Genomic DNA, 64,786 nt, shown 5'->3' with positions numbered 1-64,786 from the left:
TAAACTCGTATAATTATTTAATATTTCATTTAACACTCGCATATTGTCTTATATTGAAATGTTTTTATCTACTCTTAACATATAATTTAAAACCGTCTTATAATGTTTAATATCAAAATACCTTTTATATTTTTCTAATGTTTCATTTAACCTCTTATAATTATCTGACATTTCATTTAATACTATCACATATTGTTTGATATGAAAATACATCTATCTGTTTTTAACATATCATTTAAAACTGGTTTATAATGTTTAATGTCAAAATATCCTCTATGTATTTCTAACATTAACACTCTCATATATTATCTTGTATAGGAATGCATCTATCTACTCTTAACATATCATTTAAACCTATCTTATAATGTTTAATAACAAAATACTCTCATATTTTTTTAATATTTCATTTAACTCCTACAAATACCTAATATTTTATTTAATACCCTTTATGTGTTGTTTTGTATTAACATGCATCCATCTATTCATAACATTTCATTTAAAACCTTCTTATAATATTTAATATCAAAATACCCTCAGTATTTTTTCTAACATTTCATTTACCCCTTATAATTATTTAATATTTCATTTAACACCTTTATATATTATTTTGTGTCAGAATATATCTATTTATTCCTTTCATTTTATTTAAATCCTTCATTCATTGTGTAATATCAAATTGCCTCTTATATCTTTTTAACATTTCATTTAATCACTAAATTATTATCAAATATTCAAATGCCCTTTTTACATGACATACGAATTAGATTTAACAAATAAAATTAAGTTTCATGCTGAGATTCATATAAATACTTTTTTTTCACGAATTAATTTTTTTCGATTTGAATTCAAAAATATGAATTTTTTGTTTCTGAACAAAACCTATAGTAATTAATATTGAGTAAAAATGAGAGTGATAATGAGTGTTTGAGTGATATGAAAAATGTATGTAATGAGAGTGAGAGTGAGAAAATTTATATAGATGTGGTAAATGGTAGTTTTGATAATTCAAAAAGTAGGACATTTTTTACTCAGAAATAGTAAAAGTGGACATTTTTGCTTAATAAAGGACAAAATGGATAATTAATTTAGTTTCCCTTTAAAATAATCTTTAGATTTCGTGGAGTGTGCATGTGCGGGCGTTTGAAGACCCCCTTTTTTTTGGGGTTTCCTTCTAGAAAATTTGAACGTTAGAATTAATCAATTAAATAAAAGGCGAAAACCCAAGGTATAATGAAATCCTAAGCCACACCCTCCAAACTTTCAAAAATCTAAATACCTATCCATGATATAATTTCTGTTAAAAATTTTATTAAGATTATGGTAAAATCATTATTTAATAAAAAATTTTAAAAAATTAAAATTTTATCACATTTTTCTCTTACAGTTGTAAAAACTCCCAATTTTCCCTTACTCAAAGTTTGAGAAATAATAATTTTCTCTTAAGGTTTTTTTCTCTTTTCTCCGATGAGGATCTGTTGTTTCTAACTGTTGGTCGTTCTTTCTCTTCTCTTATCTCTCTCTTTTACCAAAGATTGACGAAAATTATTTATAAATTCAGACATTTGTTTGGATATTGACATCCATACGAAAATCATCTATAAGATTTTCAAAAGACTTTTATTTGGATTTTTAGACAAAAATTATCTGAATTTCTAGATGATTTTTATCAATTTGTAGTTAGAGAGAGACTAAGAGGGAGAAATAAAGCAGAAAGAGGATGAGCAACACTTAGAGACAGTGGATCATCATAAAAAAAAAGAGAAAAAATCCTATAAAAAAGTTGTCATATTTCAAACTTAGAGGGAAACATAAGATTTTTAAATTAAAAGAAAAAATATTATAAAAATTTAATTTTTTATTAAATAATTATTTTATTATTACCCTTAATTAAAATTTTTTATAAAATAATCCTCTAAATAGATATTTAGAGTTTTGAAGTACAACGGTAAGAGTTTAGAGTTTCATCATCTGAAGTAGAGATGACAATTTGAACCCGATTTTAGGGGTCGGATCCTCCTCGACCCTAACGGAGAGGGATTCCCCGATAAAAACGGAGAAATGGGTGGAGATGGGGATGAAAAAAATCTCCGTAGTCGGAGACGGGTCGGGGACGGGAATATATATGTCCCCGCCCCGCCCCCCCTTCTCTCCCCGGCCCCACCCGGCCCGGCCCATCCCCACCCCACCCCACCCCACCCCACCCCATCCCATCCCTTAAATCTAATATATTAATATAATAATTTTTAAACTATTAAGTTTTAGAAATTTTTACATTATGATTTATTAAAACTAAAACTTTAATTTTATTAATTTTTGAATTATCAATTATCAATTTTTATTAATTTTGTGAAGAGATTAATTATTGCATATTGTTAGATTTTATGAAAACTTTGTATTTGAACTAAAATAATAATGAATATTTTGTAGCTCTTGTAGCAAGTGATATTTTGGGAGAATATGATTTATTTTATTTATTGAAATGCATAAATGAATTAAAATTTATATTTACGGGTATAGGGAGGAGATTTTTTTCCGTGCGGACGGGGTGGGGATGGGGAGGAGATTTTTTTCCACGGGGACGAAGCGGGGATGGGGAGGGGATTTTTCTCCGCGGAGACCGGGAGGGGATGGGGAAGAAATTTTTCTTTACGAGGAGGGGACAGAAATTATTTTTTATCCCCGTAACGGAAACGGGGCAGGGACAGGGATTGATATCCCCTCCCTGTCCTTTCCCAATGCCATCCCTAATCCGAAGGTGGGGATAAGTATTTTGGCCGTAATAAAGATAGAAAAAGAAAATCCGAGATTGGTTCATTTAAAAAAAGGTACGAGACGCCGAAACTTGTGCAATTGCCTTGACTTTTGGCATGACTGTCACCGGCTGCATCCAGTCACCTTGTTGATAACAAATTATGGGCCAGGTAATAATTTTAATTAGGCCGAGAGACATGGGTGGGAATATGTCTTTTGGCCATTTAAATATTCATAAAGTTGAAGCGTTTGAGTATTTCGTGTACGGGAGACATATAGACTTCTTTTAAGTTAACGCACAGTTACTCTTTTGAATTTATAATACAATGTCTGTAAATTTATTTATAAACAAATTAATGTGACATTTTAAATCGACACCAGTTATCAACTTTAATTATGTTAATAAAAGGCCAAAGGACTTTTTCCCACTCAAAATATCTTATTTTCTTAAGTTTTTATTTTTTAACTATAAAAATCTCAAACACCTACTTATAAAGAGTTAAATCTATTAATTTTAAGGATAAAATCATTATTTTATTTGTAATATTAAAAATAAATTAAAATTTAATTTCTTTTCTCCCTTAAAACTCTAAAATCTAAAAGTTTACCCTCTAAACTAAGTTTTAAAAAATGACATTTCTCCTCTTAGGGTTTAGTTTTCAATCTTTGGCATCAAATTCGATGCCATTACCAACGACGAAGATTCTCCGACGCATCATCATGCTTTGACGGTCTCTTTTTCTTTCTCTAAAACACCGACCGACGAAGATCTTATTTGGGAAGACAAAGATGAAGATCTTGTTTTCGTCTTTCTAACGAAGCTCTTCATCTTTTCAGTTTCATTTGATATCGATTGGGCAATCAACTAAGAGAAGAGAGATCGTTAAAGAGAGAGAAAACTTTGAGAGGGAGAGACTGCCGACAATAAAGTTATAATTTGAAAACTAAATCCTAAGAAGGGAAATGTCATTTTTTAAAAATTTGTCCTATGGGAGAAATGGTTAGTTTTTATGGTTTGGGGGAGGGGAAGAAATAAAATTTCAAAGTTACTTTATTCTTAATTCAAAATCACCTAATCATTTGATGATATACATTAAATATATATCTATTTGTGTATACAAAATGAGTAACATAGTTTTATTATCAATACAATTATACATACATATTTTTAGTACATAGTTTGAGTATGCAGATAATGTATTATCATATAATTGAATGATTTTAAATTGAAGATAAAATAACGCCTACTCATATGATAATAAATTATATATATAAATAAATTATATATTAAAAATATGTATATATAATATTATTATTTTTTTTGCTTAAATTTTGAGTGAAAAATTATTTTCCTCTTTTCTTTAGTGTAATAAGAGAGTGGAACACAGTTATTACACCACTAGGACTTAAAAATTAAGAAAAAACCGGCTTACTCATTAACCGGTCATCTTATGCGAATAAATAATGCAAACTTGCCTGCAACAGAGAGCCATAGGGTGTTTGAAATTCTATTGTCGTCTTGCGACTCAAAACTTCCAAATACACCAAGAAGAAGCCGCTCTCTCTCTCTCTCTCTCTCCATCTCTCTGTTTTCTCAGAAATTAGCGTCAAACATGTTCTAAACAGCTTCACTCAACTCCAAACTCATTTTACAATACGTATACTCATGGCTCTGTTGAGGTTTCTTCTCTGTATTTTCGTTCACATTGCTCTGTTTTCAACTCTCTGTTTTGCTGCCGACCCGTATGTCAACTACGTTTTCAAAGTCTCTTACATGACTGCCTCGCCTTTGGGTGTTCCTCAACAGGTTCATTGTCTAAACTGCCTTTGTAGAACAAAGTTTAGCTGGGTTTTTGTTCGGTTAATGCATAGACAGATAAAAGTAGCATCTTGGTTGTGTTTCCTTTTTCGTATTTTGTATCTGGATTGGTCTTGGATCTACTGGAAATAAATGTAGATTTTTTTTTTTCACGTGGGTGCTTATTGGTTATCAGTGTGGTTTTGAAAGATCTGAACTTTATGTTGAATATCGAGTTGTGCAATATAGTGTTATAGATTAAAAACACAACCTTTTCTCTTGCCTTTATGCTGTCTTTTTCATTTGAACCTGGAAATGTCAGTTAAAGGCCAGTGGAATAGCTCAAGTTTTGTATTCTCTGTTTGAACCCAGCTACAATAGTACTTTCTATACTCCATATGGATTATTTGAAAAAGTAGTTAAATACAGTCTTGAATTTTATTGTTGACTATTTCCTGTAGTTTTTTTTTTAAATTTTATTTGTTCATTAATTTTCCCCAGTACCAAAGTTTATCAGGTCTGAATTGGGATTGCGATGATTTCGGGTTGTATAGAAATTTGAATCAGTTGTTTTTTTTTTTTTTAATTACTTGTGCTTGCAGGTTATAGCAGTTAATGGTCAGTTTCCTGGCCCCGCTATCAATGCTACTACTAATAACAATGTTGTTATTGACGTGAGGAATGAATTAGATGAAGATCTTCTAATGACTTGGTAGGCCTGAACCAAACTTATTTTGAATATGTTACTAAATGCACTTCAAATTTGTCTCTATATCTTTCCCCCCTTTTCCTTTTTGGTCATTTAAAAAAAATGAGTTCAATGGTTGTGGCAGGCCTGGGATCCAAATGCGGCGTAATTCGTGGCAGGATGGTGTTCTTGGAACAAATTGTCCAATCCCACCAAAGTGGAACTGGACTTACCAGTTCCAAGTCAAGGACCAGATTGGAAGTTTTTTCTACTACCCATCACTTAATCTTCAGAGGGCATCGGGTGGCTTTGGAGGTGTTATTATTAACAATAGGGTAATCATTCCAATTCCTTTTGCACCACCAGATGGGGATATTGTTATTCTAATTGGTGACTGGTATACCCGAAACCATGCGGTTAGTACCTTTCTTTAGGCTGATGCCTCATGTATTTGATAACATTGGAGTGACTGTTGGTTTGTTTCTAATATTGGTCTCTTCTTGATGTTAGGCACTAAGGACAGATCTGGACTCAGGAAAAGACCTTGGGATGCCAGATGGAGTTCTCATTAACGGGAAGGGGCCTTACCAATATAATAACAGCCTTGTTCCTGATGGCATTGCATATGAAACTATTAATGTAGATCCAGGTAATATATTTTTTTGCATCTATAATTTGTTTAACCATTTTTCTTTCTTGCAGTTGTAATGACTTTGCTTTCTGCTGCAAGACACCTGTGTTCTTTCATTAGTTTGATAAAACACTGCCTCATCCCTCTGCTTATTAGTTCTTATATTTTATATTTTGTGGTTTACTTAGCATTCTTTAGTTTCTTTAGTCCTAAATTTTCCTTTACCTGTGGTGAATGCAAGTACTGAGTGACTAATGCCTTTAAGTGTTCTAAATTTAGTTGACAGAGGTATAATGTTGTTCAGGAAAAACTTATCGACTGCGTGTGCACAATGTTGGAACTTCAACTAGTTTGAACTTTAGAATTCAGAATCATAATCTGCTACTTGTCGAAACAGAAGGATATTACACAATGCAACAGAATTATTCCAGCTTTGAAATTCATGTGGGTCAGTCTTATTCATTCTTAGTCACAATGGATCAGAATGCAACTTCGGATTATTACATCGTGGCCAGTGCTAGATTTGTGAATGAGTCAGTTTGGCAAAAAGTTACTGGGGTTGCCATCTTGCACTACTCCAATTCGAAAGGTCCAGCAACTGGTCCTCTGCCCGAAGCACCTGGTGACATATATAACTCATGGTCAGCAATGAACCAGCCTAGATCTATCAGGTTTGTTTCTAAATTTGTTGACCTTTGTCCCCGTTTGCTTTTTCTATTTTTCTATATAAGTTGAATTTTTCTGTCAGTTCAAAATTGTTCTCTGTCTGCTGCTTTAGGTTTCCTGTGATGAATGTGTTGCTTAAGTTGACTAATTTGGTTGTTACTCTTGAAAAGGGACTATGTGAGTAGAATTGTTGTAATTTTTTTTTTTGTTGATTAGGCAAAATACAACTGCGAGTGGAGCTCGTCCAAATCCACAGGGATCTTTCCATTATGGTTCAATCAATGTGACTGATACATATATTATAAGGAGTTTGCCACCAGCAATGATTGATGGGCAACTTCGTGCTACAATGAATGGGATATCCTTTGTCAAACCCGATCTACCAATTAGGCTTGCTGACGAACACAATTTGAAGGGAACCTATAAACTAGATTTTCCGGCTAAACCGATGGATAGAACTCTCCGAATAGACAGATCTGTTCTTAATGCTACATACAAGGGATTTATAGAAGTTATATTGCAAAATAATGACACCAAGATGCAGAGCTTTCACGTGGATGGTTATGCATTTTTCTTGGTTGGGTACGAGTTTTTATATCCATCTTTCTAAATCTTTCAGAGTGATAAACTGTCATAGTAACTTGGTTGACTGCAGGATGGACTTTGGTGTATGGTCCGAAAGCAACAGAAATATTTATAACAAGTGGGATGCATTTTCTCGTTGCACAACGGAGGTTTGTAATTCTTGTTCATGTATGAGTGCTGCATTTTTAGTCTATGGGAAAAGGAAAATGCTCTTTTATCAAACTGAAAGCTGTAATTTTGTGGGGTGTTTGTAATTTTAAAGCAAATTCTAACCGAACAATGCCTTATGGATAATCCTGAAATATGATTTTAAATGCTATGTTTTTTCAATTACTCATGTTTCTTCTGTGTAGGTTTATCCTGGAGGATGGACAGCAATACTTATCTCTCTTGATAATGTTGGAGTATGGAATCTTAGAGTCGAAAACCTGGATCGCTGGTATCTAGGCCAAGAAACATATATGAGAATTATCAATCCGGAGGAAAATGGCGAAACAGAAATGTCTCCCCCTGACAATGTTTTATACTGTGGTGCCCTTCAGAGCTTGCAGCAGTATCTATCTGGAACCTTTTCATTAAATCTCTTTTCCTTTTTCCCTTCTAATGACTATTAAATCACATGGCTAATGCAATGTTTTGCATTTTTGCATCTTTTAGGCAGCAGAGTCGTTCAGCTGCAGCATCAATTCTGATAGGAGTATCAAAGATGGCCCTTACTTTTGCTTTGGCTTTCTCTGTTGGGATTCTTATTTCTTGATAAGCTCTCATGCTGATGGGTGAGTTCAGAATTTGTGACAGTAGCGGCTCGTCCTGGTTCAGTTTTAGGCAAGATTTAACTGTGAATTGTTGTTTAGAGTAGGTTTATGGATTCTTATACGATTCTTTTCTTGGTGTTAAAAAAGATTTATTTTACTTTTCGTCGTAAGGTTATTGTGGATTCATCATTCGTTGCATATAAATTCCGAATATCATTTGACATTTTATATCTTGTATTTATTTATAAATAACATCAAATTATATAATGATATATCATTATTAGTATCTAAATTGATAATCATTACAAGTTTGATAGAGCTAAGTTTCTTCAAAAACTATTCTTTTTCAACATCTCCCTTATAACATCAACAAATCATCCAAAAAAAAAAAAACCTTTTTCCACCGAAACGTTCAAATAACAAATATTACATCTTTTTTCTTGTGAACCTTTCAGTAAGTCTTATTCAACTATTCCGTTAAAAAAAATTGATATTTACGATTACAGACACTACCCTTCTCTTAGAGTTATGGAATAATAAAACTATGGGTAGAAGGTTAAGGTTTAGGAATTTTTCATTAGAGGCAATTTTGTCCAAAATTTTTTTATATAAAATGGGATTTTAATATTTTTAATATATTTTTCAGAAAAATATTAGTTTTCCATTCAATATTGAAGATAATGTTACATAATATAATTTCTCTTGATTTTTATATACGTCTTTGTGCACATTTATACCCTCTTAAACTAGAATATGTTGAGAATATTAGAACTGTTATCTTTTGGCAATTGGTAAAATAGCACCTTCAATTTATGTATAAGGTTTGTGAATACTTTTCAAGTCAAAATAACACTAGAAAAGAAGGATAAAAATGTTCATGTTTTGGCTTAATTATCTCGATTGGAGAAGGCAGAGTTCCTCAACCACTTGGGTACAATTTGAGATGTTTATAATGTCACATATTTGCAAGAATAGAGATATTAAATGGGTTAGCCCATTAAGGACTCGTAGGGGCATAACCCGAAAGCCTTGGGTTGTGTCCTAAACCTTGAGATTTTGTCAAGATTGACACAAAAACATATAAAGTGGATATCCTTGGCATGATCAGACATGTGGACCTAGTGAAATGTGTTAGAATTGACCTAACATGACATGATCTAGTCCATTATCACCTCTGTGTAGGTATATTAGAAATACAATCTACTTTTATTAAATTGTTTGAAAAAGTGAAATTTAATTTTCAACAAAAACAATCGGGTCTCTCCAATGGTAAAAAAGTTATCAACTATATATAATAACACAAGCATATCAATCTGATAATGATCACTAGTCAAACTAAGCTTAATTTAGGCTATTGCACTGGCAGAAGAGAGAGCCGATAGTCAAATTACTTTCAATCGACAATTAGTGGGACACCTTAATTTTGTTGGTTAAATAACTCTACAAGTCTCATCTGTTTTTGAAGTATCACAAAAACATACCGAGGATAATATTGTTTGCCTCTGATGATGATATTTCTCTGACTAAAACATTATGAGGTAAAGCTTTAAGGGGACCAAGTTACTTCTATATGTTGTCTAGAGACATCATCAGTGGTCAGAAATTATTGTCTCCTCTTTGGCAGCATTCTTCCCTTCGCTCTCAGCCATTCTTATCTTCAACAATAATAATCTCATGGAAGGTTTACCGTGCATTTGGTTCTCTATATGGACTCTAAAGTAGCTAAAACATTAATTGTCCTTTCTGTTATTCTCTCATGATCTTATAAATATTTAAAAGCCAAAAACTGGTTAGCATATATGGAATAATATAGAGATAACTTAAATCATGGATAATTCCATATATGTTTACTATAACATTAATAACTTATAAATATAATATAAATGATACTGTACGTTACAAAAGGATTATTCTAATGTGTATTTAGCTGGGTTTTGAATATGAACATAATGTAATAGGGTATCACAGAATGGTGGACTGAAAGATGATGGATAAGTTTTGTGGGTGGGAAGGAAATAATAGCAGTCACATGGATTTGTAGAGAATGTGAATATATCATGTTACCTTCTAACACAAACAACATTTTCATAAAACCCTAATCATTCAGTCACTCGCACACTGGCATGCGCTTCTTCATGCATGCTGCTGGTGTCTTTGACTTCACAAAGCAGCAGTCTCTCTCCCTCTTGAAGCCCTAATCAAAAGAACGAATCCACTTGTCAAATTTTGTCAGAGCCTTTCTCAGGATTCTTCTTTCTATGTTCTTCAACTGTCTCTTCAGAATTATGTTGTTGAAAAAATCCCATTTGCTTTAAAGTTGTAACCCGGCTTGACTTCATCACTAGTAAATGATCTCTGTCCATATAAATATAACATTAGGTTTCTCTTGCTGGCTACTAGAGGGTTACTTTTGTTCTAGCTTAAAATGCGCATGATTCTGAATCTTCTGGTCTTCCCAGTTCACTAGCTAAGTACACTTTTCCTGCATCTGACTCTCCCAAACAATGAATCTACCACTCTCTCTTTATAGCAGGTAATAATATTTACTTACATACGGTCACATTTTAGGTTGTCGATTTTAACTGTTTGCACTTCATGAGTTATCTCTCTTCGATTCCTTGCATGTTTGCAGTTAGAAACTGTTGTTTCTCTTTGGCAAGTGCTAATGTACATCTTAAATAGCCAACTAAAAAAGGTTATCAGGAATCTCAAAGTTACATTTATTATATAAAAAAGGATGCCCGCAACCTTTATTTTTAAAGTTAGGGAATTAGGATTTGCAATTTGATATGCAAATTCTCTTGGTGGTGATAATTTGAACCAGCACGGGTAGGTTTCTTCCTTTTCAATTGTGGAACTTCATTAGGTCTAGTTCATTTTCAGAAAATGAGTCTCTCTTCCTTTTTATACCTATATATAATCCCCCTTTTCGCTTTCTTGGTATAGGGGTATACCTGATATACTTTTTACTTTATTGTTTTTCTTCGCATTTGATATATATATCAATAGATTAGTTGTGTCATGCCAAGCTCTCAGTTTCTGTGGGAGCTTGAAAAAGTATAAGACAACAAATATGAACTAACTTTCTTTAAATAGAATACTAAATTCATCAGAAAATTACTTGCATCTTTGCATTATGCATACGTAATTAAGAATACCCCTTTAATGAATGGTACCTAAATAAGCACAAAGTCCTTTTTTCAACAATATATTATATATAATTATATATATATCATTATACATAAACTTATATATGTAAATATATATGCTAACTCTTGTAAAGAAGATAAATCGTTTAACTAAACTAACAATATTCAAAGAAAAAATCAAAATCTAACTAAAATACCTCTGGTTTTTATTAAGAAGGAAGTTAGGGTTTTGCAACTGTATTTATCTATGAACATTCAAACTAACTAATTACTTACAGCTGTCAACTAAAATAACCGTCATTGATTTCTAACTAACTCATCCTTTGGTTGCCATTTGATCATCAAGGATGCGAAGCCAGCGTGATTTGCTTGAACTGAACCTCAAGGAGAAAAACGGTGTGTATCGAGTGAAGAAGATACTTAGATTTTGCGAGAAAATATCTTCAATAATAAAATGGTGTATTTTGTTAGCGTTCACTCCTTATCTCAACAACTGTCATTGATAAGAGTTTATAAAATTTAATCAAAATATTGTGAAATCCTATTAATTCATATCTTTGAGACTCAAATCATACGTGATAAGCTTATGTATGTATTAAAACAAAGTTTACATTAATTTAAAATATAGTTTTTCTTGGGATATGTTAGGAGAGATCAGATTATCTCTATGAGTAAACTTGGTCATTAAGACTTGATCGAAGGGAAAAATTAACTTCGAAACTACTAAACAAATCAAGGTTAATGATGTCCAATAAGCACCAGAATCTATCTTGTTGTGCTAATTGATTAGTGCTGTGCCCGAATCACCATCACACTGATCGAATCAATTGAGTGTCGCCTACGGTTTAAAAAAGGAAAGAGTAGTGCACAGTTCATGTGCCTTTGCGAAACTTACCAGCAAAGCATTCAGTAGATTATCATCGATTTACTTCTTGCAATTCGTTCTGCAAAAGCTTGTGCCATTTCAATATTTTCGATGGATAATTATATATATAAAGATAATGATTGTATACTTCCACAAAAATATATACCTCTGAATAATTTAAGTATTGGAACACAAGCTAAAGAAAGAGGAAAAAAGAAAGATATTGAGGTAAAATTTAAGAAAGACGATTGTAAATATACTATTTCATTAACAAATTGAACATACAAACATATATGAATTCGACCTTCAAGTCCATTTCATGAACATTAATGAACAGCACATATGGCTGCTAGAACAATATAGGGTACTTAAAAGACCGTTATAAGCAACAAATAATGCTGCAAACTTCACATCTTACAGCAGCGTAGCACTCAGTTTTAGTTTGGTGATATTAACTTATATATTAGGATAAGAGCTAGAAGCTCAAGAGTTAAACAAAAGTTATATTATATAGTTTTATTATGTACAGAGATTTAGATTATAATATCTTCCCCTTTTACCACTGCATTGAATATCCTACTGCATCATAATTATGAATAATAAGTTATTGCTTCCATAGATCAATCTGACAACTATTGCCTCCGTTGGAGTAGTTATTTTCTTGAGGAACATCATCTTGGCTGAGCTGAGAAGCGACAAACTTGTCGAGAACTCGCCAATCTGTGACTTGATCCGCTGCCGGCTCGGTGTTTTCTCTGCCATACATTGGATGCAAGCTTTGCTCATGGGGTTGCTGGATATGTTCTTCCTGTGTAAGCGATGAGGACTGAAAAGTGTATGCAGCCATTGGATTGCAGTTGACATTTCCAGGTGTTTGCAGTAATTTTGGGCTCTCTAAAAGTGGGAGCTGGAGAAAGTGTTCATGGGGAAATTGGTACTGCAAATCTAGCTCTTTCTTGCAGGCATACGAGAGATGGTAAGCCATATTAGGCTGAGAGTTTTGCTTGGGTGAATCGAAGTCTTCCATGAATGAGGCTTGATCTTCATACCAGCAGGGAGATCCATTCTCACTCATTTTACGCACAGTAGTTATTCTCTTCTTGAATACCCTACACACTACCCAACCTTCTTCCTGTTTTCAATCAAATGCAAACGTTATCTGTACAAATTATAAAACATTTAAAGAATAAAGTTATTAATGGATGTAAATACTTGCCTGTGGAGCTCCATTTTCATCTGTTTCAAGGCGATACTCATGCATGATCCAATCTGACTTTTGCCCATTTGGAGCTCGGCCTTTGTAAAACACTAGAGTCTTCCTCATTCCAATTAAGTCGTGCTTAGAATAAATTGCCTTGTCTCTACCAGTTGCTTTCCAAAATCCAGCTGCAGTAGCTCTATTTGTTCTAGTTCCAGTTGGGTACTTCTTATCTTTATGGCTAAAAAAGTACCAGTCATTTTGCTCTTCTGTTCCTATCCTGCATAGATCTTTTCACATATTGAAAACACAGTGTAATTAAAGGGTTCGAGATTGACATTATAAACTAGTTAAAGAAATTTTTTTTCCTTATACCTTGAAGATCCCATGGCTCAATTTTATAGAGGTCCACATCTTTAATTACATCTAGGTCAATCCTTCTGGCAGTGACTTTTTTCCTAAGGTAATAATCAACAAGTTCTTCATCAGTCGGATGGAACCGAAAGCCAGGGGGGACGAGAGTATTCATATTCTTCTGCCCGATACCTGAAATTCATCAAGTTATTTACAAATTTCTATTAGCACATGTTAGTTTCAATACCCATGTTTAATATATCTCCAATATGATATAATATGCAATAAAACTATACAAATCTAGTTTTAAGTATCTAATTAAATTATCAGATTATATGTCATTATATGATCGAGTGATTTGAATTAAGATTAAAAAAACACTCAATCATATTATGAAACATCATTTAAATACAAAATTAGGTGCTCAAAATTGGGTGTACGTACTATTGCTCTACAGTATGATGCATGCAAGTCAAGATCCCTAAGATAATAGTAATAAAATGATAAATCCAAGGACAACATAACATGCAATATGAAATTATCTTTCTTCTACCAATTATTCAAATGGGGAAAATTGTGAGCTACCTCATCAGTTTCCTCATGGTAATATGGTCTCTTAATATCAGATAATGCATACTTCTAATAAAATTAATATTAACAATAATTGAATACAATATAAATATACAAATTCACTTTATCTAACTGGGTTATAAATTGGTTCATGTGAATGCATGTATGATGAATTTAGTTCTGGGGATGAAAACCATGAATTTGCTTGATAATTAGAGTGATATGATAACAGACTGAATAGTTTTTCAACTTTCCAAATTAAAACAAATTATTTGAAGGTTGATGATATATAACATATAAAATGTATACTCATTTTGAGTATATAAATATGTACACACTTATGTGTATTATTACGTGATTAGGTATTGTTTTACTTTTGATTTAAAATTACTTAATCATCTGATGATACATATAACTATACACCGGTTTATGTACTCAAAATGAATTCATGAAATTTAAGAATATTCACCTAAAAGAAGATTGATAGCAGCATTAACTACATTGTCGAAAACATATGATTCTTAAATGCAAAGTGGAACTGGACTTCATCAACAAAAAAATGAAGGACTAGCTACATTTATCATTGCCATAGACACAGGAAAAATTAATGAAATTATGGATGAGTGTCTCACAGCTTCTGCACTGATAAAAAAACGCTGTCAAGACAAAATCATGCATTATCTCTTGAAAATAAAGCACATTATAAACTGACAGATGGCAATCAGCATTCTTATGCTGGCAGCTATATGACAATAATCCTTACAAGAAACTATAATTAATTATATAACATTGTGACAAAAAAGAAAACAAGAATGATATTTGTCCCCTCAAAGTTCTTCAAAAAGTTCTTGAAGTACCAAATAAGAGGAAATATCTTTGTGTCAAATTGATAATATAAAAGTAAAATATAATCATCTGAGATTCAACTAGTTGAATTTCTTTTCCCAAAAAAAAAAAAAAAAAAAAACTATCCATACCCAGAAGGCTAAGATAGCTTTTCAACGGCACCTCATCTCATGATCGATATATGCTTAATTCTATTATTCCTCTTAAATTAGAAAGATGATCACCAGGAGAAAAAGGAAGAGAAAAACGCATAAAACCCTAATTTCATATGCGGCGGAGATTACTCATGATATAGTAATATGCAGATTCTGAGTTTATAGAAGAACATCAAGCAAAGTTTTCAGTCTAATAAGTAACAGATGTTGTGAACCTGACAACCATCTCATCGGTGCTACAGCATCAATGACCAAACTATGGCTGATTGTTGCCAGAAGATCATCTGATATACTTTTGCGCATGGATTAAGTCAGGGAAAATCATCGTAGAGTTTGGATGGCGAAGGATGGCAAATAAAAAGGCTAGAAAATGTGGTAAAAGTATGAAAATAGAAACATATCGATCATATTGCAAATTTAATTAGAAATATATTCTTGAAAAAACTATCCTTAAATAATGTGAGTTACAAAATATTAATTTACATCAAGGTTCAAAAACACAAAGATCAAACATATGAAACGTAGCAAACATAAAATTGTATAATATTAACTAAAAAGAAAATGAAGATCAAGAAGAGAGGAAGAGAAAGCTCACAAATGAAGTCAAGAAACAAAGATCCCTAGCTTTTGTAATCCACTGACCTGGGTTGATTGAATCTTCCTCCAAGAATCAACTTTCTTTTTGATAAGTATTTGGTTTCTAAGTGAGACAAGAAACAAGACAACAAAGAAGTAACTCGAAAATGGAAAGATTGCCAGGAAGGGAAGAAGAGATGATAGATAGGGTTAAATAAGAAAACCAAAACAGAAGAGAGAGAAAACCCTAATGATTAAATTTTTTTAATTAAGCTTAGTAGCTTAGCTTGATACAATATTTCTATCAATATCATAAACTCTCATTGTCTCTCACAGTCGGTTTGAGCTAAATTGGTGCATAAGCTTAGGCGGGAAAAAAGGTGGCGCAGAACAAGCTGACACACAGAGAATTAGGGCTGTTTCTACAGCCAAATCTACCCGCAACTGATAGAGACACAAAGAATAAAAAAGTTGAAGAAGAACAAGAATGAATAAGAGAGAGATGAGAATGGTTGATTTGTCTCAACGTTTTGTACAACATATAAAGAGAAAGAGGGAGATGAAGGGGAAAGCAAAAAGGAGAAATGTGAGGAATTAACTAACGCCACAGACCAATCACCAATGTTTAAGTCTCCAGAAGACCCCAAAAAGGGGGAATAAATTAACATATTGGTGATTTAGATGCTTACGTAATGGCACCAGTCACCAGCCAAAGAAGTTCATTAAACAAGAGATAGAGAGTGAGCATTGGGGCTTGAGGAGTAAATTGAGTATTGAACTGAGGGAGTTTTATGTATAAAAGAATATAAATTTAAATTTTTTCAACAATATTTTAAAACTAAACTACTGACTTATTTGATGTAAATGATTAAGAAGTTTATCAATAAATTAAGATTTTATCTATTAAATATAATTAATTCGATTTTGAAAGGGTAATTTAACTCGAGAGGTTTCTCATTTTAAAAAATGAGAGAGATAGAGAGAGTGGCCATGGTGGCCACTGCTACAACCCAAGACTCTATTCCTAGTCCCTACCATTTGTTTCAAGTTTCAGCTGTAATATTATAATCAATATCATGATGTTTGGAGTGACCCATTTCGCCATGGATGTTCACTTCAATTCAGTTGGCCATCTCTCTTTATTTTATCACATCTGCCTCTTAACTCATCTTGGTAATAAAGCAAATTCCGTTAGTCACTACTGTGAATAATCTGCCATGTTATTCGATCATTTGCTTCATCAAATTCAGCTCTTCACTAACTGCAGTTCTTGAGCATTCCCAGCATGCAAAGATGCATTTCTTTCGACTATATTATATGTATATATGATCATAAAACTTCATATAGAGAGCAATTAAAATTCACATGTGTGTGAAAAGCATATTCAAAACATTAATTAATCTTTACTTTAGGTGACCAGCGAGTTCATGGAACTGCTAGTAAAGTTAGTCAATTTTCCATATATAATTAATTCAGTACCCCGTGACATTTTTTTCTCCAAAATTGTGCTTCACTTATGATGCTTTAATGCTGTTGGTCTAGAGAATGTACTATTTAAAACATATTGGTTCGGCTCGTGACCGATACGTTTCCAACTTTCCATCCACTACTAACAGCCATGATGATTATGTATGCATCCTTCATCACTCAGTTGTGTTGTTACGGAGCTCAAGCCCCGTTCCAACAGCTCACAGCTTCATCTCCTCCATCCCGGTTTCAATGGGCATTTCTGGAATTCGAGCAACAAATAACCCTAGGGTTAGTCATTCTGTTATCATCGGTCATGATCTATGTCGTAAGAAAACTAAAAGGCTAAATCATATATTCTAAAAAATATATAGAAGGGAAATGTGGGAAAATGTATAAATATGAAAAATATAAGAGATTATTTAAAATAAAAATTTATAAGATATACAACAACTCGCTTTTCTTTTGAAAAATATTATAACTTTTTAGCAACAATAAGATGTACGTTCAACCAATTTGATCTGTATTCTGACAACCAAATAAATAATATATTAAATATAACAAGATCGAATTTTCAAATATTTATAAATTAAAAAGTTAGAGATAAAGAAGAGACGTATTTTAACACACCAATGAGGAGAGAAACCTGAGATAGGGGAGATGAAACCAAAGTTAAGATTTAAAATTATAAAAAATACTTGAAGTGTGAAATATAAAACCGATTTTTAATCAATTAAAAATTATTAAAAAATCTGTTTTTGAAACATCTCCTTTTATACGAGTTTTGAGATGCTTCAAAAACGGAAACATTTCGAAAACGCAGAAATGCATTCTCCCTGGATCATCTTCATGCATATTTTGGATATATGTATTTACTGGTGAATTTGTTTCAATTTTTATTGTTTGTTTATATAAGTTATTCATAAATTTAGTTTCAAGCACACATGAATTCTGTTGGTGGGGCCTCTGATAAAGTGGGTCCAACAAACCGACCAATGATATTTAGAAGGTGACTGTCCTCCATCCATGGATGACAAATTTACAGGAGTCATGTTGAAGTCGGCTTATCTTTTTACCAGAAGCCGAGCCGAGAAACGGAAGACACGGGGGCGTGAGGTGGAATGGAGGTCCCAGTGAGGGAAAACAAATGATGATGGCCCAAGCTCTCTGTACGTGGCGGCTTGCTGGTCCGGCGTGGGCTACCCACTATCATTAGCCTCGCAACTTGTTGCGGTTAAGGCTTTCTCTGAGTTGTGGTTGTGGGTCCCGGTTTGGCCCAGGTGGATCCCAATTCACAGTGACAGTAGTCCCACTTGCGTCCAGATGGGTCCCAGTCTATGGGCCCTACTGCTTCTCACATCAAACGTGTCCCACCCACCCGTTTTATCAGGATCCGGTCACTGTACTTTGGAGAACAATATAAGGACCATTGAGTAATTGTACTCAAAGACGTGGTATGTTAATATGTTTTTATTGGTTTATATACAGAACATATAAATATAATCGACATATTATATTATATGATAAATATATATATTTAAAAATTTTTAAAAATAAAAAATTATAATATTTTTTAAAATAATGATATTTATTTTTATAAAAAAATATATCTTAGTTAGGTGGCAGCATAATATGGAAAAATAGAGTATTATAATTTTATGTAATTATTTATTTATATATTTAAATTAACTACAGAAGTATTTACACGTTATTCTTACACCACCACCTTCCAGTTTTACGCCAGCGTCCGGGTTAAAATTAAGCGCACGTGAGAAAAACCCACACAGACGCGGAAACATGAAATCATCCAGTCCTTGTGCACTTTTGTTAGTATCTGACGTGGCACCGTTGGATGGCTGAACTTCACCGCAACCAATGGGAATGCGGCTTCTTGAAAACTCTTTGGGCCCACTTTAGATGTCAATTTCAATCTCATTATGCCAATTTCTCCGGGCTCACCCTTTCCCCCTACAGACGCGGAGAATTTTTATGTTTTTTTTATTTGAATCAGGGTGGTCCACGTGGATGGAAATGCCCTTGTTCGTGATCGAAATGTTTGTAACCAATGAACGTACTAATCCCCGCGTTAATATGATTGACAATTTCATAATGAAGAGTGTTTGAGAATGGTTTAGACAATAATCTATTCAAAATATATCTCTAAATGCACTTCAAATTCTTATCATTGGGCATTACACGACCATGCCTTTTCAACTTTTAGAAGTAAATTGCATACCTCAAGTGCTTCTCATGATGGGTTGGTTTAAGTATTCAAATATTATTCTAATAATCTATATTTTATTATTAATATTATTTTATCTGTAATAAAAAATTTTGGTATATAATATTTTATTATCAATAGTAATATAACATTATAATAATATTTTATTATCAAAATTAAAAGATTTTCTTAAAGATAAATTACGTAATAATTATTGTATTTGATTAAAGTTAATAAAAAATAGTAATATATTACTTAAATGTTTTTTGATATAATTATTATAAAATATTTTTATATTATTTATTATATTAATTAAAAATAAGATTATTATTCTCCTAAAAATTAATAAATAAGAATATAATTATAATAAAATAAAGATTACATGAGTAATCTTTTACTATCTAAGTTGAAGGTAATTATAAGATTACCACCTATATTACATGTTACATCACTATTAGTAATAGAAGATTATCAGAAATTTTTTATTACTTATAAATCAAATAAAGTAATATAAATAATAAAAAATAAATTGACAAAACATTTTTTCTTTACCCTAACCAAACCCCCAGAAGGTAATTTGATTACCAAATCTATTACCAATATAATTTTAATTTTGTTTCAATTTTATATATCTTTACTTACTAAATTTTTAAGACAAAAATACTCTATTTTTAATTAATATAATAAGTAATATGAGGAATATTTTGATAGAATTATACTTAAAAATATTTAAGTAAAATAATATTTTAACATTCTTTTATTACATTTAACCGAATATATTAATTATTTATATTAATTATTTTTATTAAATACAATAATAATTTATACTTAATAATTTTTTAGGTAATCTATTTATGTTATAATATATTTTTTTGTAATAAAAGATTATTTAAATCAAACACACCCTTTTTGCTCAAAAATATTTTGCAAGGGAATTCAAATACATTATACATAATACAAAAATATTTATGAGTTGACGATATAGATATATAAGCCAATAAATATTTATGAGTTGGGGGGTGGGTATAAGGGAATTCAAATACAAAAATATCTAAAAGGTATAATGTACCATCCGCCAGAAGTATGGAATACTCAAGCGTAGAGTATGAATATGGGGAAGGGCACATTATACATAATCATTTTGTGTATGAGTTGAAGGGGAGAGCCTACCAGCCTTGATCAACACCAGAATTCCATAATAAAAACGAATGAAAACAGTAGCTCCAAAATGCCAAGGTCAAGACCAAAAATGCCTTCCGGTTTCAGGATATCATGGAAAATCCAAGCTTTCTAAATTTGACCCATCCAAGCAGTTATAACTAGGATGACATGATTATATTCTTGGTCCCAATACCCTTTACCTTTGCTTCATAGTAGACATTTCTTCAACAGGATATCTTCGTTTTAAATTCTTGTTCAATCATCTGATTTTGTCATAAATATGTATTAAACTTATAAGTATGAAAACTAAAATCTATATTACATAAAATTAATTGGCTTATATTAAAGTCCAATCCATACATTTATATATCACTCTCTTATATTCTATTTATTAAATATGAGACTTTTAGTTTTTAACATCCCGCTCAAGTACAATCATCTAGATTGTTAAACCTGTTGTTTGGCTTAATTGGTTTTTTTTTAGCTGGGTACGTTGTCACTTGTATCTAGAAATACTTTAAGTTGTTAGATCCGTCATTTGACTACCGCTTTAATACCATATTGGAAATATATATTAAATTTATAAGTGTGAAGATTGAAACATATATTGTATAAAACCAATTGATTTAAAAAAACCAATTAGCTTATGTTAAACTCTAATCCACATACTTATATACTACTCTTTTATGTTCCATTTATTAGATGTCAAACTTTTAGTCTCCAATAGAGTTAGTTTTCAACAATCTTTTGCCTTTTGATCCATGTATTTCTTTTTCACTAGGCTCGATTAAGTTCGCCTACATGATGAAACTTTTAATTTCATTCATGGTAGTTGAATTATGTATTGTATCATGTGTCAAGTATTGTATAATACAATTTTTTTAAAATAAAATAATAATAAAAATAATCTAATTGACACATCATTATTTTAAAAAATATCACAAATATTTTTGAAAATTTAAAATTTCTCATCTAATATCTTTATTATATCATCATTTTCTTTAAAAGTTGTATCGATTTGTATCAATAACATATATCGTATTATAAAATATGTATTGTATCGTATGATACATTCACTGTATCACATTAATTCAATATATTTTATAATATGTATCGTTTTTTACTATATATCATGTATTATATGATACTCATAACTATAACTACAGTTTGGTTAATTAGTGATTTCTCTACAAGTTAAAGCTTTCTGCTTTAAAGGCTTTATCTGCATGCATGGAAGACAAAAGATAGGAAGAGAAAGGAGTTATTTCCACAAAATGTTTATATAATTTCTCTGTCATTAATTTTTCTTCAAATACTCTGATAGTGGAGAACTAGCCCAGAAAATGAAATTCTAAATTGTTTCTTTTCATTAGGGTAGCTTTCTTCCCACATTTCCACCCATTCCGAGCCACCAGAAGCAATTATAGTGTCAAATAAAGGCAAGATCTTCGCTTATTTCGTTATCTCTTATCACATATTATTTGCATGAATAATTAATAAAAAACTCACGGCGAGCGAGACTGCAAGACACCAAAATCGATTCTATCCATGGTGGACTTAATTTAGAGCTTTCAAACCTTATCCCATTTGCCTTCATAACCTAAGATTAATAACATATGTAATGTTATATATATAAATAAATTTTATTAATTTATTCATGTAATTTAATATAATCACATGTGACTTACTGATTTTGAAATGAGATTAAAAAAAGTAAATAATCTTATCATCTAATCGTTTGTTATCATCTCAATTTGTATAAATTTATTAGTAAGATTCGTTGATAAGTTACAAACAAAGACATCAACTGAATTAGTTAAACAGATAAATTCAGAGTATAATGACTGAATTTATAATCACTGTACTAAATAAGTTAAAATTTTATAAGTATGATAAATGTTCAAATCTAAACTTTTTCCCTAAAATTTTAATTTTTTATTAATTTTACCAAAAAAAATTAAGTTATTATTTGATATATTTTATTAGACTCACGTGCCCACACCAGCATGTTTGATGGAAGGCCCTTGAATGAATCATTTTCCTTTTTCGTGTGCACACGCTCACACACATACTGATTGAAAATGATAATGGTGTTTTTAGTGGTTAATGCAATAGTGTTGTTGTCACTTTGTTTCGAGTAATGACAAATCTTACCACCTAAAAGTAAATAATAACATAAACAGGAGAAATATATGATTGTTTTTTGCGGTTTGAATGTCACATTCAAGATTAGAATGTCAATTATAGCTGTAATTATATGAATAAGAAGTGACAACGAGTAAAGGATTAAACAGTGAAAGTAGGAATGATCAAGATCTATAATTTTTTTTTTTACTTTCAATAGGTATTCAAAAAATTTGGTTATGTGCTAATTAATACGTATGTATTTTTAGTGGTTTCCTCTGGCCGCTTAATTTCAATTTTGTCAATGAGATTTGAATTCAATAAAATTATACCTATTCATTTTGAATATACAAACAAATATATTTTTAATATATATTATTATGTGATTAAATTATTTTAAATTAAAGATAAAATAACATCTAATTATATAAAGATATATAAAAGTGTGTACCTATTTGTTTATTTAAAGTATTCTTTTGTTAACATCATTCATATTTTTTTTTTTAAATTTTCATACATTGACATTACATACGTTTCTTTTTTATATTTATGAAGGTGGTTTTAATTGTCTAGCAAACATGGTCATAATTCTAATAAATTGTTTGTATCAAGTTTTGAGTATTTAATTAAGTATTTTAATATATTACTATATGATTAAATAATTTTAAATTAAAAAATAATATATTATTTAGATTTTCAAACAAAATATGTAAAATTAAATGTATATAATACCGCTCTATTTAGAAATGAGATCATTTGCTTTATTGGTTATAAATGTGAATAACATTAATTGTTAAATAAGACGACTTACAACACTCGCAAGTAAAATCCGGCAACAGGCAACACTTTCTTGCCCAATAAAACTCAGCAGCCGATGACCTATCAATTCTACAAAAGACACAGACATCACTCCCAAAAGTCAGAAATAGCCCCAACCTTGCAAAATGCATCGCCTTGATATGGAGTAGACCATGGACAATTCAAATGACAACTCAAGCCCAACATTTTCGGCCCAAGCCAATACCCCACTCTTACAGCAATCAGCCCAACCTTTATCCTTAGACCCAAGCTACTCTAATGAGTGTAAAATTCTCTTTTGGGTCAAGGATATCCCAATTTGAGTAAAGAAACCAAACCCAATGGTAATTCATGTAATTTTATGTTTTAAGCCTATTTATATTTTGTGTTTTGTTTAATATTGATAGTCTCATTTTGGAGAGTGAAAAATAAAGTCAAACAAGCAAAAAGATCATTAACAAAGGATACAAAGAAGGTGACTCAAAAGCATTAATAGAGAAGACAAGACTCAAGTCATCCCATGTCTTAAGAAAAATAAGGTTGTCAACTTAGGTAACTCATTATCTCTTATCATTCTAGGAATGTTTTATAATCCTAGAATGTCTTATCCATATTTTGAATTCAAAATTTGTAATATTTTATTGCTTGTTGAGACCTACATAACCCAATTTTTATTGTAACACTTAATACTTTATGATTGATATGATGTATGAGGTTTTCTTTGAATCATACTTTGTCTTTTGACCATAAATTGGTGGTGGTTTTTGCCTTTGGCCAGTGATTTTCCTTTAAACATTGGATTGTTCTTGGTCACATCACATTTTTTTTAAGTATAATTGATCTCTTTTTATCATATCAAAATCAATCATAAACACTTTATCCTTAAATTTGTAAAATCAAAACTAACCTTGAATTTATTTCATTCCAACCTGGTTTCACATCAACTAATATAAGAGCTTTAGTTGCTTAAAGGTGAGTTATTTCCCTTGGAATTTTTTGTTGGTTGGTGTTAGCAGTTGGTGGTTGCCGAAATTGTCACCGAAAGTGTTGTTTTGGTTCCTTTTTACCTTAAACACTATCCCTAACCCTTTCTAAACACTTCCCACACACTTAGCCTAAACACTAACCATAAACACTCATAAATTCCCCTCACAAAATCTGCCTAAATGGTTACCCATAATTTAAATCCCTTAAACCCTTACACTTTGTCATGTCTCATAGAAGCCACTCTTCATCCCCACCTCCACCATAAGGAATCAGATAAAGAAAATAGTAAGAAGGAATTTATAAACTTAAAAGAACAACCCCAAAACTATGCACCTATAAATCCAACACCCACATCTCCACTTTATAAACTGAACCTTTGCCCAAGGCATCCAAGACACCTACCACCACCCCCATTTTATAAAAGGGAAATCCCCTTAACTAATGACTCAAGTGACAACAAGGAGATTAGAAGGGAAGAAGACCCATAGATGATGATCAATGATTGACAATTGAAATTCCAGAATTTAAAGAAAGTTTTATTGATTGGTTGCATGACATTGAGAGAGTGTTTGAGTACAAAGTTCTCTATCTTATCTCTTTTATATTGGGTTTGTAATTATTGTTGTTTGTAGTTTAATTTGTACTTTAATTTTTCATGACATGGTCTAATCTAATGCTTAAAATGTCTACATCTACAATATAGTTATTAGTTGTTATTTACTCTGTAAAGTATAAATGTATTGAACAATATATATAACAGTGTATTAGATCTCTAGTTATGATCCCATTCTGTTTCTTTTTTCCTTTCCCTACTTTCTTGCATAGTTCTTTATATTTATAAGGTTGATAAGAAAAAGTTACAATTAAATTAGGATTGTTATAGAATTTCTAATTCATGTATGATTCTAAAGATCAAGTACCACTCCAATTAAAATAAAGAGAATATATACAATATCCAAAGTATCCTCCTTGGGAAGGTGAAGATAACTTCTTTTCACGGTCACACATGAGAAATAAAAAAATATATGTTGAAGATTCTAAATAGATTCCTCGCTAAGCAGGTTTTCATGGAAAGTTTACTAGTGTCTTTTGCTGGCTGTACTCGGATAAAAATTCCACCGGCTTTGTAGAATAATAATTAACACCTGACTTTCTTGTTTCGTTTACATATATAGAATGAATTTTGATATTGGTTAGTTATTGAAAGATACACATATAGATTCGTTTTTCCGTGCTCCCAATAAATTTGCCATATGATTTCCTATTAATAACTATAAAATTAAAGAACGCAAATATCGAAAATTTAGATTTTCAGATCCAATAAATTTACTCATTTGATTGTTCGTAAAATGAATTGGTTGTCTTCTAGGAAAGTATAATAAAATTAACACCATGTTTTCTGTAGGGGAACGAACACCTGGAAACTGGTAACTGCTTCTTCCGTATCAACTCATTTTGCACAGGTCACATTTAAAAAGTATGGCAAAATTCATTTGTCTTAATCATGAAACTTTAAAAACTCGTGTTCTTTTACCTCGTCGCCCATCTAAATTAACTTGTTTTCAGGACCAAAAATAAAAAAATTAAATTAAATTAACAGCATTAGTCAACCATAAAATTTTCAGAATTTAAAAGGCTAAAATAGATATTGAAGATCTTAATCTAAGATTTAGCCTTTTGAATGATCAAAGTTTCCAACAGAATGGATACTAGCGTAATCAATTAAGGATATCTTATCTAGATGGTAAAGCGCTAAGATATGCTGCTTGCAAATCCACTGCTCCTGTGCAACTTCAGTTTCATTAGATATCTTGGATCTCCTGAATACCCATTTAAAGTTACATTGATTTGGCAGTTGCCCACTTTACTCGTATCTTTGGCTAAGATCTCTGGAATTTCTATCCCGTTTCCAGTTCAAGATTAAAACTGGATACAAGTATGGATTACGTTCTGGTATATGTAAGTATATGAAAAGCTGAACAAGTATTACCTCTTTTAATTACTGATGGAAAGATATTAAAGAAGGAATTAATATACCTTACATGGGTCCTCATCAATCCCTGAAACTAAAATTATCCTAAGGTTGCTGAAGTGGGGCTGATTCTATTAGCTCTCTTGCATCATTCATGCTGTAAGTATATAAAGAGACAGGAGGAAGTATGCCTCTACGCAAAGTGATATGAGGTAGAAAGAGAGACAATGAGGCTTATTCAAAGAGTGTTAGTGTTGGTGTTGGCAACTGTGGTGAGTGTGAGGTCCTCACATGACTATGGAGATGCACTGACGAAAAGCATTTTGTTTTTCGAAGGGCAGAGGTCAGGGAAATTACCCCATAGCCAAAGGATGACTTGGAGGAAGGATTCTGCACTTAAAGATGGCTTTGAAATTGGTGTAAGTTCCTCTCCTTTATCTCCCTTGTTCAATTTCTTTCTTAGCTTCAAAATTGCGCAAACTCCCGTTTCTGTTTTAGATTATTAACTTGTTTTACTCCGATATGGTCTCAATTAATAACTTAATTAGTGAAGTTTGATTAAGGCTATAAAGATATATAGTACCTCTTACAGAGAGAAGTACAGAAGAAACAATTAGAGTTCTTTATGAGAAAAATGTGAAAACACTTGTACATGATTAAAGCAATTTTCCGCAAACAGGAATGCTTGTCAAAAAAGCATATTGAATTCGTTTTTTAGAAGCTTACAGCTGGACATGCACAAAAAAGTGTAAACTTTTCACCCGAAATCTTAAGATAATTGTTCTTACTTCGAGCTAACATTATGGTACATGAAAAAGCCATTAATCGGAAGGACAAAGCAGAAACTGAAAAAGCACTTTATTGGCCTGTGAATGAAACATGTTGGGCGGTTTTTTCAACTTCATTAAGTTTTCTTTCTTTTTTTTTTTTTTTAATGATCTGAAACCTGTTCAATTTCGCCGGATAAGTAAACACTGCACTAGATACCTGTCCAACTTCACCGGATAGGTAAACACTGCACTGAATATTTCAGGATTTCACGAAGCCTTTTCCACTTAACCATTCAAATAAACCCCAGGGTCTTCATTAAGTTACATTGGCATTAACGTTAAACTTCACAATTTGTCCTCAGGTTGATTTAACGGGTGGTTACTATGACGCTGGTGACAATGTTAAATTTAACCTTCCGATGTCCTTCTCGATAACAATGCTAGCATGGAGTGTAATAGAGTTTGGCGACTCAATGGGATCAGACCAGCAACATGCATTAGAAGCCATTCGATGGGGAACCGATTACTTAATGAAAGCCACCAGCATTCCCAACTTTATTTACGTTCAAGTTGGTGAACCTTACAATGATCACAACTGCTGGGAGAGGCCAGAAGACATGGACACCGCTCGAACCCCTTATGCAATTAGTAAAGATTTTCCAGGCTCAGAAGTTGCTGCTGAGATAGCAGCTGCACTTGCATCCTCTTCCATAGTCTTTAAACGCTCTAATTGTACTTATTCTCAGGAGCTTATCAGAAGGGCGGAAATGGTAGAATGAAATTTATTCATTCTTGTGAACAAGTTTTCTCGCTGTTGTGATTATTTTCTTTTGCTTGGCATAGGTTTTCTCTTTCGCAGATAAGTACCGGGGATTTTACAATGATACTCTTTACTCCTGGGTCTGCCCCTTCTATTGTGATTACAGTGGCTATCAAGTAAACCCTTTTAAATCCTGTAGAAAATTCTGCAGTGCTGCATGTACAAATTTAGATTAGGATGCTAATCTTTCAAGTGATATATTCTTATAGGATGAACTGATTTGGGGAGCGGCATGGTTATATAAGGCAACTTCGAAAGCTGATTATTGGGACTATGTTGTGAAGAACGCAAGCACTCTGGGAAACTATAACTACAACGAATTTGGCTGGGATAACAAGAATGCTGGCATTAACGTGCTTGTTACCAGAGTAAGTACCTGAGCTTTGGGTATCCATTTATATATTAAATACCTTTAAATAAATCTTACATCAATAAAACCTAAAAAAGATGTTAGTTTTGGATGTGTATCTCCAAGACGTCAATATGTGTTTTAAGTTATAAAACTTAAAAACAATGGGAGGAGAATATCTTAACAATGGACTAGGGATTTGCAGAATACTTGTTGCTTAAATTAATAAAGCTTTTTCCTGTTGATTTGGCAGCTCAATACCTGTAATTCTGATCTCTTCATTGAAAAAGCTAACAAGTTTGCATGTAATCTCTTGCCTGAATCACCTACAAGGGCAGTCAATTATTCAGCAGGTAATTATAACATTTTAATAGTAATAAATTGACTTGGATTTCTAAGTTCATTATTTATATCAAAACAGGTGGACTCATGTTCAAGGAAGGAGGAAGCAATATGCAACATGTTACAGCTTTATCCTTTCTTGCTCTTGTTTACAGTCGATATTTAGAAGAAACAGACAGTGTGGTTGCTTGTGATGGTGGGGTTATGGCCGACATGAATAGGTTCATAAAACTAGCAAAAGGACAGGTATAACTACCCGCTAAGTGTGGAGATGATAATTTGGATAGTAAAATTGGGTCATCGATACATTGCTTTCTGAATGAGAGAATTCTTCGATAAATATAGAAATAAAGATGGAGATAACTAAAATTTATATTGTTGAAGAGAGAAATAAATATATTTTTTACCTATCCTTTGATTTATCTCCTCCCTTGTATATTTTCAAAATCTTTAATAAATATTTTATTTTATTTTTTCTGGAAGAGATAGAAAGTGAAAAGTGTGGAGAAAAGTTTCTGTGAGATGGGAAAAGAAAGAGGAGAGAAATTTTCCCTATGAAAAGGGATGGGGATTCCCTGTCATGCCTACATCAGGGATGGGGCAAAGATGGGGAAAGGTTTCCCCCACAGGAAATGGAGACAATAATTACACCAATCCGTTACTGTCTTTAATTGAGTGAACATAATTCTGTTTGTGGAGTTCGTGCTCAGATATTGATTTTGCAGGTGGATTATATACTTGGAAGCAACCCAATGGGCTTGTCATACATGGTTGGATATTCGGGTCATTATCCGCAAAAAATTCATCATCGGGCTTCAACTTTACCTTCCATTGATCAACATCCATGTTTTATCGATTGTAATGGTGGAAAATTATACTTCAACAGCAGCAATCCTAATGCCAACGTGCTAACCGGGGCCGTTGTTGGAGGACCCTTTAAGAATGATACATATCCTGATGAACGAGTTAATTTTGCTCAATCAGAGCCCACCACATACATTAATGCACCATTGGTTGGCGTTTTGGCTTTCTTTAAAGCACATTCATCCAATTACAGCAGAAGCTTTAGCAATTGATTTTCGCTCCATTGGATTTGTAAAGTTTAGTTTTTATTTTAGTTAGACCGTATGAATAAATAAATCTACTTAGTTAATCCGCATTCTCTAAATTTTAATTTTAGTTAGACCATATGAGTGAGTTGGATATTTAGATAACATGTCATTATTTGATTAAGTATTATTTTATTTTTAATTCAAAATTTAACATCTTATATTATATTATATTATGTTGAAGCCAAACTTACCAAATTCAGGAATCCAATTAATACAAGAATTAGCAAAAGTTAACTGAAACTAATTATCATTTGACCCATTTAATTGCTATCTAATTTTGTTTTATTTGAATAAGACTTGGCATTTAGATAAAACTTTCTGAGTTATCAGGATTAACATAATATCCTAACTCCTTACCTAAATTGTAAATGATCCAATAAAAATAGAATCAACAAATTAAAGTAACAAATTTATGTCTCCCATTTTATTGGAGATTTGCGAGAATGGTGGATTGCTCTTGTTCAATATAGACAAATCTCATTGTTATAACTCCTAGATGTTGATCATTTTATGTACAACATTTACGTAAAATTTCTAGGTAGCTATACTCATCTTAAAGATCAAGCTCACGATTTTTGCAAGATATTCAATTAGAGTTGCACAATAAGCAAAAGGAAAAATCACGATAAAAATAACAATTTCATAAGATAGACAAACTTTATGTGTTTTAACAATGTGTCTACACTTATAGAATGTTGTTATTAAATTGTTCAAGAAAACTTGTTTTGAAGTGAATATACATTATGTGTACTACGGTTTCTATTATATATTTTGATGCCTTGAATCATCCAAAAATACAATAATGCCTTGACTAAAAATCTAATTGTGAGGTAGGGTAATGTTTCTTTAGTAAATGTTAGGTGCTATTAAGAGTTGTATCCATAAGTTGATTTCAAGGAGAAGTTTTGATCGTATAACAATTATCCCCTCAATTTCAAAAGTGATAATAACACTATGGAAACTCTTTGCTACTTTTACACAGATGGATATCATATGGTCAATCAAGATTTCACAATCACTTGGATGACAATAGGTATTAAACATTAAAATGTGCATAATACCCACAAGGGCATACTATGGCTAATTTTTTCTTTTTCATTAAAGTTTTAGGTCATCCTAATGTGTCAATATGTTAGAACGAGATTAAGTTGAAGAAATTAAAAAATAAATAGTCAAACAACTATTTAATGTGGGTGAATGCTTGTTCAGGAAGTGTCAAATGGACAAATCTAATAGTGTGGCACGCCATAAGTGGATTAATGGTGAACAATCATTCCACTAAGGGAGACAACCATTTCAATGGTTATAGATTTCAAATTCTATAAAAATAAGCATTATCTACATGATCTAAACATTTTCCAAACACATAGATATCTCTAATACAGTTCTTTCAAAATTTCAGTGTCCAAAGTCTAGATTTGAGGCTGATTGTGATCTAAAGTGTTGCAATAAATCCTTCAAGCTAGACGACCAAGCAAGTAGAAGAAAATTATTTATTTTGTGTTTACTTGATGAAATTAAGAATTTTGGATGCTGTTTTGTGGATTAAATTTGGTAATATAAGGGATTAAAATTGAGTAACATTTGTGTGTGTGGATTATACGAGAAATATCATGAATCACTGAAATAGAAAGGGATTGTGAAAGATATTTAATAATGTTGGTTTTCGGAATTCTAATATGTTACAATTAAAGTTTAAGTGGATGATTTTGAGTATGAAAAATGTGTTAGGGATTATAGTTTATTAATATGACCTATTTTAGCTAAGGAACTCCGAAAAAACAAAATATCATCACCACAAACATAATGGAACAACCATTTCAAGGATAAGAATGGTTGTTCCTTAGTTGTATCAGAGCTATTAGATTCACAATGGATTGTTCATCCCAAATATAGTAGTAGTTATTCCTGCCACGTATACTAGGTCATTATGAACGTTCATGCTAAATAATAGTATGATCATTCGTATATGAAATGACAAAAAATACCCTTACCCAAATGAACTGTTGTGAAAGAGAAAGTTAGATAGGTGTTTATGATATTATGTTGAACGCACATTTTTAGTCTTAAACAGTCATTTTATAGTTAAATGTATGAATTATTATGAAGAAAGAAACAATGATTGTTTAAGATGATGATTCATGAGTGATGAATGGTGATACATTAAGAAAGAATTATGAATGTACGTTCTCCAAAAGTGAACAACTATTCTGAAAATTGTACCACATGTTCTTAAAGGGACGATGATGGTATTTAGTAGTCTTGAAACATGCCTAGAGTAAACTATGAATCGAGGCATGAGTCATAATCACATTAAGAAATGTGAAAGCCATATGTAAACCTAAGTGATGTTTATAAAAGGATTGAGTTCATAGATTTCATGAAAACATATAACAAATTTTTATGCATAAGTTCAAATTTTTACATGTTTTCTAAGTTTCTAGGGTGTAAAGCCATGTGGGACTTGATATTATAGTATATATGTGGGCCTAAAGTACCCATAATACACGTGTTGAATTTGTTTTGTATGTTTTACATTTGTGTGACACCCATAAAAACATAATTTTCATGATATTTTTTAAAAGATATGATTTCTTATAAAGGTTGTTATAAGAGGGCACATATGAGATTTTTCATATACATGCTCATAATAGGACACTATGATAGTTGAATCGTGTATCGTATATATTGAAAACTTAATTTTTCGTATCGTATATCGTATTGTGTGATATGCCTTTTTAAATAAAATAATAATAAATTTTAAAAAATAAATTAAAGTTTTTTTTTTTGTATTTTCCTTTTTGTATTCCATTTCAATTTAATGTAACCAATATTTTCAATCCAAATATAAATGAAAAACTAAAATTAGCTCATCAAATTGTAACTAACTTAGTTGAAAAAAGAGTATAGGAAAATAATTTAGAATTAAATTTCATCATGAAAAATAATAATGCAATAAAAAAATAAATAGAAATATGAAGTTATATATTAAATATCAAACTTTACCATAAGAAAGTCATTCTTATTTCAAAATTTAACATATCCTTAAATATTACATCCATTAACCAAATCAAAACAACCAAAACATTCTATATTCAACTTTTTACTCTTGAATGAACTCAACTTTTGCTCTCAATCATACAAGCTTCCATCCTTTTATTAAAAGCAGGAAGAATAAGATAAAAGCAAGTATTTATTTTCCCCTGTATTAGGTTGGGTTGTCAGCAACTCAACATATATAATATAATTTTTTTATCCTATTGTAAGCAAATAACATGTACAAGAAGCAAAAGATGAATTAATTTACCTTTACTGTACTGCTTAATCACTTGCAGAATCTTTAGTACTTCTGTAGTGCTAGGTTTTGCTAGCCCTGGTTGTGACAAAGTTTTTGAATTAGGAATTGGCCAAACGACTATTTCCCACCCAAGGTTTGATGTTTTCTCAAAAGTCCCCCCTTTAACTATGGAAACATCAAACACCCACCCATGGCCTGTTAGATTTAACCAAACCCTAACGCCTGAAAATTTTATCTCCTTTTGCCCCCCTAAACTTTAAAAACTAAAATTTTTCCCCAGCCTAAGTTTTAAAAAATGGCAGTTTCACCCTAGGGTTTGGTTTTGAAATCTCCGACGACCATTCCGGCTCCATTGCCGACGACCTCTCCCTCCCGAAGCAACCTCTCCTTCCGGCAAATGTTTTCCTCCCATTTGGAGGATCGATCGGCATCGGCTTGGCCTTGGGAGACGAAAAACTTCGTCGGGGAAGACGAAGTTCTTCGTCTCCCCAGATGAAGCCGACGCCGTCGTCTTCGTCTCCCCAGACGAAGCCGACGCCGTTGTCTTCGTCTCCCCAGACGAAGCCGCCGCCGTCGTCTTCGTCTGGGGAGACGAAGAACTTCGTCTTCCCCGACGAAGTTTTTCGTCTCCCAAGGCCAAGTCGACGCCGATCGATCCTCCAAATGGGAGGAAAACATTTGCTGGAATGAGAGGTTGCTTTGGGAGGGAGAGACCGTCGGCAATGGAGCCGGAACGGTCGCCGGAGATTTCAAAACCAAACCCTAGGGTGAAACTGTCATTTTTTAAAACTTAGGCTGGGGGAAAATTTTAGTTTTTAAAGTTTAGGGGGGCAAAATTGGATTCTATTTTAGTTTATTTTTAATATTATAGTAAAAATGACGATTTTACCCCTACCACCGTTAGGGTTTGGTTAAATCTAACCGGCCATGGGTGGGTGTTTGATGTTTCCATAGTTAAAGGGGGGACTTTTGAGAAAACATCAAACCTTGGGTGGGAAATAGTCGTTTGGCCTTAGGAATTTGGAAAGTTCAGAGAAAATAACTATAGAGTATTGTTGACGGTTTAATGTATTTATGAATTTATGTGGAGATAAATTTTAAAAAGTTAAAAAAATTAAATTAAATACAATAAATTTTAAAACTGGTTTTTTTTAAAATCCAATTTGATGACTTATTTTTTAATTTGACGTACCCAATTTAGTCTAAAAAGGCATATGATAGGTATCATATCATATGATATGCATATTATATCGAATTAATTTTCGATATACCTTAAGATACATATCATTTTTTATCTAGATCATATTATACAATATGTATCACGTATCATACAATACTAACTATCATATAGGACACAAATATGTTATAGTGATCTAATAGATATATGTATGAAGATGGGATTGCACAATTATATTACTCACATGATCAAAATGTCAAATCCTTGCAATTTTTAGAAAAATGATATTTTATAAAATATTTTCACCAATACTTTTATTAGTATTGTTTTTCATGCATTTGCATTCCATGTCATCAAACTTTTGGGTTTTCCAAAAAGTATAACTTAAACGACTAACTTATACTTTATGGAAATGTAAGATTTAAGTATGGAAAAGAATATAAGAAATGAAGTGTAGAACGTAGTGTCTTCTATTTAGTAAGTGATTCTCACTCATCTTTTTCTTTTAAATATTTTATTGGTAACATGTAATTATGATAGCAAGTAGTGGATAAGCAAGGGTTGTATAAGAGGGCACATGCTTTTATGATCATATCTCGTGTTACCGTGTGACTTTTTACATGATAATTGATTGAGAACATCTCCTGATACGTCCAAGATCTAAGCGAAAGTGTTTCATGCCTTTATAAACCCTTTGGATTAGAATAACCTAGGCAAAATCTTAGAATTCACATAAAAAAATTTAGAAATATAAAATTTGATCGATCAATTTACCTGAACTGATCAACTGAGTTTCAACATAGAAGTATTTTGGTTTTTTGTGTAGATGTCTAAAGTATTTACTCGATATGCATTGACGCATATATTTTAATAGGTATTACTGTGCATTGTTGTGCATGGTTGAATAAAGGTTTGCCCAAATTCTTGCTATTGTACGATTGGATTCAAAGTAGTTGTTTTGGATCTACTGAGGTTGTAAATTAAATTATGTAAAATTTGAGAATCAAATCAAAATGATGCTAATTTAACCAAGATCGGATTTTGTTTGTGGACGATTGCTCGTTATGTATGCTTGGCAAGATGTTCGGTACATGGGCTCCAGACCAATGGGTTGATTTACTTTCCACTTATTTTGTTGGGTTTCAAACGTAATATTAAATTAGGACACATTATATTTTAGATTGCATGCTTATGGCTGAGTTAGCCAGCTTAGATTTTACAATTGAGACTTCTCAATTTTTCCTATTGATTGATTCTGGATGTACAGCATATCTAAGTCATGATGTTCCCTTGAAATTGAAGTAAAATTATAGAGAAGGAAAGGCACCAAGAACGAAGCCTAAGTGCATTAAAAGATTGAAAAATGGCACATCACTATATATACTGAAAGTGAGTGACGCTGGCTCCTCTTTAGGTGATTTGATAACAAAATGTTACTAAGATGAACAAACTATTATCCTGTGGGATTAAATATTTTTTTCCCAGTATAAAGGGTAGTTTGAATGATTAAGTATGCACAATTTTCAAGTGAAAGATTTAGGTTTGAGATTTGATAATGTTATATTAATATTAAACTCTTAATTTAAGGATATTGATTAAAATATCTTTTTTTTTTTATATATATAGATATATAGTTGGTTTTTTTTATTATAAACATAAAATATTTAAAATATCTTTAGATTTTGTACTTATCTAGTCAATATTCACTCAACTAAGCGTAAACTCATTAAATCAAGATATAAAACTACTCCACTCACCCAACTAAGACTAAAATATGAGATGAAATAAAATGAAAATATGAAAATTTCTGATAACTTTGATAGTAGAGAGGTTTGTTGAGTGGTTGACCGGTCAACTAAACACTCAAAGAACCAACTTATTATTAAAAAATTGATTGATTAACTAATCCGTTTAACTATCTAATCAATCACAAATATCATAATCTTTTTCTTTTAAAGACAAAATTAATTTGAAAAACGATTATATTTGTATAATAAAAAAATGATTTTATATATATAAAAAATAAAATAAATAACTGTTATAATCAATATCTTCTTAATTTATGTGATATAATTATTATAAAATCAATCTCTAAACTCATAATTTTCTTGGATGGGGATGATTGGTCCTCGTGGGGCTCCTCTTGGGATTTTTTCTTTTGCCCTTTTTCTATGGCTTTCGTTTTAGGGAATTTCCAGCCGTGGCTTTTTTCTTTAGTCAATTGGAACAAGATTCTAAGCAGATTAATTAATTATTAATTAATTAATTATATATACATACATATATATACATTCACACATAAAGGTATTGTCAAAAAAAATGGAAAATTAATTAAAATAGGTAATCAGTTTGCCGCGTAAACCTTTTTCGATACAAATTCTTAGTTTTTACCTTTTTAAGTAAATCATATTTTTTTTCCAAAAATACCCTTCTTCTAATTTCTCAACTTTTACAGTAGCTTTTACAACATTAATCTCTTATATTTCAAACGATATGCATTAATTTAATTTTTCTATAATAAATAATATCTATAGATGAAAAATAGATTAATTTTTTATATAATAATTGATTCTTATATACATTTATACAATTACAAAATGATTGATATACCGGACGTTTTTTAAAAACGTTACATTTTTTTTCGAGCGAGTGCGAAAATGTGCCAAATGATGCGTGAAAGGGTGCGAGAAGGGTTGCGGGTGTGTGAAAGGGTGTAACAATTTGGAAATGGTGCGGGAATGGGTGCAGGTGCGTGAAGGGGTGCGGGTGCGTGAAATGGTGTTGCAATTTGGAAAAGGTGCGTGAAGGGGTGCGGGTACGTGAAAGAGTGCGACAATTTGGAAAGGGTGCGTGAAGGGGTGCAGGAACGGGTGCGGGTGCGGATGCATGGAATATAAAAAAATATATATTATATTATATTATATTATATTATATATATATATATATATATATATATATAAAGGGGTGTGGGAAATTGCACCCTTCACGCACCCTTTCCAAATTTGTCGCACCCTTCCACGCACCTGCACCCCTTCAGCGTTGTCGCACCCTTCTACGCACCCGCACCCTTTCACGCACCATTTTGCACATTTTTGCACACATTTGGAAAAACACATCATTTTGAGAAAACGCTCGTATATCTATCATTTTGTAATTATATAAAAGTATATAAGAATCAATTATTATATAAAAAATTAATCTTATTCATTACAAAAAAATTAAGCTTAATACGTATCCTCTGAAATATAAGCGATTTATCTGCGAAAACTACTATGAAATCTACTATAAACGCTGAGATATAAAATGAGGGGTATTTTTGGAATGAAAAATATGATTTGTTTAAAAAATTAAAAACTAAGAATTCTTACCGAAAAAAGTTTATGTGACAAACTGATTGTTTATTTTAATTAATTTCCCCGCAAAAATTATTCTGTAATAATTTCAGAACAGGGAGGATATAAGACAATTAATGTAATTGATTTGTTATAATTCATTGAATTTTGTAATATTATTTACTTGTCAATATATTTTTTATTTTATATTTATTTACATTTTAGGGATGATATATTTCATTTCATATATGTTTTTTAAATTGACTCCCGTAACAAAAGTTCCGGTTTGTTTTTTGCTTCATGAAGTTTAGTTGTAATTTTAAGTTAGACTGTCTTAATAAATAAATTTATTTAGCTAATCCACATCTTTTCTCTAAGCGCTCAATACAATGTAACATAATAGTAATTGAATCGCGTATCATATTATATATTAAAAATTTAATTTTTTTGTATCATATGATATTATTTAATATGAATTTTAAAAAATAAAATAATAAAAAAATTTAATTAATACATCATTTTCTCTAAAAAATATATTAATTCATATTGATAATATATATCATATTATAAAATATATATCATATCATATAATATATTTATTATACCTTAAAATACATATTATTTTATATTTATATTGTATCATAAAACACTTATCAAATTTGCCGATACCCATGCCCAACATCCACATGAGCTGAATCCAATATTTGCTTAAGCCCAATTAACGAAATCCAATCACTGCATGAACCACAAAAATTTAATTAAAATTAATTATTATTTTACCTATTTCATTGCTGTCTAAATTTTCTTTATTTGAATAATATCCTAAGTAATTGACTAATTAGGAAAGTAATCCCATACTAATAGACTCAAAAAATTAAGAAAATTATGACTGATATTATCTACCATTTCCTTCTCATACCACGTATATTTTACTAAATTTGCTTTGACATCATTATTAAGTTTCCTCTATTTATTACTGGGATATGCAAATTTTATTCTCTTCCTGTTTAATTTTGCAATTTTATAAAAAATAAATTACACTTTAAATATCAAATTTTTGTAATAAATTTGAAAACCAATATAAATGTCAAGACATTTAATATTATCCCTTAATAGGACTCAACATAATGGGAGATGGGAGATATTATTTAAACAAACGCTTGTTAATTAACACAAAGGAAAGAGGGTTACGAGTTGTAGAGGAAGGGGAGGTAAAGGAAGCAGAAAGAAAAGATGGGTGGAAAATTGATGACTCTGAAAGTGTTGGTAGGGATGATAATGGTGGTGAAGGTGGCTTCACATGATTATGGAGATGCATTGTCAAAGAGCATTTTGTTCTTTGAAGGCCAGAGGTCAGGGAAAATACCCTCCACACAAAGGATGACTTGGAGAAAAGATTCTGCTCTTTATGATGGCTCCGATGTTGGTGTAAGTCCTTATTTTTACTCTTTCCATTGAGTCAACGTCCTATTTTCTTGATTGTTGTATGGAAGAATGAACTCTTATATAATTAAGATTTGTGGGATTATTGCTAGTAGCGTTTGTAATTTCTGGCATTCAAATGTGCAATTTTCAGCTAGACTTGGTAGGTGGTTACTACGACGCCGGAGACAACGTAAAATTCAATTTTCCGATGGCTTTCACTACAACAATGCTGGCATGGAGCATCTTAGAGTTTGGTGATCAGATGGGCGCAGATAAACGATACGCTTTAGATGCTCTGAAATGGGGCACAGACTATTTTCTGAAGGCCACTAGTGTCCCTGGAAAAGTGGCAGCCCAAGTTGGCCACCCCATTGGCGACCACAACTGCTGGGAGAGACCAGAAGATATGGATACCCCCAGAACCTCCTATGTTGTTAATACAACACACCCCGGCTCAGAAGTTTCTGCTGAAATCGCCGCTGCCCTTGCAGCCTCTTCCATGGTTTTCAAGTCCGTTGATGGTGTCTACTCTACATTGCTTCTCCAGAGAGCATCTCAGGTTTATGAATTTGCACAGAAGTTTCAGGGCTCTTATAATCCCAGTGTTGGTGAAGGAGTCTGCCCTTTTTACTGCGATTACAATGGCTACATGGTAAAGTTTGGAGAATTAAATACTTTTTTATTTGCAAGATAAATTTCATTAATTTGATGAGATTCTGCATTTCAGGATGAACTGATCTGGGGAGCAGCTTGGTTATTCAAAGCGACAGGGTTAGAAACTTACTGGAACTATGTTGTGCAAAATAATCAAATCCTGGACAATTATGAATTCGGATGGGATTCAAAGAACGCTGGAATCAACATACTTGTCTCTCAGGTAAACCATCTCACCTTGCTCTGATTCATTCAAAAATGCTCCAACTGAACATTTTGTAAATAAAACCATGCAATCCAAATTCCACAAAATCTACATATAAGACATTAAATATTAAATTAAACTTTTGATCATTAAAATACCTAAAAATTCATACAATAAGACATAAATTATTAAATTAAACTTTAAAGTCATAGAATTACATGAAACACCCTGCATTCTAATTTAAACCCTAATTTAATAAGTAAAATTATACCGTTTTGGTCTCTGAATAGGAATTTAGTCAACCAATATTACTTACTAGAGCATAAATGTATTATTGTATTTTTATTGTCTAAACTTATTTGTAAATTATTATTTAATTATTTTATCACTCAGTTCTATTTAAATTAAAATCATAATTGATGTTAGCCCATGTAAAAAAATTTTCTAACATATTCTAATTTTGTGTGATGATGTTTTCAACAACAGTGTGTGATGAACAACCCCAATGCCAATCCTTTTGTTTCCAACGCAGATAAATTTGTTTGTTCTGTGCTGCCTGAATCACCCACCAAATCCGTCACATATTCTCCAGGTAACAACACCGTACTGGATGTCATTTGCTTTAAGATGAACTATAATTTAACAGATGAAGCTATCTGTCAGGTGGGCTATTGTTCAAACCAGGAGGAAGCAACACACAACACGTTACAGCCATTTCTTTTCTTCTTCTTGTATACTCGAACTACTTGAAAGCGGCAAATAATAGACAGGTTCAATGTGGCAACAACGCTCCCACTCCTCCATCCAGGCTTGTTGATGTAGCAAAAAGCCAGGTTGATTATATTTTAGGAAGCAACCCAATGAAGATGTCTTACATGGTGGGATATGGGCGAAAGTTTCCTGTAAAAATACATCATCGAGGGTCTTGCATGCCTTCCATTGATGCACATCCGCGGCACATAACATGTAAAGGTGGGACATATTTCTTTGAAATGAAATATCGAAACTACAACATGCTTACAGGGGCCATTGTTGGAGGGCCTGATGAAAATGATCTGTACATAGACGACCGGAATCGTCCTCCTCAATCAGAACCCACCACTTATATCAATGCACCATTTGTTGGTGTATTGGCTTACTTCAAAAGTAATTCATAGTTGGAACTTGGAAACTCACATTTGATTCTAATTATACTTAGTATAATATGTAATAAAATTCCAGAATTTGACTTGAAAAGAAGGGAGGTTTCAAGCCTGAAAAAGTTTCGATTATCAAATAAGTAGTCAGAATCTGGGATGAATTCATGCAGATATGGATCTATGTCATTGGATTGTATTGGGATTTAGATTCTTGATAAGAAAAACAATTTGGTTTATTTGCTAAATACTCAATAAATAGGTGATCATCTTGTCATCCTTCATTTTTCTTTATATTCCCTTTATTTTATAGTTCTACATGTCTTATGTCACAACTTTGTAATCTAGGATATTAACATTACAATAAAACCATTAGTACATATTTTTTTTATATATAATTTAGATACACAAATAATATATCATTATATGATAGATAATTTTTTTAAATTAAAGATAAAATAATATTTAATCACATAATGACATATTATCTATATACCGAAATTTTGTACGAAAACTCTGTATATATAACATTGTTCTAAAACAATAAAACTATGTGTACCTACTTTGAATACACAAAAATTATATACACTTGATATGTGTCATCATGTGATTGAATAATTTTGAATTAAGGATAAAATAATATTCAATCATATGATGACATATATAAATGTGTACCTATTTATATATTTAAAGTGGATACGTATAATATTATTTTTCATAAAAAAGAAATATATATATATGTGTGTGTGTGTGAAAATTGTATTTGTATATGTCAATCAGACTAAGCTGAGAGAAGGATTTAGTAATCTACTCATATGAGCTAACAAAACTAGTACATATGTTGAAATAAGTCACAAGTTCCCCATTGTAATAGCCTTTGGGAAAACAATCCTTAGGTTTATTTGCTAAGTCATTCTATAATAATAATTAGTTTGGCACTTTTAGGGCTAAACATCCTTTATGTAACTCCTAAACCCCAGTCCCAAAGAAGAAGAAAAAACAATTAAAACAAAAAATAAAAATGTTAAAGTTTTCTAAAATGACTAAAATTCTATAGGCACAATGAAACAATCATTCCATCAAAGGAATACTAATTCTAACTTCAGATGTGACTGTATCAAATGAAGACAGGGTTGTTTCTCTAGTCGTTAGTCCTAGAATTTGAGTTATAGTTATTTACAATGGAATGAGATCATTCCTCTATCTATTTATGATTCTATAATTTTATAATTTAAAACAACATTTCAAATAAGATTAATGGTAATAGAGATAATAATGGTAATGTAACCCCAAATTTATCCTCCTTTTAATTTATAAATTCAACCAAATCAATTTAGTACAGTAATTTATTCCGCATTATATTAGTTTTAACATATCTAATTGAAATAATCCCCATTTGCAATAATGCAATTGGAAGGAAAAAATAATAAATAAAACTTGTTGGGCTAAGATGATAACATTAAAAATTGAAGGATCACTTTAAAACCAGAAGATCTTATACGAAGCTACCCATAACCCCCACATTGTTCGTCAATCTGCGGTAAACTCAAAACCCAGAGCCTTTTCAGAAAACAAAATGCAGCAGAGAAAAATTTCTGCATCTGGAAGGCCATCTGGGACCGACGGCTCTGATTTTTCTTATCGCATGGTCGTCGATTCCCGTAAGCTCCATCTCCTATGTTAATAACAATTCCATTATCTCAGTGTATCTGTTTGATTTTTCGCTGTTTAAATTTAACCATAGGGTACACAAGGGTTGCGAAAGGGAAAGTTCGTCTCTCTGCTCTTATCTTCACTCAGGTACTCACCTTTCAATAGTTTACTTGCGAAATTTCCCTGTGTTTTAATATTGGAATTTGGGATTTTTATTTCGAAATAAGATTCAGTCAGTCAATTTGGTTTTTTTTTTTTTCTGGTTAAATTTTTTCTTGGATTTTTTGTTGTAATTCCTCAAGATGGGTTTAATCCAACAGTTATTGCATTAGCATCTGCAGATAGCATCAGTGTCGTTAGTGTAAATATGAATATTTCAGACTTTAATTTGATTGATTACAGGACTTTACAATAGGGTTTGCGTATTTGTTTGCAGGCTTTCATCCACTTGATAGGGTCGGTTTACATATATCTATCTACAACAAAGGAGGAGGGCCCCAATAGGCTTGCTGTTGTGTCTGCTTCTCTTGGCTTAATATCTCTTATCATAGGGGAAATAGGTTCATCACCAATTCCTTTGTGTCTCTTTGAGTTGCTATGTTCTTGTGCACCCATTTTAATGATAGATCATCATCATATGTTGTAGGTCGAAAGCAAAGTAAAATCAGTCTGTTGAGAGTTTGCATGCTTGGATCATCTATTGCAATACTTCTCTCAATATTTTGTGTTGTCAAGGCTAAATCAATTTTAGAGGTCGGTTCATAATTTTTCCTTTTTTAATTTCTTTAAATTTTCTGTATAGTTTAATAATACCAATTTTTTCAATTCCTCAAGGTTTAAAATATTTCAGATTTTTCTTAGATTAAATATTGGAAATAATGAACCTCCCATAGTGCTTTGAAACCTGTGCTAATTTTTTATTGGATATATGATCACACAATTTGCTTCAGATGTCAAAAGGGGAACATAGGAAGAGTAGGATGAATGGAATGAATTTCATGATTCGTCTGCTAGACAAACATGTGTTTAGTTTTAATGGTCCTAAACTTGAATATTTGTAAGTCGCAAGGTTAACACATTTGGATTTCTAATGAGCAAAATTGTAGGTCTCTTTAAATATGGTGAATTGAATCCAATTCTACAAAACAGTGAATTTTATATACCTAATTAACATGAATGGTATACATTTAAGCATTTCAATCTTTTATCTGCTGGAGTTAACTAAAATGGCACTAGTCAAACAGATAGCCGGGGATGATCAATGCTTTAAATCTTGAATTGGTAGAACTGGATCCAATTCTACTAAACAGTGAATTTTGTATACCTAATTAACATGTATGGTATACGTTTAAGCATTTCAATCTTTTATCTGATCTGGAGTTAACTATAATGGCACTGGTGATGTTGTGTTATCAAATGGATAACTGGGGATGATCAATGCTTTAAATCTTGAACCAATAAACAATTGGAGAATTTGTTTGTCTCTAATAATACATTTCAACTTATATTAGATGAGCTTGAGTTGCTGAAGGGAGGGGTCTACTTCCCAAGTGCTGACAAAATGAGTAGTTAGATTCTACTGGTGAAGTTGGTTATGAGAGGGGTGCTTCTGAAGGGTAAGTTTGAAGGGAATGTAGGTCTGATTTTCTGCAGCTCTGGTAGTCTTGTATCTCATTGTTGTAATATATGCAGGGGAACCTGTGCTAGTGAAGAAAATTGTGTCATGTTACTAGAAGGGAACAGTGTACAAGAGTAAAATTGTTTTTATTTTCATTCTATATAAAGAAGCCTGAGACAGAATGATAATGGTTCTTTTTGTTGATAAATGTAATCAGGAAATCTAATAAAGGAAAAATGGAGAATTTGGTTGTTGGGCAGTGATTTTCACCAATAGAAGTCAAATTAGGTAGTGTGTCACATTTCTATGAGTCCTTGGTTTTGAAGACTAGAGGGGCTTGATAAGCTTGTAGGAAGAGTGAATGACCTAACCTTTTTGGGAGTTATTTGAGTAGTGCACCATTGATTACTCCTCTTTAATGATGACTTTTTTTAATGGTGATGCATCTAACGCATGCAAGCTCCTTGGATGTTTCTGTTAATCTGTGATGGTGAAACTCCTAAGAGGCAAAATTAGCATTGGTTTTCAGTGCAAGGTGTTCTTGTTTTGTACTGGAGAGTGCTTCAGTGTGTATATTGATATAAAATTTCCTTCTGATACAAAAGTCTTCACTATAACTGCTGGGTATTATAGCCGAAGGATGGAATATTTTGGTTGATCTATTAGGCCTTTCTGAATAGTGGATGCCCTCCATCATGCAACATATTCTGCATGATTATTGAATTTGAACTAGAAAAATATGTCATTCACACTTCACACACATGCATATTTACTTAAGATAAACAGATATCTTATGAACTCAAAAATTATTGTCCTGAAAGTTTAATTGTGGGATTTTGACTTTATAGGTTATTAAAATCCCAAGTGACTGGGAAGCCAAGAAGTTTGAACTTCTTGAGACTGCTCATGTTGTTCTTGGTATGTCGAACATCTTTATCTTAACTAAATATCTGAATAATGCCAACATTGTATTATTCATATAAATGGAACACTGTTAACTTAATTTTTCTATATTTACAGGATCACTGGTACAGATATTTCTGATCAGTACTATAATTTCCCTCATTGATAACATGTCTCCTCCTAAGAGAGCTTCTTGACAGTTTGCTGTAAGTTCAATATTTTCGGATCCAGTTGTAACTCCAAAATTACTAACCATGATAATGGTTATAAGAGCAAAACCTTTTTCTTCTTTATTGTGGTTCACTTTATATCCTTTGCATGCCTCACAAAGATTGTTAAATAACTAAGATATTTAGATGCCTTCTTTATTGTTTTCCATCTTTATCAGACTTTGCTTTATTTCATTTTTTTATTATTTTTTTTAAATATGATGCTGACTGTGTCTGTGTGACAATTATCATGAGTCAGACACCTAACTTTAATTGATTAAAAGAAGCACAAACATGTGAGAAAGAATCTTGCTTCCTTCATTGGTAATTTTTCATAATTTAATCATGCATCACTTTGGGGGATGCAGAAATTGTGAAACAGGGGAAACAGTGAGGATGAAAGCTTGTTAGAAACTGGTTAGTTTTGGAGTGTGAAGACAGACAACTGGGACCATATGAACTTTGGAATTTCTTTGCTTAAGCAATGTTCAATTATTTGTTAAAATGAATGCAATTTCGCAAATTATTGCTGGCCAGCCAACTTTTTATCATTTAATTTGCATTAGAGCATTAAAGGGGTTGATTGAAATAACGTTTGTAACCGAAAAGATGGAAAATGGCTAATGGTTCCATAGATTTCTGATATGGTAAGTGCTCTGTCCATTCAATATCACCCTGTCCTAAGTTTAATGATACAAATAATGCTCCAAATGTACAAAATATCTCTCAAAGTCTACAGATTGCAATGGGGCAAACAAGATCGAATATCTTAATCCTCATTCTCACAAAAGAAATATTTTATCCTCCCATTCTTATTATAGAAACAATGGAGAATTCTCTTCTCTTTCACACAGATAAAAACATTTTCTTTCCTTCTCGTCCTCGCAAGGCAAAGTCTCCACACTATTTTCTCTTTATTCCAGCTATAAAAAAAAAAAAAAGTTGTAAAGAATATATAAGAAAAAAGTTTGAGGAATATATTTATCTTTGTTTTCACTCTATCCCTGTTTCTATTTCCATCTTTATCAAATTTTTTTTCTTTTCATTTGAGAAAGGGTGGACCAAAAACCTAATTTTACATATCGAATTGTCTCTTACTCAAATATAGTAAACTTGAGAGAGCGTTGATTGTCTTGTCCTTGTATTAGTAAATCATACAGTGTTCCTAATTTAAAAACAAGAATTCATGAATTTGATTGATACACACATTCAACCACGAGATAAATAGTAACTTAGGGACAAAGTCCATTACATTATTATTTTCCTCGTGAACTTGCATTAGTTTAAATAATTTATTTTCTGTTTTGGAATCGTTTAGACAATTTGACAGGACTTTTTCCATCAATGGTCATCATTATCTGGAGCCCATACTTCTTGTTGATAACTCTTTGTTTGTCTGGTTCTCTGTGCACCTGTGACATTTGCTTGGAGTTATCTGTAACTCAAATTTCTGAACCTGAACAAGAAATAAAATCAAATTCGAGAACATGTTTAGTAAAAATTCCATGATACAAGTATGGCAAGAAACTTATAGTTTGCATAAATTCAATTACAATATAGTACACACATTCTGCAAATATATAGAAATCCACCTCAATAACAGTTGTACGTACTAACTATGAGGTATCTAAACCTCTCACATTTTGTCTAATTCTTATCATTACTAAGAATGAACAGAAGCATAGCTATTGATCAAAGCCAAGGCATTGCTGGTCATATGAGCAATTTTCACAATTCTGCTTCTCACAATTTTCCCATTCACTGTGTTACGTTTAAATCCATCACTGCAAGTACTTTCATCTGTCAAAGCAGCACTAACCCAAGTCTCTATATCACTCATCATAACCTCAAAATTAGAAGCTTTTATTTGCCCCATCTCCCCAATAGACCTTCTGAGCTCATCAACTGAATCACTCAACTCCTCTAGGCAATCTTGCATGGCATCCACCTCTCTAGGGTTCATCCCGGAGTCTTTCGACATCTTCAACATGACAGCCGACGTCGATTTAGTTGTTGCAAGAGTCACATTGAGGGCTGTATGGGCAAGGAGCTTAGGACTAGTTCGGATTAAGCTGGCATGGCCAACAAGGGATGTATAGCAAAGTTTGGGATATTTTGTGGAGCTACAAGATGTTTTAATGAACTCTGTGTTGGCAGTTTTAGGGGAACTACGATAGAGGAATCGAGTATCGGCTGAGCTTGAGTTGATGTATGAAGTAATGGCTAGTAGAAAGACAAAAGAGTAGAGAAAGTGTTTTGTAATTGAACCTTCCATGGCTAATCTCTTCGAGTAATCTTTGAAATCAGAGTTGATGAAAGTGGAGGAGAGAGGGTGCCAATTTATAGGGCTACAAAGTTGATTCCAACTAAGACTGGGACCCCATATGTCAAGCTTCATAAAACATGTGTTAATCCCTTTAAATTATTGAAATTATTATTAATTTTTTTTAATTTTGTTTGCCGGCATTTGGGAGCTAAGCTGCAATCTCTAAATAAAAACTTAGAAAAATACAAAACTAAACTAAAATATACAATAAAACTATAAAATGATGTTTACACATTTTTTATATATAATTTGAATATATAGATGATGTATTATCATATAACTAGATAATTTTGAATTAAATATAAAGTAATATTCAATTACTTTATAACATATCATTTTTATATCTAAATTATATATTAAAAATATATACACATAACATTACTCTGAAATATATTGTTAATACTTATTCGGGTTGTTAAAAAAATTAAAATACCTTTGGTTAAGTCTTGATAATACATATTCAAGCAGTTTATTCTCTTAATTAAATTTTAATTATGAGTACTAATTTAAATTAATTGAATAGTCAGTCTAAGGCAAAAATGAGGACCCAATATTTTTATTTAATATATATGTTATAACTTTTAAAATGTATTTATTAAAAAATTATTAATTCCATAAAATTTTAACTTTTTTAAATCCTAAACAATTTCAATTCATTACTTGGGCTAATTAATGTTAAAAATTGACTATTTTGCTACTAACCAATGCTAAAATATCTAAAAATTCTTACTTTTAGGATAATGATTTTTTTATTTTTTATTTTTGATAAATATCTATAATAAAAAAAAAGATAAACATATTCTTTACTTTTCCTTTATTTTCTTCATTATTTTACTCTTCTCTTATTTGTTATCTTCTACTATTGACTGTTGTGTTCTTTTACACAATTTTATTACTCATCAAATTAACTTTTGCAACTTCGATTGAAAGGGCATCACACAAAATTACAATATTTCAATACTCAGCAAATTATATCCTTCTTCATATTTCGTTTTTCCTCCATTAATCATTAATCAAAATGACATAAATTACGTATTTTTATGAATCTCTTTCCTGGCACTTTTTCAAAGTACTTTTACTTTAGATTATTTATTCTTTGAATATAAATGACTCCCAGAAAGTGTGAATCTGGATTTGAAAACGCAAGGAAAAAAAAAAAAGGATGACAGAACTATTTCAATTTTCAAAAGGTAAGAAAAATAATTTCTAAAAATAGGTTTATATTATTAGAGTATCATAAAATAGATCTAACCTAGACATACAAATATTGTTGAGCCATCCCTTTTATAAGCTAACCAAAGTGTGATATTTTTGCATACGAGAGAAAAGGACGAGTTGAGATCGTCCCTACTGTCTCCACATATTTGTTTTAATAGAATTAAAATATCTCCGGCCAATAGGCAACTTGTTAATATTCATTAAACCATAACTCATCTGGTCCTAAAACTCTTCACTCAAAATGCATGTGGAAGTTCATAAAATCGATGTTTAATTCGTAAGAGGGACAGGCTTGTGAGCTAGAGAGTGGAGAAGTTTTATGCATGCATGTGGGTCTGGTATGATCCAATCACTGTTTAATATGCATGCATCTATGAACCCTAAACCACACAAGTTGTTACACCACTGGCTATTTTCTTGACCCAGTTGTTTACTAGTTGATCAAATAAAACGTGGTGGATAAAGTTGAGGCATAGCCACAGAATTAAAGGGTTTAACTTAGATTTAAGTGGTGGCATCAGCTTTCTCTTTCAGTTGCAGGTAAGGTTGTTTAAAGTTTGGCTACAGTCCTACTTTCATGGAATTGACATATTGAGCGCCACGAGGATGGTGGCTCGGCACCTTTTAAGAGCAAAAGACCAGTCCATTCAATCTTCTTTCTACGTATTCATGTTTTCTCTTAAGTATGTATAGTTTTGGTATCATGGGTTCAAACAGTTTTTCTATAACTAAAATTAACTGTCATAATTGATATTTCCGGATTGTTATTCATGATTGTTGTGGGATTTTACGGCACCATCAAAACATTATTAATATGAAATTTTATTTTGAATTAAAAATAAAATAATATTTAATTTTATAATTATATATCACCTGATTATGTAATTGAATACCCAAAATTAGTTACACCTAACATTTCTCTAAATTAAAACAAATCAACAAATAACTAGCTTATTAAGATAGATCCCTCTAAATCGGATATTAACTTACCCACGCAAACAAAACAATGATTTCCCAAATTGCAAGTCTCGAAAAGCATGAGTTAATTCCTTTAAGATGCAGAGATTTTAATATAAGCAAGTTGCCAATATGAACATCACTCAGCTGCTGCTGAGTACCCGACGCCTAAAACAGTGTAGATTGTTATAGTTGATATCATCATTGATTAATTTTTGTAATATATAAATTCAATTGTTCAAGTAGGACCAATATATTTCTAACAGTTGGATTTTGATACTTTCCTTTCTAATAAACTGAATTGAATCATGATACTAATGAAAAATATTTTAATATCTGATCAGTACTCAGTACGTTGATTTTTCCTTTATTTGTAAGCATAAGAAAATTGACTATTCAGTATAATATAATCCATTGGGAGTCAAGATGAGGGACCATAAATTTGGATTGAACTGAAATTTTTCAAGCAAAAACCAAGAAATCAATCAACACTGAACCTAACGTCGATCGATGGTTGGCCAAAGCATCGTATTTTTGCGTACGAGAAAATGACAAATTGGGATGAGATTGTCCCTACTGTGTCTGCAGACATTTGTGTGGATAGAATTAAATATCTCCAACCAAGAAGCCACTTGTTAACGTGCATGAAACTAGCTAGAATTTGTCCTGAAACTCTTCACTGAAAACGCAAGTAGAAGCTTAAAAATAGATGTTTGGTAACAGGGACACTGGCTTGTAAGTTGAGGATTCAATGTACTTTTGTGATGGTATGATAACCTATGGGTTAAAACAATTACAACCTTGGAGAGATCTCAGTCCATATGATTTCAACTCCAACTTTGATAAAATTGATCCTTGAAGGCATAATTGAGGGGCGGTTTCATATCTCTTATTCTCTGGTAAAGATTGTTAAGTTGTCCACATTAGTTCAAAGTAAAGTTGGGTGCAAGTGCAAAGTATGAGAAAAAACCTCTTAATTAGGTTTGAAGATGAGAAAGGCCAACCCGTTACAACAACACACCTAGCTTGTTTCTAGACCACAGTTGTTTAATAGTTGATCAAACAGGCGTGGCTTGAAAACTTGAAGATAATTCTAAAATATAAGTTTAAATTTGAAAATTTAGAAATAACTTTAAAATATGAATTTAAACAAAAATTTTATATGACAACTTTTTCTCCTGACAATAGCAGCAAAATATAAGTCTTTTGGCGTTCTTTTGTACTCAAAGATAAAAAGGATTTTCAATTCGGAAATTTTAAAGAAATTTTGCGAAAATTAATTAATCCCCAGGCGGAACTGATCAGATTTCGCATTTTGGATTGGAATAAAACAACAAATAAAGAATTTCCAAATTTTGGGCCGTAGTTGGAGTAAAACAAGAAGATAAATGATCCTAATCCCTCTTAATCGGGATAGTTAACTTGCCCACGCAAACAAAACTACCCCAAATTTCAAGTCTCGGAAAATCAATATTTTTAAAATCGGATTAATAGTCAAATTAGTTATCTCACTGATCTACGGTTTAACCAATTCAACCATACAATCAATCAATTTAACCTATTATCAAATTATTATGTGTTTTTTAAATAGTATAAAATAATTATCACAATTTTTAAATATAAAAAATATGAAATAGATACAATATAATTTCAAATATGTACAGTGTAAATCCGATTTTGGTAATTTTAAATAGTTTTTCGATTTAACGAGTTTACTAAGTTTGATCCAATTTCAAATAAGTTAACATTTATATATATATCAAACTAGATTGTGAAATCAGATTAGATTATAAATTGGTTTATGGTTTAACTAGTCAAACTGACCGGTCCCTTCTGGTTCTAAAAAAAATTGCGAAAAACATGAGTTGATCCCTTTAAGATGCAGAGATTTTAATATAAGTTGCCAATATGAACATCACTTGGCTTCTGGACAGTGCCTCTAAAGTTAATATCTTCATTGATTAATTTTTGTATTAAATAAATTCAATTGTTGAAGGGGTACCAATATATTTCAAACAGTTGATTTTGATACTTTCTTTTCTAATAGACTGAATTTCAATCATGAGTACTGATGAAAAATAGTTCAATATCTGATCAGTTCTCAGTAGGTTGATTTTTTCTTGATTTATAGGCGTAACAAAATTGACTATCCAGTATAATCTAATCCATTGGGGAGTCAGACTGAAGGACCTTAAAATTGGATTGAACTGAATTTTTTCAAGGAAAAACCAAGAAAGCATTCAACACTAAACTTAACTGTATTATATCATAATAAGTAGCAGGGCTGCCGATAGGTTTCGAACCGGACAAATGACAAATTGGGATGAGATTGTCCCTACTGCGTCTGCAGACATTTGTCTGGATAGAATCAAATATCCCCAGCCAAGAAGCCACTTGTTAACGTACATGAAGCTAGCTGTAACTCATCTGGTCCAGAAACTCTTCACTACAAACGCAAGTGGAAGTTTAAAAAATAGATGTTGTGTTACAGGGACACTGACTTGTAAGTTGAGGAAGCAATATGCACCCATGTGGATCTGGGTCCGGCTCTGTTCCAATTACTATTAAATTTAAGCTTTCGTACATGCATTCGTGCACATTGTTGCATCTCCTAATTATCCCATGTTAGTCAGGAATTAAGTTGGGTGTGTATATAAAAGTGCGAGGAAAGTCTTATTTTTTAATTAGCTAGGTTGAGAGAGGCTTAATAGTATTTTTGTGGTGGAATCACAACCCAAATTTAAAACAATTACGATTCAGAGGAGGTATCAGTCCTTGTGATTCCTACTCCAACTTTGACAAAATCTCTCCTCTAGAACCCTAGTTGAGGGAAGGTTTCATATCCCTTACACACTGGTTAGCCTGGTCGAGGAGAGGTTAATGTTGGGTTTTTTGTGAGTGATTAAATGACACAACCAATCTATATAATTCTAACTCCAACTTTGATAAAATCTTATCCTTGGAAGCCTAGTTGAGGGGAGGTTTCATATCTCTTACTCCCTGTTTGGCTTGGTTGAGGAGAGGCTAATATTAGGTTTTTTCTAAGTGGTCATGACATAATGTGAGATAATGAGAAACCTGTTAAATTCCCCACTTTGTGAAAGAATTAAGTTGGGAATGGGTACATAGTTTGTGGGAAAACCTCACCTCTTTAGTGAGTGAAAGAAGCCCTAGTCTGCTTTTGTGCGCAACAAAATCACTTGCTCGTTTCTGGAGAACGGTTGTTTACTAGTTGATCAAACAAACGTGGCCGATAAAGTTGAGGGTTATCATCTGAGGTTTAAATGGTGGTATGAATTTTCTCTTTCAATGGCAGCCAATGTTGTTTGGATTGTAGCTACAGTTTTCCTGGAATTGACAGATTTAGTTTTACGATGATGATTGGTCCAGACCCTAATTAAGATCGACCCGAGAAAGTTTCAATTATGAGGAGCATTGTTAGATCTATGATGTGAAATTTACTGCGTTGTTGAGTTGAAATTTAAGAGTTTATTAACTGCGGCTGCAATATTACTCAATATGAAAATTAAAAAAATAAGATTTAAATATTTGCATGGCAACCAAAAGCAATACTACAACCTTATCATTGAGAAAGCAAATGTGAGAATTAAACTAATTTTTATTAGTTTATTTAATTAGTCTTTATAGAGTTATTTTCACAAAATTATAGCTTTTAAGTTAGTTTTATATTACAGAGGTTATGATCAGTTTTTTTTTAGAGTGATTGGTTTCATTCTTTTTGCATAAACTTTGTGGTTATAGTTGAGTAATGTTTTTTTATAATTATTTTGTGATGATTTTGTACAATGAATTAGAAAATTAAAAGTTATGCCTCCCAAATTTTTTTTTTCTGATCATCGTCTTTATTCTTCTGATTGTGTTATTTTTCTTAGGCAATCTTTTAACTCCTGCAGCAATCGATCTATTCTACAGCTACATAATTTCCCAGTTTTAGATCACTTATATGTTAGAGTAATTATATTTGTTTTCTTTAATTGACAGATTAATTTGATTTTCTTTTAAACTCTGTATGTAGATTAGTTAACCAAGTAATCATAATTGATCTGTAAATTTTTGAAGTCATTATTATTATTCTACATGGACTGTAAAATACTATTACAATTGCTTTCACTTCACAAAATAGGAAATGCAAAATTCTCAGTAAAAATGGATATAAATTGGAAAAATTACAGTATGCGTCCGTATATAATAAGACGATATTTTTGAAAAAGGATGGAACATGCTGCGTGATCATACTGGGAAAATGTTTCAAAAATTGGCCCCCATATTAATAATGATGGTAATGTAGCCGGGTAGACGGACATGACAATTAATTTCTTTCAAGATTTTATAAGAAAATGTGATCAAAATAAACCAGAGTTAACAAAACTGATAAAATATTAGAATTTTTATGAAGAAAATTTAAATTTGAATCTATATCACACTTATAAAACTTTGATTTATTAATCATTAAATCTAACCACTATACTCGAAATTTACCCATCTAATCAATTCAAGCAAGGTTCTCCTGTTAATCAAAAATAAATGTAATGAAAATTTTACACCTAAAGAATAAACTGCTAGTAAGGAACACCACTCAAGTATAAGTTTTACACTTATAAAACTTTGATTTATTAAGTATAATAATTGTGAATTCAATCATTGAATCTAATCACTATATTCGAAATTTACCTATCTAATCAATTCAAGCGAGGTTCTCTTGTTAATCAAAAATAAATGTAATGAAAATTTTACACCTAAAGATTAAACTGCTAGTAAGGAACACCACTCAAGTAAAAGAAGATTTAATAAAGCAATCCCATTACCGTTATAGTTATGAATTCTTTTCCAGGTTGCAAAAAAAAAAAAAAAAAAAAACCCGTGGAGCTCGACGAAATGAACTTTTTTCTTAAAGCGGACCTGCCACAAGCGCAGGCCGACGATTCGGCCGATATTTTGCGCAAAAGGGCAGGCGTCGTGCTGGAAGCCTTCTTTACATACACATCTGATGGAACCATTAAGCGCGACTTAGACTTCTGGGAGGACTTGGCTCAAAGACTAGCAGGGGCATGAGACCTGGTAACATTTATACTAAAATTTTATACCGAAAGAATAAAGTGCTAGTAAGGAACACTAGGAGATTTAATAAAGCAAACCATTGCAAAGTAACATTTATACTAAAATTAGAGGTGACGAAAGTAGCTGACACAAGGTGTCAATTTATAGGGCTAAAAAGCTGATATCCAATGAAGAATGGGACGCCAAATATCAACCTTCATAAAACATGTGTTAATCCCTTTTAAATTATCGAGATTATTAATATTTTTTTTTAATTTTGTTTGGTAGCATTTGGAAGCTAAGCCGCAATCTCTGCACAAAAATTTATTCTGGTTGTTAAAATAAAATTAAAATTCCTGTTTTTAAGTCTTGATAATATATATAAGGCCAAAAGACTTGTTCCCCCCCAATATTAATCCCAAATTCATATGTTTAACTTTTAAACCTAAATACCCACCCATCATTTAAATTTTGCTCAACTTTTATGTCAATAGTGAAGGTAAAAATGTTACTTAATAAATTATATTAAAAAATTCATCTCATGTTCACCCCCTTAGTTTCAGAAAATAACAATTTTCTCTAAAACTTAAGTTTTGAAAAATTACCTATTCTCCCCTAGAGTTTTCCTTTTATCTTCATATCTGTTAGCGACCAAAATCTATCGGCATCTTTGTTACTCCAAAAAAGATTATCTTTGTCTCTCCCTCTTGACGCTCTCTCTGTCATTCATTGGCATCTTCATCATCGTCGTTTAATTCTTAGTAGATTGAAAAAATCGAAGATGGGTTCATCGTAGATTTAATCTACTGCCCCCTCCGTCAATGACGACAAATTCCCTCCATCACTCATTTCATTTCCATAGCTAACGACGAACAAGATCCTAGTGAGAAGTCGTCTGATTGTGGTTGAAAAAGAATAAGATTCCAAACCTACGGCTGATATTTGTCTTCATCCTACGAGATTCGACTGATTCCGTAAGTCCTTTTGTTTTTGGGAGTAACAACACACGTTGGAGAAAGGTGGCCGGTCTCGGAGAAGGCTGCCAAAGTGTATTTCATCTCTAAAAAATGGGATGGTTTTTCAGTTAACCCTAATAAAAGAGAAATTATTACATTCAAATTTTGGGTGAGACAAAAATTGTTAGATTTTTAAATTGAGGAGAAAAAAGTGATGAAATTTTTATTTTTTAAATTTTTTATTAAATAATAATTTTATTCTTAATTTTAATAAAATTTTGTTTATAAGTGAAAGTTTGAATTTAAAAAAATCAGAGCTTATTACAGCTAAATTTGGATAGGAACAAGTCTTTTGGCCTACATATTACTTATGGTTCATGTATAATGTAAACCTATATGCCTATACTACTGGCTTAAGGCATCGGCGGCCCAGGGCTAAAACAAGAAGCCCAATTTTTTTTATTTAATATACATATATAATAATTTTTAAATGTATTTATTAAATAAATTATTAATTAAGTAAATCTTTAACTTTCTTAAAATTTAAAACGACCTCAATTCATTATTTAAGCTAATAAATGTTAAAAATTGACTATTCTGTTGCTAACCAATGCTAAAATACCTATAAAAAGGTTAAAATTTCTTATTTATAAGATGATGATTATTTTTTATTTTTTTATAAATAGCTAGAATGTTGTACATTTAATTAATAATAAAATTATATACATAATTTTATATATAATAAAAAAATATATCACTATATAATTAAATATTATTTTATTTTTAATTTTTAAATTATTCAATCACATTATATATATATATATATATATATATATATTATTACACTTTAATTAATTTTAACGTGCAAACTTTTATTGATATATTTGAAGCCAAAACGAAATAAACAAAAACATATTTTTTTACTTTCCTTTGTTTTTTTCATTCTTTACTCTTCTCTTATTTATCTTCTGCTCATGACTATTGTGCTCCTTTACAAAATTTCAATACTCATCAAATCAAATTTTACAACTTTGATAGAGAGGGCATCACACAAATCGTTCTTCCTCCGTGAATCATTAATGTTTTTTGATATAAAAAAATTGATATTATACTAATATTTTTTATTTTTTATTATTTTTTTGCAGGGTAAATATTTAAGATTTTAGAGAATCGCCAAAAGGGGAAATCAAAATGGCAAAAATTAAGTGTAATAGCTGCTGACACTTTTTATAAATATTTTTAGTTTATATTATTTATTCTTTGAATATTAATGACTCATATGAATCTGGATTTAAAAAACGTAAAGAAAAATATGTTGAGAACCAATTCAATTTTCGAAAGGTAAGAAAAATATTTTTTAATTATAGGTTTATATTGTTAAGGTGTCTTTGGTTTCAGTAATATTTTATTATTAAAAATAAAAATTATCTTAAAGATATATTTGATTTAGATGATATTTTATTATCAATAAATAATAATATAGATAAGTTTTAGCTCAATTTTAAAAGTACACTATCGACAGTTTAAAAACTCAAACATCCACCCATGACTTAACTACTGTTAAATTTTTTTTATTAGAGACAAAGGTAAAATTGACATTTTATCATTAATATTAAAAAATAAAATTCATTATATTTTTCTCTTTGTTTTAAAAATTAACAATTTTATCTTTACTTAAAATTTTCTAACTTTAAAAGTAACATTCTCATCCCTTCCAAAAAAACACCTACAGTTTATTTTCAACAGCTCTCTTGCAACCATCTCTAGCCATTGGTGACTCTCTTTTAAACCCAAAGTCATCATTGTTCCTCGCAAGAGCATCTATCATCTAGAATCATCTTAATTGAATGAATTGTCTAGATTTGTCTGATCCAAACGATAGGATGCTCTTGGGAGGGGCAACAACAACTTTGGTTTTAAAGGGAAGTCACTAGTAGCCGAAGATGGCTGCTAAAAAGCCATTAAAAATAAATCCTAAGTTTTGGGGGAAAAATATTACTTTTTAAAGTTATAAAACTTTAAACATGGATAAAATTATTAGTTTTTAAAGTTTAAGAAGAAAAATATAATGAATTTATATTTTTAATATTAATGGTAAAATAATTATTTTACTCTTGTTTCTAACTAAAAAATTTAACAGCAATGGGTCATAGATGGGTATTTGGGTTTTTAGGTTTTTGAATTGTCACGAATATGCTTTTGAAATTGGGCTAAAACTTGGGTGGAAAATATTTATTTGGTCTATAATAAAATTAAGATTATCTTGATAATTTTTTAATGTCTGAAGTGAAAATGGTAATAAAATTACCCTTTATATTATTTGCCACATTACTATTTGTAATAAAAGTTTATCGAAATATTTTATTACTTATAAACCAAACAAAGTAATGTAAACAATAATAATGCATTTAGTTTGGATAATGTTTTATTACTAAAATTAAAAGATTACCATAAAAATAGATTACCTAGAAGATTACTGGATATAAATTATTACTATGTTTGATAAAAAATAAAAAATATAAATAATTATTATATTTGATTAGAAATAATAAAAAAATACTAGCATATTTTTTTACTTAAATGCTCTTGGGTATAATTATTGTAAAATATTTTCCACGTTACTTATTATGTTAATTATTTTTGTGCTAAAAAATTAAAATTTTAAAGATATAATTATAATAAAATAAAGATTTTCTTAGTAATATTTAAATACTTAAAATAGATGTAGTAATTATATTACCACATTTACTACCTATTATATCACCATTGATAATAAAATATTACCATAATATTTGATTACTGATATACTAAATAAGGTAATGCAAATAATAAAAGATAAATTACTAAGGTAACCTTCCATTACTACAAACTAAACGACCCTTAAAAGATAAATTACTAGAGTAATCTTTGTTTATCCCTAACTAAACTACCTATAAAAATAAATTATCTACAAAATTATTGGATATGAATTATTAGTATATTTGATAAAATTTGATAGAAATTAATAGGTAAATTAATTATTGTGTTTGGTTAGAATTAATAAAAGAATACTAAAATATTATTTTACTCAAATGCCCTTGGGGTATAATTATTTTAAAATATTCTTTATGTAATTTTTTATATTAATTAAAAGTTAGGATTTTTTCTTAAAAAAATTATAAGTAAGGATATAATTATAAAAAGATTAAAATTACCTTATTAATTTTTTAATATCTAAAGTGAATATGGTAATTACATTATCTCTTATATTATTTGTCGTATTACCATTAGATTACTAAAAATTTTTATTACTAACAAAGCAAATAAGGTAATGTTTGTAATATAAAATAAATTATCAAGATAATATTTTATTACTGCAAACTAAATGGTACAAGATAATATTTCAATTTTAATAATAAAACATGACTCAAACCAAAGACAGCCTAAGTGTCTATGTTTTTACCAAAATTGGTCCTAAATATACACGGTTCCAATTATACTTGTTCTTTTATACACCAGCAATTTATTTTCTTTTACCTAGATATAGATTGAGGTCCTCTAAACAAGAAGCTAGAACTATATAAGAAAAATTATCGTCGGTATGTAGCTTGCCTTGAGCCAAATCAGAGTAGCAACTTAATTTTTCATGTGCAAAAGCTAGCCTGAGAACCAACCAGACTTATCAGCTGCTGGATTAAGCTTTATTTCGTACACAAATATTCAGCTGCAATTTCCGCATATATAATTTGTAACTCAGAATCATAAAGAGGTCCTCACAGTTTGGGCTTGGATTTCAACTTTATAGTCAAATAAATCGGAGAGGGGCAAACGAAGAACCTCTGCTCCTCCACTCCACATAATCTCAGCCAATTGAGAGTAGACTGCTTCAGTGTTATGGCCACCATCGAAGTGCACATATTCGCTGGGGTTAAAGCACAGTTCATAAGTTTGGTTTAATGATCCGCACCCACTTCCACGATGAGATTCAGCTCCACAGCATGCCACGTCCCCATACTTGAACCCTTCATTTGTAATATCAAAAAACCTTAGTTACCTTTAAACGCCAAAATATAATACAAACAAAGCTGAGTATCTAACATCCCTTGTACGGTATTGTAAAAATATTGTCTACTTTAGATATACAATTCAGTTTAGAAAACTCACATGTTATTAATTCAATTTCATCTTAATATATTTAAATAATGTGAGATATACATACAAATATAATATTTTTTTTGTATTTTATCGATGTAAAATTCATTTAGAGATGTCACAAAGTATTTCAATAATAATATATACTTGTATTTCAATAAAATTTGTTCCAATTCACAAATCGATGAATGTGTTTGTATGCTTATTTTAAGAAAGATTCTTTTTTCGAAATGGAAGGATGACCATGGTTGGTTAACTAACCGTATGTTGTGGGATCTTTGATCCTGTTGCCAACTGCAGTGAAGTAATCGAAGAGTGAGAAAAAAAATCCTGGCCAAGAATTCTCGCTAGTTAATTCTCTAAGTTTCTTGACTAGAGCGTTATTGTGTAGAATTGTCATTGTTAATAGTAACCCGGCGCATGCTTCACTGCTCACTTCAAACAACCATTTCGCCTCTGGCACACAACCTAATGGTCCAACATTTTGAAACGCGAATTTCCTTCCTCCTTGATTGTATATTTCCTACAGAAATAAAATTAAAAGTTAAAAATCAGCTCCAAAATTTGATAATTGCCCAACAAAATACTGCACTAGAATAATATATATATATAAAATCTTACTTTCACATCCTTGAAGATGGTTTCAATTACTTTGTCTACATATTCTTGTTGTTCTGGTATAGTATCGTTAGAGTTTGAAATGGAACGTGCGAGGCAATCGACGCCACCAATTGAGATCAAATAAACCGCCCTTCCCAGTCTCCTCTTGGCTTCCTCTGCACCAAGTTCTTTCGTCCAGTTTGCTGCTAATTCCTTGAACAGTTGCACCTGTTTTCCAAAGATTATCTGCAAATGCAAGCCTAGCTCCATGACTATTACACTGTTTAGTGTTTACAATAACTAGGAGGTTGGCAGCTAAGATTTCTTGTATACATATATGATTAGATTTTTGGCAAAGAAAATATTTTAGATACCGCATTTGAGACAGTAGCAATTGTAGCACCTGCTCCAGCGGAAGCAAAATTTGCGCCATGAGTGAAATTTGCTCCAGGCTCTAGAATTGGTGGCATGAAAGGTAAGTTCAACTTCGATGCTGCATTCAAATGAAACATAAAGAGTTGATTAAGTCGATCATTTGTTTGGAAATTAAGCTACAATATTCTTACCGATAAAATCATGAGCCAAACGGCCATCAGAATATCTCCCTGTTGGATGAAGAGCAAAATATGTCCTTCCATAGGGGAGGTGATAAGCAGGTATATAACTATCTGGTGAAACGTATTGATTATTTCCAGCATCAAATATTGAATCTCCGAAGATGAAGAAGTAATAGTCACCACTATTAATGCAGTTCAATGAAAATAGAAAGATGACACTGACATATAAACTTATCACACAAAGCAAATTAATGTTACTTGGAATTGCCATAGCTTTAATTGTAGGGTGCTTAGTTAATGTCCTCTCACTTGCTATTTATACTAAAAGGGTTGGGAAAATGGGCACCATGGAGATGCCTGATTATCGTTAAAAATGGTCCACTGCTCAATGCATGCATGGTTGCGTAACGATCACATACATCGCCACAAAGAGTGGTTTGGGTGGTAAATGGGTGACTCCAAGGTGGAGAGCTTGGGTTAATATATGGCAACCAGCCAAGATTATGTTCTTGAATAAACTGGTTCAATAATTATAGAATCGATTATTAAATTTAAAATTTTATCTATTTAATACGAGTGATTTAACCTTAAAAAAAAAAAAAAGTGATCCTACTTAGGTCGTCCCTTGTTTTAACAAAAAGTTTACATTCATGCACAGTATAAGATTGATGTTGAACTTTTATTTGTTAGGTGTGCACGTGATTTGAATGAACGCAAGGTGAAGTTAAGAGTGACCAGCACGTTTTTCTTGTAAATTGTTTGCAATTATATGTTTTGAATTTTTTTTTTTCATATCTAATGCTCCTTATGAGTGATTGGGTTCACTCGGGAATCTATTAAAAGAATATCTCTTTTTAAACTCTAATTCTAAAATGGCTAAAAGATTTATTCTTATTTAGAGTATAGTGAAAATCTAAATTTATATTTGTTAACTTTTAAAAAATTAGATATTCACTTATTATTAATTTTTATTAAAACTAAGGGTAAAACTGTTATTTTATTAAAATTATTTAAAAAATTATATTTTATCATATTTTCACCGCTCAAGTTTTAAAAATTGACATTTTACCCTAACTTAACTTTTCGGAGGCGTTTGGTTTGGGTAATGTTTGATTACTAAAATAGAAAGATTACCTTGAAGATAGATTACTTAGAAGATTACTGGGTATAAATGATTACTATGTTTGATAAAACTTTATAGGTGTAAATAATTATTGTGTTTGGTTAAAGGTAATAAAAGATTACTAGTAAATTATTTTACTTAAATGCCCTTGAATATAATTATTTTTAAATATTTTTTATATTATTTGTCATATTAATTAAAAATAAATTTATTTTTATCTCAAAAAATTAATAAATAATAATTTTTCTATAATAAACTAAAGATTACCTCAGTAATCTTTAAATACCTAAGGTGAAGGTGGTAATCAGATTACCACCTATATTATCTGTCACGTCAGCATTGGTAATAGAAGATTACTGTAATCTTTTATTACTGACAAATCAAACAAAGGAATAAAAGATAGATTACCAAGGTAATCTTACATACCCGTAACCAAACGCACCCTTCTAGTTTTAAAAGAAACAATCCCAACCCCCCACCCCCCCCCCCCCCCCCCCCCCCAAAATCCTTAAGTTTCATTCTCTCTTTGACGATAATCCAATTACAGCAACCATTTAGCTACGATAGCTCATCTCCAGTAGTCGTCTCTTCGTCTTCGTGATGAAGAGACAATGTTTCTAGGTCTCTTCATTAATGGATACGAATAGATGATTATTGAAGATGAGCCGCTGGAGATGAGTTGTTGTAGCTGGATTATCGCCGAAGAGGAAGAATGAAACTTAGGAATTTGGAGAGGAAATGTCACTTTTCAAAATTAGAAAAGTTAAGGTTATGATGAAATGTTAATTTTCAAAACCTAGAGGAAAAACGAGATAAAATTATATATTTTTTATAAAATAACGATTTTATCTTTAATCCTAATAGAAATTAGGTGATGGATAGGTGTTTTAATTCTTTAAAATTGACGAATATAAGTGTAAATTTTCACTATACCTTATATGGGAATAAATCTTTTGGCCTCCTAAAATTAAATAAGAGGAAAGTAACATGCCTAACAACTAATCAAATTTGTGATAATTTTTTACTTACTGCACTTTCTATACTTTGTGGGGCCGTTAGGTGGCCTAAACTCCAGAGAAAAGGAAATCACATGTCTACCAAATTTGTGGATAAATTTTCCATTATCATATATATTTTCTACGCGTTTTCTTTGTTTTCCGGTCATCCAACCTGTAACAAGATCTCGCTGAAGAACCGTTGATATTTCAGGACGTTTTCTTTGTGTTAGTTTACATCAAACTCAAGCTAAGCCTTAGTTTGAAGAGTCGATTCATCTATTAAATCAAACCAAATTTGAGATAAAAGGGAATTTAACTTGGTTCAGCTCACAAGTTGGGTCATAGCTTAATTCGGTTTGAGTTTGACTTGTAACTCAATTAGAATTATGACAAATAATTGTAAAAATAATATTATTTTGTTAATTATTAGATAAAACGATGTCATTTTATCAATAAAACATAAAATCAAATCACAAATCCGAATCACAAATCTAAGTCGTGAATTTAAATCATGAACTCAAATCAAGCTTCAAACTTAGAGACTGAGCTGAACTTGAACTATTCTTAATTTTGATTCAACATACTTGAGTTGAACTTCAATCATTTTATTTTTAATTCAAATCAAACTCGAGTTAAAAGATGTTCAAACTTAACTCAATTCATATCCACTCTTATCTATCCCCCATTAACGAGAATAAGATAGCACACTTAACTCTTGACCTAATTTGTAAATTTTAACTGCTCATGGGTGAATATTTGGTATTATCAAAGTTAAAGAGGGAAAACTTGGGAATGTAGCATACCTTGGGTGGGAAATAGTCCTTTGGCCAAATATTTTCTATAAACTTATAAGGGGTATATGGTTAATGGTTAGGCCAAAGGACTATTTCCCTCTCAGATCGATCTGGAACCACTTGATGATGTTGATGGCCGTGGAGGAAAATCAGGAAGCCACCTAAATGAATCAATGGGAACATTATCAAAAAATGGCCCAGAATAATTTCCACCACCTGAAATAAGATCTTCAAGCTGCAAACTATCCATACCCTCGGTAACCCCTGCGATATATTGAGGCTCTACATCTTCAGAAGAAATATCGGGCATATCATATCCATCAAAGTCACCCCAGTCGGGAACTCTATCTTTTTCTCCATGCGCCCATGAGTTTGCAATGTACAACAGGTCATTACTGAAATCAATCAAGTTTTCCAAATCGTATTCTTTTTTCACCCCACTAATTTCTTTTTCATCTTCATCTCCGTCTTCTTCCTCCTGCCCTTCAATTGGGATACATGTAACAAAAACAGGAATACATTCCTATAAGTACTGAGACATATCAATAAGACCTTGGACATCTTCATTATTTTGGATCTGTACGGGGCAATCAGGCTCAATTTTTCTTGGCTTCATTGATAGTTGAAGGTAGTTTTTCATTGGATCAATACTGTAAGACTCTTTCAAAAGCTCAATAAATCTCTCAAATGTTGTTCCATAAGGAATTTTAATCAATTGTTTGAATCCTCTAATATATTTCATTGTGTT

General features: G+C 31.4%; 7 protein-coding genes and 1 long non-coding RNA gene across 11 annotated transcripts; 5 read left to right on the top strand and 3 right to left on the bottom strand.

Annotated features, from left to right (window-relative positions):
* The first annotated feature begins 4,259 nt into the window (after window positions 1–4,259).
* On the top strand, window positions 4,260–8,065 carry LOC123197631 (monocopper oxidase-like protein SKS1). Of its 2 annotated transcripts, none has more exons than XM_044611962.1 (9): window positions 4,260–4,558; window positions 5,152–5,261; window positions 5,383–5,653; window positions 5,748–5,886; window positions 6,173–6,539; window positions 6,751–7,116; window positions 7,190–7,268; window positions 7,473–7,672; window positions 7,777–8,065. In XM_044611962.1, the coding sequence occupies exons 1-9, from the start codon at window positions 4,418–4,420 to the stop codon at window positions 7,874–7,876; spliced, it is 1,773 nt and encodes a 590-aa protein (XP_044467897.1). In that variant the 5' UTR covers window positions 4,260–4,417; the 3' UTR covers window positions 7,877–8,065. The 2 variants fall into 2 exon arrangements, 1 of the variants encoding a protein (XP_044467897.1); XR_006497888.1 differs by having other exon boundaries at window positions 6,751–7,094.
* Window positions 8,066–10,204: 2,139 nt separating this feature from the next.
* On the top strand, window positions 10,205–11,663 carry LOC123197178. The gene is made up of 2 exons (XR_006497839.1): window positions 10,205–10,407; window positions 11,370–11,663. It is a non-coding gene; the product is annotated as an uncharacterized LOC123197178 (long non-coding RNA).
* A 473-nt stretch (window positions 11,664–12,136) lies between these two features.
* Window positions 12,137–15,805, bottom strand: LOC123198258 (NAC domain-containing protein 7-like). The gene is made up of 4 exons (XM_044612936.1): window positions 15,607–15,805; window positions 13,462–13,632; window positions 13,105–13,376; window positions 12,137–13,020 (listed from the first exon to the last, which is right to left on the bottom strand). Exons 2-4 carry the CDS (start codon window positions 13,613–13,615, stop codon window positions 12,493–12,495), a joined length of 954 nt encoding a protein of 317 aa, XP_044468871.1. The 5' UTR covers window positions 13,616–13,632; window positions 15,607–15,805; the 3' UTR covers window positions 12,137–12,492.
* A 10,779-nt stretch (window positions 15,806–26,584) lies between these two features.
* LOC123198227 (endoglucanase 8-like) lies at window positions 26,585–29,751 on the top strand. 2 transcript variants are annotated; one of them, XM_044612894.1, is made up of 7 exons: window positions 26,585–26,736; window positions 27,450–27,857; window positions 27,931–28,023; window positions 28,117–28,275; window positions 28,510–28,609; window positions 28,678–28,844; window positions 29,324–29,751. In XM_044612894.1, the coding sequence occupies exons 1-7, from the start codon at window positions 26,689–26,691 to the stop codon at window positions 29,672–29,674; spliced, it is 1,326 nt and encodes a 441-aa protein (XP_044468829.1). In that variant the 5' UTR covers window positions 26,585–26,688; the 3' UTR covers window positions 29,675–29,751. The 2 variants fall into 2 exon arrangements, with proteins under 2 accessions (XP_044468829.1, XP_044468828.1); XM_044612893.1 differs by lacking the exon at window positions 26,585–26,736 and adding an exon at window positions 27,170–27,325.
* Window positions 29,752–38,732: 8,981 nt separating this feature from the next.
* LOC123198347 (endoglucanase 8-like) lies at window positions 38,733–41,090 on the top strand. Its single transcript, XM_044613040.1, has 5 exons — window positions 38,733–38,945; window positions 39,094–39,594; window positions 39,670–39,819; window positions 40,288–40,393; window positions 40,465–41,090. The coding sequence occupies exons 1-5, from the start codon at window positions 38,751–38,753 to the stop codon at window positions 40,956–40,958; spliced, it is 1,446 nt and encodes a 481-aa protein (XP_044468975.1). The 5' UTR covers window positions 38,733–38,750; the 3' UTR covers window positions 40,959–41,090.
* A 1,347-nt stretch (window positions 41,091–42,437) lies between these two features.
* On the top strand, window positions 42,438–45,965 carry LOC123197313. Of its 2 annotated transcripts, XM_044611553.1 has the most exons (7): window positions 42,438–42,598; window positions 42,682–42,737; window positions 43,027–43,150; window positions 43,237–43,343; window positions 45,057–45,126; window positions 45,229–45,317; window positions 45,689–45,965. In XM_044611553.1, the coding sequence occupies exons 1-6, from the start codon at window positions 42,514–42,516 to the stop codon at window positions 45,306–45,308; spliced, it is 522 nt and encodes a 173-aa protein (XP_044467488.1). In that variant the 5' UTR covers window positions 42,438–42,513; the 3' UTR covers window positions 45,309–45,317; window positions 45,689–45,965. The 2 variants fall into 2 exon arrangements, with proteins under 2 accessions (XP_044467488.1, XP_044467487.1); XM_044611552.1 differs by lacking the exon at window positions 45,689–45,965 and having other exon boundaries at window positions 45,229–45,489.
* An 872-nt stretch (window positions 45,966–46,837) lies between these two features.
* On the bottom strand, window positions 46,838–47,652 carry LOC123197565 (21 kDa protein-like). The gene has a single exon (XM_044611883.1). It carries the CDS (start codon window positions 47,593–47,595, stop codon window positions 46,984–46,986), a length of 612 nt encoding a protein of 203 aa, XP_044467818.1. The 5' UTR covers window positions 47,596–47,652; the 3' UTR covers window positions 46,838–46,983.
* Window positions 47,653–59,480: 11,828 nt separating this feature from the next.
* Window positions 59,481–61,562, bottom strand: LOC123198237 (GDSL esterase/lipase 1-like). The gene is made up of 5 exons (XM_044612906.1): window positions 61,133–61,562; window positions 60,941–61,059; window positions 60,588–60,812; window positions 60,228–60,489; window positions 59,481–59,836 (listed from the first exon to the last, which is right to left on the bottom strand). The coding sequence occupies exons 1-5, from the start codon at window positions 61,392–61,394 to the stop codon at window positions 59,574–59,576; spliced, it is 1,131 nt and encodes a 376-aa protein (XP_044468841.1). The 5' UTR covers window positions 61,395–61,562; the 3' UTR covers window positions 59,481–59,573.
* Window positions 61,563–64,786: the final 3,224 nt, after the last annotated feature.

Source organism: Mangifera indica, chromosome 15 (assembly GCF_011075055.1).
Source record: "Mangifera indica cultivar Alphonso chromosome 15, CATAS_Mindica_2.1, whole genome shotgun sequence".
Taxonomy (NCBI): Eukaryota; Viridiplantae; Streptophyta; class Magnoliopsida; order Sapindales; family Anacardiaceae; genus Mangifera; species Mangifera indica.
This window is presented reverse-complemented; position numbering and strand designations above follow the sequence as displayed.

What these genes read in the sequence shown, in the direction of transcription:
- LOC123198258 (XM_044612936.1), bottom strand. Translation starts at nt 13,615, where the DNA reads ATGAATACTCTCGTCCCCCCTGGCTTTCGGTTCCATCCGACTGATGAA. An exon ending in TGAGCCATGGGATCTTCAAG is followed by an intron (nt 13,377 to 13,461) that starts GTATAAGGAAAA and finishes ATATGTGAAAAG; the next exon opens with ATCTATGCAGGATAGGAACA. An exon ending in ATGAAAATGGAGCTCCACAG is followed by an intron (nt 13,021 to 13,104) that starts GCAAGTATTTAC and finishes GATTGAAAACAG; the next exon opens with GAAGAAGGTTGGGTAGTGTG.
- LOC123197631 (XM_044611962.1), top strand. Translation starts at nt 4,418, where the DNA reads ATGGCTCTGTTGAGGTTTCTTCTCTGTATTTTCGTTCACATTGCTCTG. An exon ending in CTTTGGGTGTTCCTCAACAG is followed by an intron (nt 4,559 to 5,151) that starts GTTCATTGTCTA and finishes TTGTGCTTGCAG; the next exon opens with GTTATAGCAGTTAATGGTCA. An exon ending in AACCAGCCTAGATCTATCAG is followed by an intron (nt 6,540 to 6,750) that starts GTTTGTTTCTAA and finishes TTTGTTGATTAG; the next exon opens with GCAAAATACAACTGCGAGTG.
- LOC123198347 (XM_044613040.1), top strand. Translation starts at nt 38,751, where the DNA reads ATGGGTGGAAAATTGATGACTCTGAAAGTGTTGGTAGGGATGATAATG. An exon ending in ATGATGGCTCCGATGTTGGT is followed by an intron (nt 38,946 to 39,093) that starts GTAAGTCCTTAT and finishes TGCAATTTTCAG; the next exon opens with CTAGACTTGGTAGGTGGTTA. An exon ending in TCAACATACTTGTCTCTCAG is followed by an intron (nt 39,820 to 40,287) that starts GTAAACCATCTC and finishes TTTCAACAACAG; the next exon opens with TGTGTGATGAACAACCCCAA.
- LOC123198227 (XM_044612894.1), top strand. Translation starts at nt 26,689, where the DNA reads ATGACTTGGAGGAAGGATTCTGCACTTAAAGATGGCTTTGAAATTGGT. An exon ending in GTGATTACAGTGGCTATCAA is followed by an intron (nt 28,024 to 28,116) that starts GTAAACCCTTTT and finishes ATATTCTTATAG; the next exon opens with GATGAACTGATTTGGGGAGC. An exon ending in TTAACGTGCTTGTTACCAGA is followed by an intron (nt 28,276 to 28,509) that starts GTAAGTACCTGA and finishes TTGATTTGGCAG; the next exon opens with CTCAATACCTGTAATTCTGA.
- LOC123198237 (XM_044612906.1), bottom strand. Translation starts at nt 61,394, where the DNA reads ATGGCAATTCCAAGTAACATTAATTTGCTTTGTGTGATAAGTTTATAT. An exon ending in CCATCTTCAAGGATGTGAAA is followed by an intron (nt 60,490 to 60,587) that starts GTAAGATTTTAT and finishes TTATTTCTGTAG; the next exon opens with GAAATATACAATCAAGGAGG. An exon ending in CAAAGATCCCACAACATACG is followed by an intron (nt 59,837 to 60,227) that starts GTTAGTTAACCA and finishes TTACAAATGAAG; the next exon opens with GGTTCAAGTATGGGGACGTG.
- LOC123197565 (XM_044611883.1), bottom strand. Translation starts at nt 47,595, where the DNA reads ATGGAAGGTTCAATTACAAAACACTTTCTCTACTCTTTTGTCTTTCTA.
- LOC123197313 (XM_044611553.1), top strand. Translation starts at nt 42,514, where the DNA reads ATGCAGCAGAGAAAAATTTCTGCATCTGGAAGGCCATCTGGGACCGAC. An exon ending in CTGCTCTTATCTTCACTCAG is followed by an intron (nt 42,738 to 43,026) that starts GTACTCACCTTT and finishes ATTTGTTTGCAG; the next exon opens with GCTTTCATCCACTTGATAGG. An exon ending in TCTTATCATAGGGGAAATAG is followed by an intron (nt 43,151 to 43,236) that starts GTTCATCACCAA and finishes CATATGTTGTAG; the next exon opens with GTCGAAAGCAAAGTAAAATC.